Genomic DNA, 72,089 nt, shown 5'->3' with positions numbered 1-72,089 from the left:
GAATAAGCCCTAGCTGTACGGACGACTTGCCAAAGGTTGAAAATGACCCTGCTATATCAATTTCACTCCAGTCTCTCCTTCACGGCAAAATACAATACACGTCCGAACTCACCTATGTCATCTCTATTTTTTATTTTCACCCATTTTCTTCACTAAATCTCCATATAATCTCCATCATACTATCGCATTACATCTTTCATGTTGCATTTTACTCAAGCCCAAGTGCATTATTTTTCTGAGAGGACGCCAATGCATTGATAAATGTGAAATCTTGAAGACCTTTCTCCGAAGAACATGTTTCACATCAACGCACTCTTATTCTTTTTCTGGAACACGGATTTCACCGAGTGTTAGGGAGTGATTGGAGTTCGCGGTCAATTACCTTGCATTTTAAATTCTAGGTAAATTCTTAAGTATTTACCTTGAAGTTTGTGGTCAATTTCCAGTGGTTAATTTCATGCATTACTTAGTCAATTTTATGTGGCTATCTAATAAACTCGAAGAAGTTTGCGGTCAATTTGACAAAGTTTCGCAGTCAATTTCACTTAGTTCCCGGTCAATGTACTCAATTGATCGGTCAACTTCATGCATCACTTGTTCAATTTCATGCATTTTACAAGTCAAATTGTAGTGCATTATTGTAACACGATTGTGAAATCGTAGTACATTCTTTTTGTAATACGACTGGGAATATTATATATTGAATACATTTGTTGTTTTCTTTGAAATTGTGAATTTCTTACCATTACGATTCAAATTTCCAATAAGACAATCATTTCACAGTCAATTCTATGCATTTCACGGTCAATTCACTTCATTTCATGGTTAATTCCATGCATTTCACGGTCAATTCCAGCGATTCCCCTTCACTTCACGGTTAATTCCATACATTTCACAGTCAATTCCCTTCACTTCATGGTCATTTCAATGCATTTCATGATCAATTCCCTTCACTTCACAGTCATTTCCATGCATTTCACGGTCAATTCCTTTCACAAAAAAAATGCATGGAATTGAATATGTGGACCCCACTTTAATGTATATGATATATCCATATCATCCATTTATTTTATTATAACATTTTGAGGCATCAGACCAAAAATGAGGCTAATCCAACACTCAAATGGCTCACACAAAAGGAAACAATGACCTTAATTCTTATACCATTGAAAGTTATTTCCTTAATTGGGCCCACATTGAGGTGTTTTCGTCATCTAACCCGTTCAAAGGGTCACATAGACATGGATAAGGGGAAAACAAAAATATTAGCTATAGGTAAAACTTATAAAGGCCCAAAAAAGTTTTTAATGGTAAGTGTTTGATTCCCGCTCTGCCCCATTTTTTTGCTCATGCCCTAAATTCAGCTAGCATAAGAAATGACTTGTGTGGATACATCACATACATCATGATGGGCCCCACGTTGATTTTGTAAATTTCTCAATTGAATTGTTAAAAAAGTAAGTTGTCACATCTACATTGGAAAAGATGTGGTAATTACCTAGGTAAATAATTGTTACCCATTTACATGGTACTTATAGTTGAGCCCAAAAATCAGATAGGCACTCACTTTACTTTGTACTCATTTTCAATCACTTCAGGACTGAGAAGTGAGTGAAATTCAATGCGAAGTGAAGGGGACCTGCCCTAGAAGTGAGTAAAATTGACTGCGAAGTGAGTGAAAATCATCACGAATTGAGTAGCATATTTGAAAACTTTGAAAATCTGACCGCTAAGTCGATCATATTTGAGATAGTACAATGGTGGATTTCCTACTACTCGGTCAAATCCACCTTATACATGTGAATACTAAATGAGTTATATTATTGTGTTTGTTTTCAGAAAATGGCTTCGGTAATGATCATATGCTCATATGGTGGGGAGTTAGTTAGCAAAAATAATCGATACATGTACAAGGGTGGTTACTCGAAACCTACTGCCATGGGATTTGACACTATATATGAACAGCTTGTATCGAAAATGCACAGAGTTGCGAAGACTAGACCTAAGCATTACAATATAAGGTTGAAAGTACTGTAACCTTGCACAAACGAATCAGTCCTTCTCGTTATAATTGAAGACAATGAAGATGTGAGAATGTTCCTATCAGCAGAGCTGAAGCATCTAGATCTCTACATCCCTCTATTCATCGAGACAATGCAGTGCGTTAATGAGGCAGTACTCAAACACTCGGTGGCTTCAGTGCGTTCGAACATAACGCTCCAGTTGTTGTAAGTTTGGGTGAGGAACATGGATGGAAATATGAATATATGACATCACCTTCACAGGTTCCTTTAAGCAACACTCCAATACCCGAGCCGACTCAGACATCAAACTTCATGACAAGTCAAGTGAGGGCGTCGGTTGACGTGAATTTCAGAAGTGAATATACAGCATCACCTTCATTTACAAGAGTAGACTTGCCCTCAACATCTAACACAAGAAACGTAAGTGGAAGCGACATTCCATTGCCTGAACAGGCTCGAACAACGAACTTCACCATCAGGCTTCCCATTGTGCCTTTCGTTCCACATCCAAGAAATTCACTATGGTGTGTATGGAAGATAAGTGTGAATGGAGGGTACACACATCTAGGGTGAATGATGCAGGGATATTTAAGATTAAGACTTACAGGTCCATACATACATGTGGAATGTCATGGATGAAGAACGATGATCGACAAGCAAGCAATAAGATGGTTAGTGAACTGGTTGTCAATCGCATTAAGCAGCGCCTGGGGTTAAGGCCAAAGGACATTATATTCATAATGCAAGAGAAGTATAATATGCTTATTAGCTATAGGAAGACATGGAAAGCTAAGGAGATTGCAATCAATCACATAATGGGGTCTTATGAAGACTTTTACAAAGAATTCTCAATGTACTTGCATGAGTTGAGGATGGAAAATCGGGGGACAGTGACTGCTCTACTTGTGAATCAATAGATGATGAGGTTTGAGAGATATTTTGTTGTGCTCGGACAGTGTGTCAGAAGTTTTCAATCATCTCTGCGAAGGGTCTTAGTCATTAACGGGACGCATCTAAAAGGTAAGTACAAGGGTGTTCTGTTCATTGTTACGGCTTTGGATGGCGACAATCATATCTTTTCAGTCACTTTTGCTATCGGAGAATCAGATAACAGTCGCAGTTGGAACTGGTTCCTTACATACCTCAGCGATTCGTTAAGGGATCTACCTGGTCTTGTAATAATATCAGACCGGCATAAAGGTCTAATGAAAGAAATTCCCCAGGTCTTCCAAGTAGCAATCCATGGCTACTACACATACCATATATACCAAAACTTGGTGGACACATTAAATGACAAGTCGTTAGAAATCTACTACTGGCAAGCTGTAAAGACTTGTAGGAGGGTTGAGTTCGAAAAGTTAATACATGATATCGAACTTGCCAACCCCCCGGTACATGAATGGCTGAGGAAAATATGTTATGAAAAGTGGGCATCTTCGCACTTCCCAAGAGAAAGATTCAATTTGGTCACTATAAACATAGCTGGGTGTGTGAATGCTCTATTCAAAGAAGCACAAGAATATCCGATGACTATACTAATAGAGACAGTCAAAATGAAAATTCAAGAGATGTTTTATAAAAGAAGAGAATCAGTATCATTATTTGTTGGACCGTTGACACCGTGGGCTGAGAAACAATTAAAGGATCTCATACGGAAGGCACGAGATGTTCGTTGCCACACAATTTCCTGGGATGAATACTATATTGTGGGAGACTACAATGATACCATCAAGCTCAATGAGCTTTCATGTACATGTCGCGAGTTTAAAGTAAAGGAATTGCCTTGTTTTCATGTTCTTTTAGCATGTATAAACTATAATCTTCCTCATTATTCGTATTGCACCCTGTTGTACACGGCGAGAAATTACCAGATCACGTATGAAAATTCCGTGTACCCAGTACGGGACAAGAGTCAATGAAAAATTTCTTCTAGATTCAAGGAGTATTGTTTGAGTATCAAGCCCCCACTATAGATAAGGTCAGCTAGAAGACCAAAGAAGGCATGGATCTTTTCCCGTGGAGAGAAACGAACAACAAAAATATGCGGATGTTGCAAACAAACATGGCATAATTACCGGAGTTGTAAATTTCCAATACCTCTAGAATAATGTAATTTGAAGTGCATTTTTTGTAATATGATTGTGAATGTTGTATAATAAATACATTTGTTCCTTTCTTTAAAATTGTGAGAGTAATTGAATACATTCACTCGACGGTCAATTCCCTTCACTTCACAATCATTTCCATGCACTTCATGGTCAATTTCCTTCACTTCATGGTCAATTCCGTGCATTTCACAGTCAACAATTCCCTTCACTTCAAAAGAGTAATTAAGGAAATAATTTAATAAAATCATATTGGTATTTGGAATTCTTTTGAAATGAACTTTATTCACTTCTCTCTTTACTCTTTAAGATGTTTTCATGGTGTCCATGTGACCAAATCAAGATCTAAATTTTATACAGTGGCAAAAGCAAGCATTTTTAGTTTAAACACACTTTGAATGACATGGTCTTTGGTCCCATATAGGTACAAATGATATTTTTATGTGAACAGCATAACAAACTAGTGTTAACTTATAAGTGTTAAGCATAAACCGAGCAGATCTAAAAGCATAAACTGAATCGTTGCCCAAGCCTGGTCAGAGTAGATTGTATGAAGTTTACAGTAATCTTAGAGTGTAAAAAATTTTTCAAGTCTATGCATTTCAGTCTGACTTTTTTCTCTAATCATGATAGCCTCGGGAAGGTTGATCCGAGGTATCGGTTGATTGCAAAAGGGATGATTAAAACTATATTGGGTTATCTTTCACGGTCAATTCCAACGATTCCATTTCATTTCATGGTCATTTCCATGCATTTCACGGTCAATTCCCTTCACTTCACGGTCATTTCCATGCATTTTACGCTCAATTATGGCGATTCTCCTTCACTTCACGGTCAATTCAATGCATTTCACGGTCAATTCCCTTCACTTCATGGTCATTTCCATGCATTTCACGGTCAATTACGGCAATTCCCCTTCACTTCACGGTCATTTCCATGCATTTCACAGTCAATTCCCTTCACTTCACGGTCTATTCCGTGCATTTCATGGTCAATTCCTTTCACTTCACGGTCAATTCCGTGCATTTCACGGTCAATTTCTTTCACTTCACGGTCAATTCCATGCATTTCACAGTCAATTCCGATGATTCCGCTTTACTTCACGGTCATTTCCATGCATTTCACGGTCAATTCCCTTCATTTCATGGTCAATTCCATGCATTTCACGGTCAATTCCCTTCATTTCAAGGGCAATTCCATGCATTTCACCATCAATTCCGGCAATTTCGCTTCACTTCACAATCATTTCCATGCATTTCACAGTCAATTCCCTTCATTTCACAGTCAATTACCACAATTCCACTTCCCTTCACGGTCAATTCCCACAATTCCACTTCCCCTCAAGGTCATTTCCATGCATTTCACAGTCAATTCCCTTCACTTCATGGTCTATTCCGTGCATTTCATGGTCAATTCCTTTGACTTCACGGTCAATTCCATGCATTTCAAGGTCAATTACGTCGATTCCGCTTCACTTTACAATCATTTCCATGCATTTTACGGTCAATTACGCCAATTCCGCTTCACTTCACTGTCATTTTCATGCATTTCACGGTCAATTCCCTTCACTTCACAGACAATTCCATACATTTCATAGTTAATTCCGGCGATTCCGCTTCACTTCACAGTCATTTCCATGCATTTCATGGTCAATTCCTTTCACTTCATGGTCAATTCCATGCATTTCATGGTCAATTACGGCGATTCCACTTCACTTCACTGTCATTTCCATGCATTTCACGGTCATTTCCCTTCACTTCATAGTCATTTCCATGCATTTCGCAGTCAATTCCCTTCTCTTCATTGTCAATTTTGTGCATTTCACGGTCAATTTCTTTTACTTCACGATCAATTCCATGCATTTCGTGATCAATTACGACAATTCTGCTTCAGTTCACGGTCATTTCCATACATTTCACCGTCAATTCCACGCATTCCACCAACAGGTCATGTCAGCCTTGCTTACTAAATGAAGGGTGAAAATTGTGAGCAAAAATGTGTGCAATTTGTGTTCCTCTAGGGAGAAGATGCTAGTCTGTTTACTAAACTTTTTTGGAATTTCCCATACTTACAGATACTACCATGTGCCATCGATTTCATTCTCCATATTATTAAATATTTTTGTATCCTTTTCATCTTGTGGTGGTTAAATTAATTCAGTCTTTTCTTTGTTACATAATTTTTCGTGAAATGGTGGAAGCTATTTCTTAGAAGAAGTTTCCTAGAAGAGCAAAAGGTGAAAAGGCCTATTTGCCACCGGATGGTTCTGAAGGGGAGACGGGCCGGATGCTCATCTATCGATTCTTAATAGTATCTTCTAATGTGCATGTGAAAAACAGTTTCTTTGTGTATTTAGATAGAAGCTCTGATGATGAGAGTGAATAACTATGCTTTCTTCAAGGTTTGATTTCATTTGTAATAGATCCTTTCATCCCCATTCTTTGCACAATTCCTTTCCTAAGCTGTCTTTTTATTCTAAACCTGGAATGACATCTTTGGACTTAAGAACATGTTCTTCGTATTTTGCAATGTAGGGCCCACCATAACATTTATTTTCCATCCAATCTATTCATAAGGTCGCAAAGACCTGGATGAAGAGGAAAAACAAATTTCATAATGATCCAAAACTTATATGACCCCTTTTAGACGTTCAAAGAAGCATTGCAATATTTTATGCCACGGTCAGACCTATAGCTACGGATTATAACCATAGCTATATACACGATCCGTACCTCTAAAGGCTTCCCACAATAATCAAAACCAGATCGGCGTGGGTTCGCCAAATTGATAGCTCCCCCGCCACTTGCTGGCCTGTCCAGTGGGGCCATGCACATCTGGCGAAACCCCTGTGGCTCCGGATTATAACTGTAGCCCCCACACACACCACTCATTTTTATTTATTTATTTATTTATTTGTTTGTTTGTTTATTTTTTTTACACACACTCACGCCTTTTCAATGACAATTTGGAATAAAATGTAGATGGCATACATAACTAGGCCGGGTTTTGCAATGACTCAACCTACATTGCAATTTTCATGTTGATTTTTTATCTTGTGGAATGGGCCATAAACAGGTTGTAGAGTAGGAAATTTCTCGCATTATCTCCCTGCCAAAGAGAGTGACAAAGAGACACAAAAGCGATCAAAGTTTACTGATGAACCTCCTGTAGTAAATGAATCTGCCAAACCTGAAATGCAGAATGCTTCCAATCCAAAAAATGAAAATACAATGCCTAAGGAGGAGGCTTCTGCAGTTGGTCTCGATGAATCAAATATGGAGGACAATACTGATGAAGAGGATTCAGAGGAAGATGTTGGTGAATATCAGGAAATGGATGGTACTGTACTATCGGATCCTCATGAGGCAAGATTTTTTTCCTCGGTATTCAGGGGGTGTTTGGATGGGCTCTCAGCCAAATTCATTGATTGTGTAATTAATGTGTTTGATTTACCTGAAATGCTAAATTTACTAATTACTAATTCCCAATTTAAAGAAAAATGGGCACAAATCTTGAATTTGGCAATTAAAAAAAAAGAGTTAGAACTCCCCAATTCATGAAGTTGGGAAGTCAAGGAATTTTTTATGGCTACGCTGGGTAATCAATCCACGGAATCAGTGAACTTTGCAATTTTCAAATGCTAAATTCACGAATTGTGTAGTTATTGTCTTTGGTTAATCTAAATTGTTGAATTTACTAAATACTAAATGTTGACTTAGGAAACAGGCACAAACAATGAATTTAACTATATATATATATATATATATATATATATATAAGAAAAAAAAGAAGGCAAAACTCTCCAATTCATGAATCTGGAAAGTCAAAGGGTGAATGGATCCACACCTTCTGCAAAACGTCTATTTTTTTGGCCATCGATCTGAGGGCTATGATCATAATGGAACGTCAAGTTTCCAAGCAATTGTTTGGATGGTTCTCGTAGTCAGGACAAAGTAATTCTCTTGAGAGAGATGGGCAATCAAATGTGGGCACCATGCGATGGACAATGATGATGCCCTTTTCTAGTGTATTGATTAAGAATCATTCATTTCCTAGTCATTGATCAGATGGGTAGGATCATCCAATCAAAGTGATTATTCTGGGAGGGATTTACAATGAAAAGTGAGACCACATGGAGGGTCCAGGTCATTGATAGGACCTCTTGTAGTCTAATGCGGACCATCTTCAATCCATTGATCGGATGGTTTGGATGATTATATTAGGGTGTTTTTGGAGGAATTCTCCAGACAAAGGGTGGAAATGATCTAAAAACTCAGATTAACGGAATACCTTCTTATTTTCAGAGCTACAGTGCATTTATGTCAGGTGACTGAACATTTGTACAAGGAAGCCTTCTGCATGATACAAATGAAATAAACACAATTAACTCCTTGTAGCATGTCGGTATACATATAACATAAACAAATCACAAATAAGACAAAAAAAAATTGGATGATGATGCAACTGTTGCCAGCCTAAATGTTCACACACTAAAAAATCTGTCGCAGATTATTAATAAGTTGCCATAGTTGGTCACCTGTATCTCACGAGAAAATTAAGAAACAACGAGGAATATAACTGCATTATGGCCTAATATGGGCAACCAGGAAGACAGTAAATGGGCAGAGCCGGCAGAACCGAATCAGTTTTGTTGAGCAACTCCAGATAAACTACTACCATTAATCAACTAGGGCTACGACAAGCGTAATTGTTGGATGAGTCTGGCCCAGTAATTATGAGACCAACAATCACACCTTTTCCATGGAGTAGATTCTTCTCCTTCATTAATGAGTTTTGGAGAAATGCACCCCAATGTGCACTAACAGATCAACATGGTCGAGAGTAAATATTTTCATCATTAAGGAAATGAAACAGCAGTTGAATTAGTGTGGTCAATTCCATGCATTTCACCATCAAATCCGACAATTCCGCATCACTTCACGGTCATTTCCATGCATTTCATGGTCAATTCCCTTCATTTCACGGTCAATTCCATGCATTTCATGGTCAATTCCCACAATTCCGCTTCACTTCACGGTCATTTCCATGCATTTCATGGTCAATTCCCTTCATTTCACGGTCAATTCCATGCATTTCATGGTCAATTCCCACAATTCTGCTTCACTTCATGGTCATTCCCATGCATTTTATGATCAAATCCTTTCACTTCATGGTCTATTCCGTGCATTTCATGATCAATTCCTTTCACTTCATGGTCAATTCCATGCATTTCACGGTCAATTCCAGCGATTCCGCTTCACTTCACAGCCATTTCCATGCATTTCACGGTCAATTCCATTCACTTCACAGTCTATTCCATGCATTTCACAGTCAATTCCTTTCACTTCACGGTCAATTCCATGCATTCACAGTCAAGTCCGGCGATTCCGCTTCACTTCATGGCCATTTCCATGCATTTCATGGTCAATTCCCTTTACTTCGCGGTCAATTCCATGCATTTCATGATCAAGTCCTTTCACTTATGGTCAATTCCATGCATTTCATGGTCAATTCTGGCGATTCTGCTTCACTTCATTGTCATTTCCATGCATTTCATGGTCAATTCTAGTGATTCCGCTTCACTTCACTATCATTTCCATGCATTCACAGTCAATTCCCTTTACTTCGCAGTCAATTTCGTGTATTTCACGGTCAAATCCTTTCACTTCACGGTCAATTCCATGCATTTCATGGTCAATTCCGACGATTCCGCTTCACTTCATGGTCATTTCTATGCATTTCACGGTCAATTCCATGCATTTCATGGTCAATTCCCACAATTCCACTTCACTTCACGGTCATTTCCATGCATTTCACGGTCAATTCCTTTCACTTCACGGTCTATTCCGTGCATTTCACGGTCAATTCCTTTCACTTCACGGTCAATTCCATGAATTTTATGGTCAATTCCGGTGATTCCACTTCACTTCATGGCCATTTCCATGCATTTCACGATCAATCCCTTCATTTCATGATCAATTCCTTTCACTTCACGGTCATTTCCATGCATTTCACGATCAATTCCCTTCACTTCACGGTCAATTCCGGGCATTTCACGATCAATTCCTTTCACTTCATGGTAAATTCCATGCATCATGGTCAATTCTGGCAACTCTGCTTCACTTCACGGTCATTTCCCTTCACTTCATGGTCAATTCCGTGCATTTCACGGTCAATTCCTTTCATTGCACGGTCAATTCCATGCATTTCACGGTCACTTTTAGTGATTCTGCTTCACTTCACTGTCATTTCCATGTATTTCACGGTCAATTTTGTGCATTTCACGGTCAATTCCTTTCACTTCATGGTTAATTCCATGCATTTCACGATCAATTTCAGTGATTCTGCTTCACTTCACAGTCATTTCCATGCATTTCACGATCAATCCCCTTCATTTCACGATCAATTCTATGCATTTCGCCATCAATTCCAGCAATTCCGCTTCACTTCATAGTCATTTCCATGCATTTCATGGTCAATTCCCTCCATTTCACAGTAGCCTTGGGAGGCTTGATCCGAGGGATGGTTTGATTGCAAAAGGGCTGATTAAAACTATATTGAATTATCTTACTGGTCCTTAAATCATTATGCCATTAAAAGAGAGGCACAAGGCCGCATTCCTCTGACCTTTGGTTTTATTGGGCCGAACACAGGTCGTAGAGCCAGTTTATGCAAATTGTACTTGGCGACTATCTTTTCGGGCAGTGCATTGCCTAATGAAGCTCAAAAAAATCCGACTAAATGGGAGGTCATGGGGCCTACTGGGCTTGTCGTACATCGTGAATGCAGATTCGGACCACACAAGGAAATGAATGAATCACACTGTCCAGTCGGCACTTGTAAAGTGCAAATTGCCCTAGGCTTGAAATAAAATTTTGTGCTTTTTAAACAAATGGCCCTGCCAATTGAGACAGTGAATTGGGGCATTTCGGTGGTCGGATTTCATCTAAATTTACACATTGAATATTGAAGATATGTCCCTGCAGCAGGGTGGCCAAATATGACCCTTGATCGAGAAACAGTAACTAGAAATGGGTCCCACACGGCCATTTGGATGAATTAGCGGAACCCGGGGCCAACTCACCTAAAACTAGGGTATAAAACCCTTTAGCCTCTCTCTCTCTCTCTCTCTCTCTCTCTCTCTCTCTCTCTCACTCACTCCTACAACAATTGCAGAAAAAAGAGAGCGATATAGGAGAGAGAAGAGAGAGAAAGTGATGGAAGGAGTGTGTGTGGGTGCATTGTCGAAAATCTCGACCCTATCGTCATAGAAGCTACCTCTAATCCAAGGTAAGAATTCGAACTCCCCTCCATTTCTCCCTAGTAGGGCACAAATGATCAACAAGGCTCTTCATGATATGTGTATGGATGGGACTATTTCCTTGCTTAGATAATATTTTGGTCTTGTGCTTGGATATTTACTTGATTAGTGTCACTTGATGTTTCGTTATGATTTGCTTTTGCTATTAACCCTAGGTTACCTTATCTCGACCACTAAGGGTGCAGGTAACGATCATGGGCCGCGATTTAAGCTTAAAAACTTGTTGTGTTGTTTTATTTAAATGATTTATCTCTGAGAGACTATTTCAAATAATCTATTGTAGTCCATATATTCAATGAAAAGCTTAAGACATTGCATATCATTTCAAGTGTCTTTTCTCATATTCTTAGATAATCTCTGAAGAGTGAATATTAGATTGTAACGTACAGGCTTCTGAGAATATAAAATAGTGTCTGATCTTACCGCTATTTAGTATAATAATAGCCCATGAGATAACATCCAATTATACCATTTAAACACCTTACCAGGACACTAATGATTGTTAGCAAAGTATCTCTCATTTTGTTCAGTACAAATCAACCAGAATCCAGTTGGAAATGATATTTTACTTAGGCATGGTGTCTAACAATTGTTATCCAATGGTCGTTAGGTAATTTCAATGCTACATGCTATTAAATACCTTGCCTGTAGGAGATCGTTCTCAACTCTAAAAAAACTCATACTAGGTACTCTACATTGATTTGAAGTTTCGGGTTTTAAAATAGAAAACACGAGCATTAACTTGCATTGGTTTGGAGGGCATGCACAATACTAACATGGGAGAGAGAAAATGTCACCCTGATCCAAGAAATCAAGTGGTAGATCGAGTGAAAGATACCTCATCTCAACACTGAGGTCTTGGTATCAATTCCCTAGTGGGGGTGGCTAACAGTGAAGTGTGAACTCACATTGGGTGTACTAACAAGCTAACACTATATATATAAATGAGTGAAAATAGGGGGATTTATTTGGGGGGGCCCACCGGATCGACGCGCCCCCGCCAAGATGTCCAGGGAGTGGCGTGGGCACCACCGATTTGGCGAGCCCACACCAAACAACCAATAAATAGGGGGGGTCTCACCTACCAAATCGGCACGCCGCCAACAGTCCAGGGCGCCCCCGCCAGAGAGAACAACGATTGACGTGGGGGCCGCTGCTTCGGCAAGCCCACACCGCAATCCAAATTAAGTGGGGTCTCACCTCCCATTTCAACGCGTCCCTGCCCAGAACTCTAGCAACTAGTGGGTTGTCCGCCAATTTGGCGAGCCCACGCCGAAGCCCCATTTCAGTGTGGGACCCTGTAACACGTGTGGGGCCTCATTCCATAAACCTTTTATGCTCTTCCATCCCTTTTCCCTCCCATTTCTCCTCCAAAATTGGATTTTCTCAAATATCCCTCCCTCCTTTGCACACCCAAAACCCATCTTCCCTTGCACACCCCAAACCCATCTTCTCTTGCACACTCCCCTTGCACACCGAAAATCTATCCTGCATTGCACGCCCAAAACCCATCTGCACACTCAAAACCCTTCTTCTCTTATACACCGAAAACCAATCGTCCCTTGCATGCTGAAAACCCAGCCCACACTGAACAACCAAAACCCTTCTTCTATTGCACACCGAAAACTCACCTTCCATCTCCATCACCTACCAAGGAAGAAAGATGAGCCTCCTTGCAACCCTCTCTTCCTTTTTCACCATTACCTTGGTACTTTCCCTCATGGGAAAGAAAAGAGTGACCCCCGATCAGGCGGGTCCAAGCCGTGGGAGAAGATCGAAGGGAAAACATAGTGAGCAAGTGAGACCAAGCCATGATAGAAGGTTGAGCAAACACAACGATGATAATGCGAGACCGATCCTCGAGAAGAGGTCGAAGAGAAATTTCGACACACGTTCTTCCCCTGAGTGAGTCATCCCGCCCAGCATTGAATTCAGGAGCTTCAAGCATCAAAGGGTCGTGTTCGAGGCAAATGTGGATAATAACATCTTCGGCATGTATGATTTGATCAACTGCATCCTAGACAATGGTTGGGGACTAATGTTTGAAGCAACACAGGTTCCGAGTGAGAATCTAGTGCAAGCATTCTATGCACAAATTGTTGATGCCAAGATCAAACCTCTTAGATTCAAAGTTATCCTTGGCAGAAAAAACGTACAACATTGGTGTGAAATCCATCGTTACCCTACTCGGTATGGAGCTCAACAATGTGCACATCAAGGAGAGTAACCTAAGGGATAAGGAGACATGGGATGAGCGTGCTCTCCACTTGTGCAGAAAACTCGTCGAATGGAGAAGAGGGATCAGCATCAAAGCCAAAAATTTGACATGAGACTACCACTTGCTCCACTACATATGCACGTATAACGTGTACCTAAGATCTAACAACCGTTCTGAGGTTTCTCGGTATATGGTAGAATTCCTCTACCAGGTGGGGCAAGGAGAAAAGGTATGTATCTCCACCCTTGTGCTGAGACAGATTGTGAAGGCCACACTAGGAAAGCGTGAAAAATTATCGCTTTCTTTTGGTCGTCTAATTTGTAAGTTGGCACGTCAATACAAATTCATCCACCCGGATGAGGTCCCATACCCAATTAAGGTGATCAACGAGGATACCATAAATCGTATGGAAAAAAGCTCTAATCAGCCCCAGGGTAGTATTGAAGAATCTAGGGATGAGGAAGATGAGGAAGATGAAGAAGAAGAAGAAGAGGAGAAGGAGGAGGAAATAATGATGAAGACATCGATGAAGATTTTGTACCCCCCCCATACATGAGCGCTTCAGTCGGGTGGAAGATGGGTTGGCCTCGGTTCAGTCTGAATTAACTAATATGAGGGCTGAAATGAAGACCTAGAAGACCGAATAGTAGCAATGGAACCAGAAGATCTTCTGCACCCTGAAGGAAGTGTTATGTTGTGTTTAAAAGGATGGAGCAGCACCGCATCCGACTGATTCACAGGACCATTAGGTCTCCGGTTAAGCCATGTTTGTGGTTATGTGCATTGTGTTTACTGTGTTGTAAGAAGTGGATCATTTCAACCTAGTAGTTTAATAGTTAGTAGCTGGGTTAATTATGTTTTCCACTTGGTTAGGTATCAATGGGAACAATGAACAATCTCATATTATAAATGAAATTGTTTCCGCTTTAGTTTACCATGTGCATGTGCAGTATTGCATTATGTGTATTGGGTTAATTATTTCCTCATCATTTTCGCCATTCTTGCATAAATAGCAAACTAATTCTGTACCTTTTGTTTGTAATCTAACCATCTGATACAAATTCATTATGCTAACTTTTTTGAGTTGGGCAGATACCTCCAAGGAAAAGTGCAGCTTCTTACGGGTTATGATCTTTTCTATCTTTTTTATTTGCATTTGTATGAATATTTCCGCAACTTGATATGATTGATATGCTTGAGATGGGATATGAGTTATCAAAATTATGACTTGATGGTCACATTGGATTTTGCTCTCTATTATAGATGTCTGTGCAGGGTACCAAATTATTATAATAGGCTTCAATGTACTTTTTCCACAACAATCATTCTGTTGTTTAATGTGCCCTTGTACATACACATGCATCCATAGACAAATTGTAATTATGCAGATACACATGAGTGTTGGAACAATACCATTTGTAAAGAAAGGTTGTTGGAACAATAGCATGCAACGGCATGTTCAGTGAGTACCAATTGGAGGTGTGCTTTGCTAATTCAACTGCTGTTTCATTTCCTCAATGATGAAAATATTTACTCTCGACCATGTTGATCTGTTAGTGCACATTGGGGGTGCATTTCTCCAAAACTCATTAATGAAGGAGAAGAATCTACTCCAAGGAAAAGGTGTGATTGTAGGCCTCATAATTACTGGGCTAGACTCATCCAACAAGTACGCTTGTCGTAGTCTTAGTTGATTAATGGTAGTAGTTTATCTAGAGTTGCTCAACAAAACTGATTTGGTCCTACGGGCTCTACCCATTTACTGTCTTCTTGGTCGCCCATATTAGGCTATAACGTAGTTATATCCCTCGTTGTTGGAATTGGTCATTTTTAATTTTCTCGTGAGTTACAGGTGACCAACTATGGAATCTTATTAATGATCTGCCACAGATTTTTTAGCATGTGAACATTTAGGCTGACAATGGTTGCATCATCATCTCATGTTTTTTTTTTTTTTTTTGATTTGTTTATGTTATATAGATATGTTATATGTATACAGACATGCTACAAGGAGTTAATTGTGTTTATTTCATTTGTTTTTTTTTTTTTTTGATTTGTTTATGTTATATAGATATGTTATATGTATACAGACATGCTACAAGGAGTTAATTGTGTTTATTTCATTTGTATCATGCAGAACGCTTCCTTCTACAAATGTTCAGTCACCTGACATAAATGCACTGTGGCTCTAAAAATAAGAAGGTATTCCATTCATCTGAGTTTTTAGATCATTTCCACCCTTTGTCTGGAGAATTCCACACTTGGATGCTCAAACCACATTTTGCTGCTGTTCTTCTTTTAACGCATTTGTGACATCATTTTCAAGAAGCCTGCATTTGATGGACTGCACACATATCAGCAGTGACACCGAAAACATTGAAGAGAGAGTTTTTCATAGATAAAAGAGTTTGATACATATTCCATTTGAGTATTACAATATGAAAATCTCATTTTCAACCAGCTTTCAATAGCACACATTTGTTTTAGCACGAAAGCATAGAACTTGAGTAGGATCCAATGGACTTGAAGTCTGCCCCTCTTCTCACTGATCCTGTTCCCACGAACAAGTCAAGATTGGGCCGGCATTCTAGTTTGTTGTCTTGCCCACCACCAGCGTCATCGTTTCCTTCGGGCAATGTATTTGACGATTCCCCAGAGAAAGCCGATTCCTGGAAAACTCGATGACGTCCGTGCCAACAGTTGGCTGAACGCTATGAAATCCTCATCACCTCGCAAAATGCTAAACAAGGATTCAAATATTGAGGCCGTGTCAGATGAAAATGATGCTGCGTATCACTTGTGGGTGGTAAGTTTAGTTTCTGCTGTTATTCAAAGCTAAAGATATTTTCGTTTAGTTCTTGGTTTTTAGATGCTAATGTTCATGTTCTATTCCACTTGTGCAGTTGAAATATCCATCTGCTCTAACTTCTTTTGAGCAAATCATGAAATGTGCAGAAGGCAAGCAGATTGCATTATTTATGGATTATGATGGAACACTTTCACCAATCATAGAAGACCCTGACACTGCTATTATGTCTAGTGAGGTTAGTCGATCTTTTGTCTCATATGCATACAACATTTGGTTATTTTCTATGCTAAAGTCAGTTAAAAGGCTTTCTTCACATCAGAGAGCAAATCAGGCGTCATGCTTAGTGTTTGCCTGGCAACTACCCCTCCATGAGGCCTACATTGCTTGCTCACCCTTGAGGCATGTATGTGATAGTCAATTAAATTGTGCCTATGGGAGTCTTGTGCTCCCATTGCCTGTCCCAAGCCAAGAAAAAGGAGGGTTGCATCAGGTTGGTAGATGTGCAGAAAATGATTCATGTAGTTGTCCCCATTTAGTTCAGATGAGGCTTAGATGATCACGTAACAATGTTATCATATTGTCTGAGTCAGTAGGTAGCAATAACTGGTCACCTTTGTCCGTCTTCGTCATTCTTGCTCTTGAACAATTGCAGGCCTTTATGGATGGATGTAGGAAATCAACTCATTGGGTTTTATATTTTTATTTTTCTTCTTTTAATGTGCAACCTGCATTATTATTTTGGTAATTATCATAAATGAAAAAAACTGTGCAAACAGGTTTAGTTATCCACAATTTGATTGAGTGAGATCAGCTACCCCTTCATCATTTCCTGCCTGAAAATGGGAAGTATCACTAGAGGGAATGCAGAACCCAAGCATGCTTTGCAAGTGTTTGTCTCAACCAAAACACGGACGTTGCATATTCTCACACCAGGGCTAAAAGAATAAATGTTGGATGCAGCAAAGCCAAAAAACAAATAAACCAACCAATCAAACACTCAAGAATTCCTCGGTACACAAAAGCAAGACCCTAGGCAAGTTAAGGTAACTAGTTTTATTAAAACAAATAAAAATTCGACCATATACATGAAATCATATTGCAACATAAGCTGTTATTAATTTAAAGAAAGAAAAACTACATAAACTGGAAACTGACATGTCTGCCAGGTCAAAAACAGATACAAGACATCCAAATGGCCTACTTTTAGAAGCCAGACTTTATGACACATCCACACAGGCATATTAGATATATGCTTTCATAGTTCACTGTAATCTTTTACATGTTAAAATTAAAATAAATAAATAAATAAAACAGAGTAAGAAATAATACTAACCTAAAAATTACTTGTTTGCAATAAAATCAGCCCACTGTAAAAAACACTAGTTAAAACCTCAAAACTAATCATTAGCACTAAAGTGTCTCTGCAATAAAAATAAGTAATGAAAAAAATAAAATACAATTATACATGTAGTTGTGTCCAGGGGTAGGGGTGTCGGAAGGTGGGTCTCCTTAGAAACTGTAGCAACCATAAATTGTCATGTCTTTTGTACATAGAAAAACTCAACCAGGAACTTCATGTTTATCTGAACCTTGGATTGTACCAAGATTAGAGTTGTTAGTATATGTCACCTATCAGAACAAGTATGCTACATCCAAACTCACATCCATCCAAAGGGATGTGGCCCATGCTCTTACACACCCATATGTGAGCTGTAATCAATTGTGTCAACAGTGGTGCCACCTTTGATTGTCCATTCCACCAAAAACACCCTAATATAATCATCTAAACCATCCAATCAATGGATTGAAGATGGTCCGCATTAGACTACAAGAGGTCCTATCAATGACCTGGACCCTCCATGTGGTCCCACCTTTCATTGTAGATCCCTCCCAAAATAATCACTTTGATTGGATGATCCTACCCATCTGATCAATGACTAGGAAATGAATGATTCTTAATCAATACACTAGAAAAAGGCATCATCATTGTCCATCACATGGTGCCCACATTTGATTGCCCATCTCTCTCGAGAGAATTACTTTGACCTGACTACGAGAACCATCCAAACAATTGCTTGGAAACTTGACATTCCATAATGATCATAGCCCTTAGATCGATGGCCAAAAAAATAGACGTTTTGCAGCAGGTGTGGATCCATTCATCCCTTGACTTTCTAGCTTCATGAACTGGGGAGCTTTGCTTCTTTTTTTTTTTTTTTTTTTTTTAAAAGTTAAATTCATCGTTTGTGCTTGTTTGCTAATTCAGCATTTAGTATTTAGTAAATTCAACAATTTAGATTAACCAAAGACAATAACCACACAATTCGTGAATTTAGCAACTGAAAATTGCCAAGTTCACTGGTTCCATGGAATGATTACCCAGTGTAGCCATCAAAAATTCCTTGACTTCCCAACTTCGTGAATTGGGGAGTTCTAACTTTTTTTTTAAATTGCCAAATTCAAGATTTGTGCCCATTTTATTAATTGGGAATGAGTAACTAGTAAATTTAGCATTTCAGGTAAATCAAACACATTAATTACACAATCAATGAATTTGGCTGAGGGCCCATCCAAACACCCCCTGAGTAAGCTTTCTAAAAATCACCAATATAATGCATTATGGCATGTATAATGCATTGAAACTATAGTTAGATCAAGTGTTCCAAACACCTATCTTTAGCATTATAGATTATGCCATAATATTCTTTTCTTAATCTATTATCTACTCTACCATGAGCCAACCAAACAGGCCCCATGTATGCAGTTTTGTGAGAGCTATCTATTGTTAATAGCGTTCCACCATCACTTTAACAACTTAATTATGGTTGAAATATATAGCTTAATAATTTCATCCACAAATTTTAGACACATTTGTGGTATACAATCAGGCAATGGCTTCTGGAAGATGATGACAAAAACAAAAACAAAAAATAAAAAATAAAAAATAAAAAATAAAAGAAAATGTCAAACCCGCTATTTGATCCAAATTCAGTAGAAGTGAAGAGATGAAGAAAACAAAGGCAAGGAATCAACAAGCATGAAAGATGGAATTATGGAAACGTAGAAATATTAAATACCAATTGAGGAAAAGAATCTTGCCTCATGAGGATCCGACAGCACAGTATCATCCATTTCCTGATATTCACCAACATCTTCCTCTGAATCCTCTTCATCAGTATTGTCCTCCATATTTGATTCATCTGTTCAGAACCGTGGAGCATACACAGAGGGTACCATGACTTTTCAGTTGTCTCCTCTGCCTCCTGCCAATGGCAAAAGACTACAGTTCTGCTGGACTACCAAACTTCAAAGTGCCCATTACTATTAGAATGTAGCCAAACACTGTTCTCCTCTGAGTTTAGAATTGAGAATGTGGAAACTTGCCATTGTGATTCACGAAATCAGGGAGCTTTTCTTAACATTAAACATTTCATTGTTCTTCATTGCTGGGATTGTAATTGTGGCGCATATTCCCTTGCTAAGGAAAGCGTTTATTGGACGCCATTCCTCTTTACAGTGGTCCACTTTATCTTTGATGCTCACGGGGTTGAAACGTGTGCAGGTGGTCTTCTACGACATGCTTTCATTGGTATAGGTTTTCGAGAAGGAGCCCACGCTTATGACTTCTAAGCTGCCCTTCATAAACATATGAAGCAGTTTGTACAGTTTGCTGTCAATCCCAATCATGCATGTGACCCTTTGGTAATTCAAACTGTTAATATGATGGGCCCCAACCTTGGGCGGATGCCCCAAATGACTCCCAGAATGGAAATTTTTGATCTGTCCTTTTTCAGTTGAATTGGTGGACCATATCTTCTTCTTTTTTTTTCTTTAACACTTTACATGTTTTAGGTCACCGGTTGAAGGATTACGAATTCTAATCTGAGAATCTTTTAGGGCACCCTCCAATTACAGGGCCATCAAATTATTGGTCTGGATCACCAAATACAGGGTCCACATGTACAGAATTGGGAACATCGAAGGCTAGCAACCTTACAAGTCCTCTGCTTGCTTCATTAACTACCAACTGCGTTAGAAATGACAAGTACTATTGATTCGAGCAAGATCCTGATAATCACATGACTCATTGTAACTGCAGAAGGGATCTCGCAGTTCGAAGTGTACATTTTTTGAGCAGGGTCTCAACAATCTCTCAATGGAAGAAAAGACAAATATGAAAGAGCCCACAATCTGTCTCAAACCACCACCGCCCCCACCAGCTCCACTTTCACCTGTTAGCAATGCTCAGAAAGCACCAGCAAACTTTCCATCTAATTTCAGTCTTCAGGTGGCTACTGATGATTCTGAACCACACGTCAATACAGAATGTCAATCCAAAGAACCATCTTAATGAAAGAGATACAAATAAAATACAATGAAGCTCAATCCCATTCCTATGAAACATGCTTGTTAATCCATTTGAAAACTATATTTTGCAGTGAAGTGTTGAAAAACGCAAGAAATTTCCTACTGTACAATCCATTTAGGGTCCATTCCACAAGATACGAAATCAACTTGGAATTTACAATGTAGGTTGAGTCATTCTAAAACCCAGCCTAGTTATATATGTCATTTACATTTTATTCCAAATTGTCATTGAAAAGGCATGAGTGTGTGAAAAAAAACAAAACGGGAGGGGGGAGAGACTGGCTTAGGGTACCTATGGCTACGATTATAATCCGTAACCATAGGGGGTCCCAGATGGGCATGGCCTCGTCGAATAGGCCAGCAAGTGGCGAGGGGGCCACCAGTTCGGCGACCCCATGCCGATCCGGATTTGATTGTTAGGGGAGGCCTCTATAGCTACGGATCATGTATCTATGGCTATGGTTATTAACCGTAGCGATAGATCTAACCATAGTATAAAACATTACCATGCTTCTTTGAACGTCTACCATTGAAACCCTTTTAGGGGTCACAAAAGTTTTGGATCATTATGAAATTAGTTTTTCCTATTCATCCAGATCTTTGTGACCTTATGAATAGATTGGATGGAAAATAAATGCATTTTAATTGCCCTCTAAGGGCCTATTTGGCCAGCCGCATTAGGTGGGATTAAGGTGAATGGAATTGTAAAAGTTGCAATAAATGCATGTGTATGGTATTGTCCCTGGATTGGGTGCATCCCATGTTTTCTAACACCATGTTTGGAATGTTTACATTAAAAAGTAAATCCCAGGATTTACTTTTACATTGCATTTGGATTAACATAGATGAAGTAAAAAATTCATCATCTGTGGAATAGGCTCATTTTCCAAAGCCAACAAAGTTAATTTTAATTCCATCTCACACTCCTTCCAAACATGCCATTCCGTATTTCAGAGTGGGATTAGTAATGCAATCCCATTTAATACAACTTAATACCATTGGCCAAACAGGCACTAACTGTTTATAAGATAACTAGTAACCATGCTTGTTGTTCCTTCAAATCATACACCAACCCCTTCTTGTCTTTTTTTCTGCAGGATAAGTGATTTCAATACTACGAATGAAGACTGACCCGTCATCCCTTTAGAACCATCTGGCGGCAAATAGGCCATTTCATCTTTTGCTCTTCCAGGAAACCTCTTCTGGGAAATAGCTTCCACCATTTCACGACAAATTATGTAACAAAGAAAAGACTGAATTAATTTAACCACCACAAAGAAAAAACTGAATTAATTTAACCAGCATTGAAATGACCATGAAATGAAACGGAATCTCCAAAATTGACTGTGAAATGCATGGAAATGACCGTTAAGTGAAGGGAATTGACCGTGAAGTGAAGCGTAATCGCCAAAATTGAGCGTGAAATGCATGGAATTGACCGTCAAGTGAAGGGAATTGACCGTGAAATGCATGGAATTGACCGTGAAGTGAAGGGAATTAACCGTGAAATAAATGGAAATGACCGTGAAGTTAAGGGAATTGACCATGAAATGCATGGAAATGACCATGAAGTGAAGGGAATTGACCGTGAAATGCATGGAAATGACTGTGAAATGAAACGGAATCATCGGAATTGACCGTGAAATGCATGGAAATGACCGTGAAATGAAACGGAATCACCGAAATTGACCATGAAATGCATGGAAATGACCATGAAGTGAAGGGAATTGACCGTGAAATGAAATGGAATCACCGGAATTGACCTTGAAATGCATGGAAATGACCGTTAAGTGAAGGGAATTGACCGTGAAATGCATGGAATTGACCGTGAAGTGAAGTGGAATCGCCGGAATTGAGCGTGAAATGCATGGAATTGACCGTCAAGTGAAGGGAATTGACCGTGAAATACATGGAATTCACCGTGAAGTGAAGGGATTGTGAAATAAATGAAAATGACCGTGAAGTGAAGGGAATTGACCGTGATATGCATCGAAATGATCGTCAAGCGAAGGGAATTGATCGTGAAATGCATGGAAATGACTGTGAAATGAAACAGAATCACCGAAATTGACCGTGAAATGCATGGAAATGATCGTGAAGTGAAGGGAATTGACTGTGCAATGCATGGAAATGACTATGAAATGCATGGAAATGATGGTGAAGTAAAGCAAATTGACTGTGAAATGCGTGGAAATGACCGTGAAGTGAAGGGAATTGACCATGAAATGCATGACAATGACCGTGAAATGAAATGGAATCACAGGAATTGACCGTGAAATGCATGGAAATGACCGTTAAGTGAAGGGAATTGACGGTGAAATGCATGGAATTGACCATGAAGTGAAGCAGAATTGCCAGAATTGAGCATGAAATGCATGGAATTGACCGTGAAGTGAAGGGAATTGACCGTGAAATGCATGGAATTGACCGTGAAGTGAAGGGAATTGACCATGAAATAAATGGAAATGACCGTGAAGTGAAGGGAATTGACCATGAAATGCATGGAAATGACCATGAAGTGAAGGGAATTGACCGTGAAATGCATGGAAATGACCGTGAAATGAAACGAAATCGCCGGAATTGACTGTGAAATGCATGGCAATGACCGTGAAGTGAAGGGAATTAACTGTGAAATGCATGGAAATGACCATGAAGTGAAGGGAATTAACTGTGAAATGCATGGAAATGACCGTGAAATGAAACGAAATCACTAGAATTGACTGTGAAATGCATGGAAATGACCGTCAAGTGAAGCGAATTTACCATGAAATGCATGGAAATGATCCTGAAGTGAAGCAGATTTGTCAGAATTGAGCGTGAAATGCATGGAATTGATGGTGAAGTGAATGTAAATGACTATGAATGCATGGAATTGACCCTAAAGTGAAGACATCATTTATTGCAAAATGATGACTTCACCATTCACAATGAAATCACTATTAGGAAGACATCATTTACTACAAAATTTTGACAAAATATACAAAACATCATTTCACTATGAATGTTTTACAAGACATCATTTACAACAATTTACAACATTTCACAAAATTTCCTGATTCCTCTCATGCGTAAGACAAATATATCATATTTTGAGGTAAATCAAGCAATCATAGGCTATTGACTTTCTAAAGCTGGGAGTGAATTGCTACAAGTCTGTCCCTGACAAAATTTGATCGCTGCACAAAGTGTCAATATATTTCATGACAAAAATGCCATAATCATATCCGTTCGTTTACTTTGGTATAGAAGTATCTTCTTTGACCGTCCAAGCATTTCCTTCCAACGCAAATATATCTCATGTGTCATAAAATATTATAGGCAAGGCTTCCTTCATCAACTCGATATGTTCCCTGTATCGACTGAGTGGCCTCGAGTATAAAATATCAAGTATAATGATTTCTCGGTCTCGAGAGTAGATGACCATCAGGTACCAATAACTGTTGGCATGATTGACTGGTACATATGTGTTCACACCCCAAGTATAGGGTTGTAATGTAGTAATAATCTCGGTAAGATGGAGGTCGAATCCACAGGGACTGAACCTTGTACGTAATTTGAAAATAACCAGAACTAGAACTAGAATAAGATGAAATCTAAATCAAGTGAAATATGAGGGAATAATGGTGAAATATTAATCTAAAACTTAGAAATTCAAAGGTAGGAAACTAGGGATTCAGAGTATCCACTTGTAGAGATTAGGGAGATCTATGCTTGATTCATGAACTCAACTGGACTTCGAGTCCCATCTTCATCCAGTTGGAAGATATATCACTAAAGCTCAATCTGAACTTCCTTTGATCTAGTTTTCAAAGAGATGAAAGGTATGAGAATTAGAGTTGATTCCATCACAAAACCATGCCTTTGAGACAAAGCAAATAACATAATTTTAACCAATCCACATCCAATCTAACAAATTTATGGACATTAGGAAGGGTTCCGTCATCCAACCATGCCCAGGAGACGATGGTGAACAACAAGGTTCCCAAATTCACAAACCCTATAATGCAAAGAACATGCTCAAAGCTCTCACAGATCCATTATAATTTCAGTCACAACAAACCATTAAAAATTGAAAGCATTCCTAATAATCAACTATAATCAAAATCAGTTCATAAACATGAATCCAAGTCCATAGAATCTTTCCCATCACACCACAAGCTTCACCTCTTAGCCCTAGCTAAGAGGTTTAGCCAACCATGACCATAATTAACTAATCCCTAAAACATATAAAAAAACAAACGAGAGAAAAACTCTGTTAGAAACTGCTCCATATCCAGGCTTGCACGTCCACACTCCTGTGTTCATTCCCTCTCTCTCTATATCTCTCTCTCCCTCTCTCTCTCTCTCTCTCTCTCTCTTCACCTTTTATAGACAGCCAAGAGGTCGGCTATTTATAGATCCTACTGGAGTCGGAGAACCGACTCTCCTTATGCAAAGCAAATCTGAAACGGCCGAGTTATATGTCCTAGAGGGGGGGGGGGGGGGGGGAAATAGGACTATGCTAAATTAAAACTTAACAGTGGGATTTAAATAAATTAAATATAGATAGTAATGAACAATCTCACAATACCAAATTTAAAGACAACCTCAAATGTACGAGTATTGAGAGGTTGATACAGATGTTGTTCTAAGGACAACCTTACACCATAAAAACCAAGGGTTTATGGCAGGACAACCTTACTAGAACAGTTTGTGTATCAAAAACTCAAACTTGATACAGAGGAATAAATAAATAAACAGTAAGAAAGGAAATCTAATCTATTACAACATTCCCACACATCCACATAAAGATTACCTCATTCTCCACAAATGTAATTAGGGAAATTACAATCATCTACAAAAAGAAATAAACATTCAAACCACAACACCGGAAACTATAGTGGTTTGCTTGTGTGTACACCAACTGTTTAGACAAACAACCACACAACTACTCCACTCCTAATGTCCCCATACAGTGGATATTAGCGTTCACTATGAAAATAGGTTTTTCCAGGTTCACCTAAAACCCTCACAATTGTGTTTTTCAAGTAGGCTTACACAATTCGAAAACCCCACACTCTGAGTTTTCTGGATCACCTTAGACAAACCACAATAGAGATTTTTCTAGCTTAATCTCAATGAAAACCAAAACAAAGGAATTTACAAAAACTGTAAAATACCTGTATATTCTCCTTTAGATGCAGCCCAGAAGAACCAAGTTGGAGTAGAAGTTCAACGTTGAAGTTCAATGTCCAAACTCACTTATGAAATGGTTCTAAGTTCTAAATTGATTTTAGATTTAAAGTACATTGGGCTAGCTTGATTTGATTTTGATTCCAAGAAATGGGAATACTACAATCCCTCTTTCAAATAAAATTGGAATGCGAAAATTCAAAATCAAATGCAAAGAAAGCTATTAAAAGAGAATATTAAATGAGCACAATATAGCTTAAAATAATGACTAACTTATCTCTCAGAGTGATGTATTGATATAGCTTGAATTCAACGAAAAACTATGAAATTCGTCGTCTATTTATAAGTGAAGAAATCGCGTTTACGACTGGTCCTGTGGACACTACGACTGGTTGTAGGACCAACTGAATTTTAAAATTTTGGGCGCAATCGGATAAAGCCATTCCACGACTGGTCATAGGACCTTCACCACCGGTCGAGAGACCTCCACGACTGGTTGTGACCTGTCCACGACTGGTCGTGTGGAACCTGTAATAGTTGCTGAACTTTGAATCGTAGTTGCAGGACTAGTCATGAACAAGTCGAGCATTGTTCACATGACCGGTCGAGCAGTCTCCAAGACTGGTCGTGGCTTAACAAAAAATTTCAAAATTTTTAAACAAACTTAGGACTGGTCGAGGAATTTCTTGGACTGGTCGAGCCAGTGCTAGGACTAGTCGAACAGAGTTCAGGACTAGTTAAGAAATAATCTATTTACTTATAAAATGATCTAATTGAATTATGAATTCAAAATGACCTACCCTAAGGTCAAACTAAGGTCATTCATACCTTAAAAGTAATGTATGAACATTGAGCTTCTTTTTCTTTAAGTTGATAATCATTCTTTGAAGTTGGCGAAGCTTGAATCTTGTCATAGGATGAAGCTTGACTTGAGACTCTTGAAGCTTGAAATCAACTAACATTGAAGCTTGAACTTGAGTATAAAAGTCTAGGAACGTTGTCTTGACTTGTACGAAGCTTTGAACTTTTTGAACTCTTGAATCTTGAAAGCTTGAAGTCACTATTGACGTTGTACATAAACATGAACTAGTATACTTGCCTTTGAAGTTCTTGAACACATGACCCTTGTTCTTGAGAGATGCATAGACTTCATTATATAGATGAGCTACACAAGACACAGATTCCGAGAGAGGTTTTGACACTACAAAATTTGACAATTTAAGAGCTAGAAACCTTAGCACTTACAAAATCACAAACAAACAGACCGCGCACCTCTATTTTGCACAGTAGAGAAAAAACGCAAAACTCATTGCATTTGGACCGAGTTTGGGTGTGGATTGGCCAACTAATTTGGCCATCTAACTTCTTGGTGGAGTTTAAGACCCCCTTTTGCAACTTCTGGATGGTCCGGATCATGTATCTGACATGATCTTGATCACAAAATGGCCCACCATGGCTGTTTTTCACGGACACACGTTCCTGCGTAAACAGAGTACACTGACGTGTTCGGTGGGCCCACAATGATGTTTTTTTAAAGAATCGACCCCGTCCATTGGATTCCTAGTGAAAAATCAGTCGAGAATGGGTGGTTTTGGTAGGTTCTAGGATGGGCCACTGTACCAACCCAAGCTACCATTCATCCTACGTTTGATGGTGGAAATCATGTGATTGTGTGTATGAGGCCAAAGGGGACACCTAGGCGATGGTCACGCTCCCTCTCTGGAGTGAATGAATGGTTCGGATCATCAAAACACTATATGTGTGGGGCCCACAAGCCAAAAATGGCCAACGGACATCCGTCCGCTGGCTTGCGTGTGAGAGAGGTCAGGTCAAAGACCCTTGACCGTCTTTGGCTGGTCCGGTTCACCGAGCGCACATGTACATGGTGTACACACACCTCAAGTGTGGGGTCCCCTGAGATGTTTGTGAAAAATCTACTTCGTCCATCTGGTTCTTCGCATAATTTAAGGTGTTAAGACCGAAATTGAGGCATATCCAGATATCAGGCGGGCCCTAAATCAGGATTTTAGGGGCTGATCTGTCTATTGGGCCACTTCCACAAGGATCCAATGGCTGAAATTTGACGTGTACGCATATCCAAGTTTCGAACCAAACGAATAGTGGGAACCCTGTGATTTTGCATTCTGGCTGACTTTCAGGCCCGTTTAACGTGAGTGGCGTAATTTTCTCGGATCTTTGACATATAAATCCTTCGATCTTGGTCCCCTAAGGTCCGTCCCTTACCTTGGTGACTTCAGAGTGTTAAATCCATGCTTTTAATACCTTTTTCAGTCCAAACTCTTTAAATTCACCTTGCATTATAAACACGATTAAAATATGGTGTTAATCGGTATCATGTTCGTAAAATCAAGGATAATTGGGGTCTAATATGCAATATTTGACTCTCAACACAACCCCCAACCAGTATTTTGCTAGTCTCGAGCAAAGTATGCGAAAAATAAGTTGAGAATTACAGGACAATTTTTATAAACTTGAGTGATTTTTTAAAAATAATCCAGATACTAGAATTCTAAGATTCATGAATGTTGGCATTACTTTCTCCTGGACTCAAGCACATGGTAAACTTCATAATCAAGTTCAAAGTATTAGTCCATCAATTCGGAAAAATTCTAAACATTGAGTTCCATTGGTGTACAGTGTAATCTCGGCTTATTATCATTAAGAGATTAAATCATTAATTTCATGATATCATTGGTAACCAATAAGAGAATTCATGACAACTAAACCTAAACCAAAGCTTGCCTCACAGATCATCTTTTCATTCTTCCAGCTTTTGATTTTTCCATTGGTGACTTTTACACTACATCAACCTTTTAAAGGTAAAGCCAAGGATGGAAATTGAATCCTTACTTATAGGGAGCAAACCTATGGTGAAGACCAGTTGCCTAACCCTTTCCAAATGCCAATCATGGGAAATCGAACCTTCACTTATAGGCAGCAAACCTATGGTGAAGACTATTCACCTAACCTTTTTAAAGGCAGGCTGGTTCCTTTCATGCTTAGTGATTACCAAGTTAACCCTTCAATATCGAACTGAAACCTTAATGTGTAAGCTGGATGTGACATGTGAAATCATGACTCAATCAATGTTTACAACTTCTAATCCTGGATTAACAATTCAAACTGAATTATGAAATCTAATAGATAACTGAATCCAAGAGTCATAAATCCAACATTACATATCTTATACTTCTCAAATCACGACTATCCTTCAAAATCACTTCGAATGCACCAGAAAGTCCAGAAAAATGTTAAAAATTTTAACAATTTTTGCTCAAGACCAACAACAACACTGATTTGGTAACCTAATCTCCCACCCCCAACCTAAAATCTACATTGTCTTCAATGTAAAAGATATGAGCATGCAATGCACATGGGACAACGAAGTAAAGGAGAAGTAATGGAAAGATAGTACCTGGACGATAGATTTAAGAGGTTGTTCCACAAAGATTTCATCATGAAAGCGAGTCAGCACAAGAGTGAAAACAAACTATCCTAAAATAATATAATAAAGTAAACTAACCTAATGGCATAAAACCGTATAACCTATAATGGCATCAAGAAAATTATCTTAGTCCTATGAAAACAAGGGAAAAACTACTCAGTCATGCCACAAAGTTCCTCTTCCGGCCAATATCTGGATAAATTTCTCAATAGGTTTCTTAACAAGATCATCCAAAAGCCCTTTTTGTAATAGGCTTAGATGCCCAGGAGCATGAATATCCAGAGAAATTTAAGAACCTAATCAAAAAATGGTTGTTAAAATGCTTGAGGCATCAAAAGGATATGTGATTCACCTGTGACAAAAAAAAGTTTCAAAGTTAGTATCCCATGGTGAATCAGAGACTACAAGTAAATAAAACTCTGAAAACTTCTCAGAAAGTGATGTAGTCTCGATACATTCTGAAGTTTCAGACTTCGGTTCAATTTTCAACTCCTCCTCCCTTAATGGTAAACAGTCAAGATCTAGGGAAGAGGAGGCTTCAGAGTAAAGGTCCTCTCGGTTAGTAACAACTACCGAAATATTCTCTTGTGAGACATCCACTATTTCTTTAATCATATAATTGTTTAAATCTGAAAAGTGTGCCAAGCAATCATCCAAAGAGTTGAAAATTTTCACATTGAAATCTGTAATGAGACGCTCAAAGACTCCATCATCTTTAAAAGTAGATGGAGATATGCTCTCCTGCTCTAGATAGATTGAGGTTCAATAGACGAAGTATTGATGTGAGGACTCTGTTTATTAAAGTTACTCAGTAGAGGCATTGAATTATCAAAAGTGTACAACTTAGATGGTGGCCTTAACTGAATGGTTTCAATTCCTAGAGTCATATTGGGTGACTCGTCCATCTCTTGAATCATATTATTATTCAATTCTCAAGAGTAGTCCAAACATGCATCATAAAGGTTGGAAGGTTTAGGTGAAAGCAATTCATTCTCCACGTTTAAATTGGTCATGTCAGATTGGTGGAGTAGATCACTATGGTTGACATCTTTTTGAACCTTTTGATCATTGATATGGGCCAAACTGGAGATTGAATCCCAATACTCATCATCGTCCAATTCAGTGCAGTATACACTTGGGATGGGATCACATTCTTCACATTCTATTTTTAAATTGGGTTGAGGTTCGAATAAACTAACCTTCTCCTCATCATTAAAATCAGGTATGTCATGTGAGTGAAGTGTGTCAATATCATTGTATTTAAAAGACACCCAAGTCTCTTGATCATTCTTTTGAACCATCATCGAGATTGACTCATAAATGAATTGAACCATATGCTCATTAACACAATCCAACTCTTTATTCCAAATTCCAGAATTTTCCAAAAGCGAGCTAGGGTCACTTTCCTCGCATTGTATTTCAAGATTGGGATGAGGCTGGGGTAACCTAGCCTCTTCTTTTGCCATAAGGTGTGACTGAATTATTGAAATTGAGGATTTGAGCAATTCACATAATTGTATGACAAGTTGATTAAACTGCTCTTGTGCTTTCTTGAGTTTCTGAAGTGAATCCTCTTAGATTGTTTCTGATTGGGTTTTAAAGGTAGAGGACCCAAGAGAATTATTACTATGATATATTGCTGGTTCATCTTCCCAACATTGATGTTTCCACTGATTATAGTTATACGAATCATAGGTGGGAGAATCTGATGGTTGGTAATATATATTATCACTCATAATCTAATCACGCATTATTTTCTTTACTCGTGGAATGCAAATATTTTACCGCGGATAATCACCGGACTTCTTAATCGGTGGAGCATCATATTTCAATTGGTTGAAGAAATTTTCAGAAAATATTTGAGGCATAGGCTGTTTCCCATCATAATCATCATACCCCAAAAAAATTTTCTAAGATTTCTTTGCTATCTCAGCATACAAACGTTCTAACTCTTGCATGGTAAAACCCTAACTCTGATTCTAATTCTAAAAATAAAAGAAAAACATTCCTACAGTAATATGTAAGGTAAGAGGAGAAGTTAGAAAGAAGTTACTAGATTAGAGATTCTTAAGTTAAAACCTAAAAAACAAAATAAAACATAATTAAAATAGGGCGTTAAACGGTGTCATGTTCATAAAATCAAGTAATAACTGGGGTCTATTATGCAATATTTGACCCTCAACAGTATGTCTATCCATGTTTGGCAAGATAAAATATCAATATCCAAAAATTATAGAAATGGGAATATCTAGCGTTGATAACTTGTAATGACATTATTACCTCTTCATGTTGTTACATGGCCTTCTGCCAATCACGAGGCTTGAAAATGCTGATCACAGTGAGTTTTTCTCACCCTTCAAATAATTAATGCACTTCATCATTGCCAACATCCCGATACATTCTCAATGTCAACATTTACATGCCAATACATGACTATTGCAAATAACATACCAAATTAGAACATATATCATATAATGAAATAACATAATAACCATAATCCAATTCATACAGTTACTAGAAAAAATGAGGGACAGAACTTGCAGTCCTTTGTATATAAAGTAGGAAATGATCAGTGCTTTCTTTCTAAGAAATCGACGTACTTGTCGATAGCCTAATCAATAAAGATAGAAAATTAAGCTCTAATCTAATATAAGTGTTCTGAATAAAACCATGTATATAATGTGTGTGATTTACTTACCACGCTATCAACCCATGCATTTTTCTCCGATATGGGCTTGAACCAAACAAATTCTGATGATTCTTTGTTTGCGTTGGCCCAACTTTCCTGTGAGACCCGTATCCTAGCCCATACCATTTTGTATGCCTCCGCGGTCCTCCTGATCGAATTTCGGTGAGCCTCGACCTGTATCCGATGTGTTGCGCGTGATCCTAAGCCGAGTCCTACATATCAGACTCGGCTCGACCCGAGACTTGTACTAGTGCGACCGCGCCATCACGGCGCTTCCGATGCCCTGTCTCGCACGCCAATGCGAGACCCAGGCCAGGAGATGTGGGCCTATGTTCAGTTCGAAGAAAACACCGCGCGTTGCAAATTCTGAGAGAATCTCTACAATACATCACATCAATCAATCAAAGTACAACACATCACTCTATCTCATCCCCAAGTACAACCACCCTCCCCCAAAGTTAACACTTTCTCTTACACAAGTACACATCCATCACTCACTCACCCATCCTTCTCTCTCTCTCTCTCTCTCTCTCTCTCTCTCTCTCTCTCTCTCTCTCTCTCTCTCTCTCTTACACTTCCCTCTCTCATTCTCCAAGCAACCCAACCGTCCAAGCTCTCCATGAGAAGAGCTTGGTGTGGCCCATCTTCCTACCCCCACATCTTTCATCCTAACCCTCCAAACTTCATCATCCTCCGTCAAAGCCGAAGCCGAGGAGCTAGGGATTCTATCGAAGCAAGAAGATCGAATGGTGAGTGATTTTTTATTTGGATTTGACGATTTGAGGGCCCACATATGGTGGGACCCATCTTGATGTATGCATTATATAGGGAGGGCCCATAGTGGTGGGGTCCCTCCTCTTCTCACGCCTCTTTTTCTCTCTCTTTTCATTTTATTTTTTTTTTGGTGGTGATGATTGATGAGGCGTGTGACCCACCAGAATGAGTTTGATCCACACTGTCTGATTGCGGGACCCACCATTGTTGCCTGTCCATTTGAATAGGTCTGAATGAAGGAAAAATATAAATATCAAGTTAATCCAAAGCTTTAGTGGGCCACTGTGTGGACCCACCTTGATGTGCGTGTGCTGGACGCACCATGACGTGTCTTCCACATCCACACGTCCATCCAATTTGTCCAGGCCATGGCCCACCTAATCCTGACTGTCCAGGCTCAAGCGTCCAACAGCAATGCTGCTGGACAGTATGGAAGGGAAAAACAAATACCAGCCTGTCCGTGGGGTGGCTCACCCTCCCGTGGAACTCGACATTTATGCCTGTCATCCAGACCATCCATCCATTTTGATGAATGAGGGGCCCATGATGTAACCATCCAGCCCTTCTATCAGCAGTTCCGTGGGCCACCATGACGATGTGCATCATCCAACCGTCCATATGGACCCCACCATGTTGTGTATATCTACGCCATCCAGCTGGGACGGTGCTGCATGTGTTGAGCATGTTAGCCATGCTACACATGACACGTGGGACCCACACAGGCTGCGTTTTATCCCAGTAGTCTTGTGGGGCCTGACTATGATGTATGTGCTTCCATCCACACCGTCCAGAATTCTGGAAGGTGCTAGACAGATTTGGACAGTGTTGTGGACCGCCATGATGTCTGTTTTGATCCAAACCGTCCCTCTTTGTGGACCCCACCGACATTTGTATTCCGTTCATGCCGTCCATCACATGGACCATTTACATGTGTGGCATCCATGGCCACTTGATGCATGTATCCAGCCGTCCATCACTAGATGTTGGATCTACTGACCTGCGTAACAAAAAAATAAATAATAATAATAATAATAATAATAATAATAAATGAATAAATAAGTGTATATATATATACACATCTGATGGGCCACATGAATGTGGGACCCACCTCTCTGGTGTGTGAAATCCACACCCTGTACTGCCGTGGCATCCACCATGATGTATGTTTCTTTTGCACCGTCTAGTTGCTGGACGGTGTTGTGTAGGCCCCACATTAGCATCCATGCCACCCACTGGTGGGCCTCCACCATAATGTAAGTGTTTTATCACTACTGTCCATCTGAGACATGGAATATACTATGATACATGTGTTTTATCTCCCTAGACATTGGGTTGCACAGTGACGTTTGTGCTTTATCTGACCGTCTAGATCAGTGGGACCCACATGATATTTATACATATCATCCATCTAGACGTGGGATGGTGGGATACCACCTGTGATGTAATTTGAGGCCCACCCATGATGTATTTAAGACTCATATGCAGGGCCTACATATTGTGTATTTATGGCCCATTTGGCGAGGCCCATTGTTATGTAGCTGTGGCTTGTTTGGTGAGGCCCACTCTGACGTATTCGAGGCACAGATGATGGGGCCCAATGTGATATATTTGTGGCCCATTGATGAGGCCCAAAGTGATGTATTCATGGCCCATGTGATGGGGCCCATTGTGATGTATTTGAGGCCTATGTGTAAGGCCCAATGTGATGTATTCATGGCCCATGGGCAAGGCCCATTGTGACATGTATTAGGCCCATGGGTTGTGGCCCATGTGATGTATCTGAGGCCCATATGCAGGGCCCACCTGTTGTGCATTTATGGCCCATTTAGTGAGGCCCATTGTGGTGTGCATTAGGCCGTGGGACGAGGCCCATTATGAAGTATTTCTGGCCCATATACGTGGCCCAATATGATATTTGGGCGGTCCACTTGATGTATATGAGGCCCAATATAATGTATGCCTGGCCCATGTGTCGAGGCCCGATGTAATGTATATATGGCCCTTGTGTGAGGCCATGGGCTCATTATACGTTTAGCTCTATGTGGGTCATTCCTTGGGAGCAATGTTGGTTAAATGGCCACATTATTGGGCAATGATGGTTTAATGCCCACATTGTGACCTTCCCTTAGGCCTTGTTAGGCCACTTTCATTAATGTCAGTTATCGATTCCGATCATCGAGGCCGATTATTGATTGATTCCGATTGACATGACCGATTTGTCGATTCTAATTATCGATCAATTTCAATTATCGTGACCGATTGCTGATTCTGATTGACGTGACTGATTTATCGATTTTGATCATCGATCAATTTCGATTGTCGTGACCAATTGCCGACTCTGATTAACGTGACCGATTTATCGATTCTTATTATCGATCGATTTCGATTGTCATGACCGATTGTCAATTTCGATTGACGTGACCGATTTACCGATTCTGATTATCGATCGATTCCGATTGTAATGACCGATTGCCGATTCTGATTAACGTGACCGATTTACCGATTCTGATTATCGATCGATTTCGATTGTCATGACTGATTGTCGATTTCAATTGAAGTGACCGATTTGTCGACTTTGATTATCGATCGATTTCAATTGTCATGACTGATTGTCGATTCTAATTGACGTGACCGATTTGCCGATTCTGATTATCAGTCGATTTCGATCATCGTGACCGATTGCCGATTCTGATTGACATGACCGATTTACCGTTTTCGATTGTCGAGGCCAAGTACCGAGGCCAATTCTGATTATCGATCGATTTCAATTGTCGTGACTGATTGCCGATTCTGATTGACGTGATCGATTTGCCGATTCTGATTATTGATCAATTTTGATTATCATGACCGATTGCCGATTCTGATGGATGTGACCGATTTGCCGATTCTGATTATCAATCAATTCCGATTGTCATGATCGATTGCCAATTTTGATTAATGTGACCGATTTACTGATTCTGATTATCAATCGATTTCAATTGTTGTGACCAATTGTCGATTCTGATTGACCTAACCAATTTGCAAATTTCGATTGTCGAGGCCGATTGTATATGTCGACTCCGATTGTCAATGTCGATTCCGATTGTTGAGGCCGATTTCAATTGTCGAGACCTATATGATGTATATGCGACCCGTAGTTGAGGCCCATTATGATGTGTATTCAGCCTGTGTGATGTATATGCGGCCCATGTTTGACGCCCAATGTGATGTATATGCGGCCCGTATTTGATGCCCATTGTAATGTGCATTCAGCCCGTGTTTTAAGGGCCCAATGTGATGAATATGAGGCCTATGTGATGAGGCCCATTATGATGCATTTGAGAGTTAGGTGTTGGAGCCTATTGTGATGTATGTTAGGCCCATGTGAAAAGCCCATCGTGATGTATATTAAGTTCTTGAGTGAGGCCCATGGTGTTGTATAATTGGCCCTCATGTGGGGCCATGGGTCCACTGTATGTTAGGCTCTATGAGGGTCATGCCATGAGCGCAATGTTGGTTAAATGTCCACATTGTCGAGGTCGATTGTCGATACCGGTTATTGATACCTATTATGAGTATGTGACTGCATAGCATCATGATACATGCCCATACACATCATCTGCATGTTTGTTATGAGATGTGGTTGACCATTGCATATGTCATTGGGCAGATTATTTTGAGACTCCCTAATAGGCGGAGGTTATCTCACATGAGCGCATGGTATGCGTAGGATTGATGTATGACTGGATTGTATGACTCACGCATCTTGCATTGTGTGCCCTAGCAATATTAAGACCGTAGCCTCCACAGGCATATCGTGGATGGCCAGACGGGACATTAGAAATTTGTTCTAGCATCGGGCTGCCATAGATGGCCCTGGGTAAAAATTTCAAAACTTTCTTGGTACCAGAGGATGCCCCAACGTCGAGACCGAGTGGATATATATGAGCGCATGAGGGACGTATACCAATAGGCCGCGTCTCCCACTGTGTCGTGGTCAGTTGGGAGGGGGTGTGACCTTACCCGCCTGAGTGAGGGGGTTATAAGCTAGGCTAAGTTTGACCAGCTCGCAAATGAGTCTGCTATCGACGAGTCGGGTAGGTATTGTTAGACTAGTGGTCAGTCGGCTGATTTACATATTGGTAGGTATTGGCAGTCCGCTATCACAAAGGATTTACATATTGCATTGTACCCTCGCCATCTGATATTTGGCTCTCTTTGACTCTTCATTTGTATAACTAATTTATATTGCTTACTCTGATACTAGATGACTCATGGACTTGTTAGTATTTCTACTTACTCTGATATTGTATGGCTTATGGACTTATCGGTATCTCTATTTACTCTGATATTACATTCTAAGCACGCATATTCTACTCACACACTTTCACTACCCACTAAGTTTTTTATCAGCTTATGCACGATAGATGCGTGCAGGCGGTGTTAGGTTTCAGCAGCGTGGAGCTTGGAGCATACAGCGGACCTCTGGAGCTTTCATTTTCAATATATGTATTACCCTTTCAACATTGTATTCAAATGATTATACTAGTGGATATGTGATGATGATGTTGCCTTTGTGATTTGGGTAAACTTGTGATTATGCTTCTTACGAGAAAAATGTACGTTGAAAAATTCTCCTTATAGGATTTCAGGATCGGAATTTGGCGTATAAACGCTGGGAGCCAAGAATGGAGTACTACGGAGGCTGTCGGCACCGAATTTGGCGATCGGGATTCCTGTGAGTCCGTTCTCCGGGTTTGGGGTGTGACATTTTCAATTCATGGAATTCGTCCTTTGATATTACCCTAAATAGATCGATCTTGTCCTCAAAGGGTATTGGGGAAGTAGAAAATTCTCTATGTTTCTCATTGTCGGCGGCGTTGCTTGGAGTGATTTGTACAGCAGATATGGAAGTTGTCATGCCCCGAACTCAGAAAACGAGCTCACAAAATTCCCGATTGCTGAATCCGGCGCCGACAGCCTCCGTAGTGCCCCATTCTCGAATCCCGGCACTCACATGCCGGATTCCGATCCTGGAATCATACAAGGAGGATTTTCAGTATGATTTTTTTTTTGTAATGGAGCATAACCATAAGCATAATCAAGTCACAAAATAACATCATCACATATCCACTATATCTAAAACTTTGAGTACAATACGGAAAAGAAAATACAGGGTGATCAAAAATTCCAAAATGATCTGATGTACGCTCCTGCCTCAGCGCTGTTGTGATCCAATGCCACCTGCAAGCAACGGTCTTGCATAAGCTTACAAAAGCTTAGAGGGTGGTGTAAGTGTGTGCGTAAGGTAAGCGTCAAGTGTACAATATCAGAGTAATATGAAAATATACGGTAAGTCCATAAATGCTATCAGCTGTACTAAAGCTATATGATGCAAGGCATGAATGCTATCGGCCATACCAAGGCCATGTGATGCGAGGCCTATGTAGCCAAATGTCATATGAAAGATGCAAAGCAAGTATGTCAGTCCTCATCAAGTATACATATCAGTACAATTCCTCTATAGATATCACCGGGGTCTAATACACTTTACACTTACTGCCTCCTCCCTAGCTGCATAGCTAAGCAAGTGGAAGAGACCACACTATCGGCTTGACCAGTAGTCTGTCAATACCTACCTGGCTCATCGATAGCGGACTCATTTGCAAGCTGGTCAAACTTAGCCTAACTTATAGCCCCCTCACTCGGGCAGATAAGGCCACACCCCCTTCCAACCGACCACGACATAGTGGGAGACGCGGCCTACTGGTATTCGGCACTCGGGCGCTCGTGTATATACTCGGTCTAGACGTTGGAGCATCTCTTCGTACCAAAAAGGTTCTGAAATTTTCACCCAAGGACATCCTAAGTACCCACAATGCTAGAGCCAATATTTTCGGTATTCGATACGACCATCCACGATGTACTTGTGGAGGCCACGGCCCTGATGTCGCTAGGGCATGTAGTGATCACGACACACAATGCGAAATGCATGAGTCACACCGTCAGTCATGCAGCAACCTTACGCGTACTGCGCGATCATGTGGAGTACTTCGTCTTATAAGGAGTCTCGTAAATGTCTCAACCCAATGGCTTATGCTATGATCAAATATTCCTCATATCAAGCATACATATATGCGTATGGGCATGAATCATGGAGTTATACTAAGTGTGTTATAAAGTGATGAATTTTCAACAAGTATGAGCCTATCAATGGGCCCTAAGGAGAGTTAGAATACGGACATTTAACCAACATTGTACTTACAATGTTGACGTTAAACCATCATTGCTCCTAAGGCATAGCCTGCCATAAAAGTCAACACATAAACCACGGTGGAATCACATTCAATGGGCCTTATGGTCATCCCATTGGGCCTTGACCCACGGGCCTCCAATACATCAAACGGGCCTTATAACTTGGGCCTCATATATATTAAGGTGTGCCTCAACGGATGGGCCATACTACATCGAGATGGGCCTCCTCAAATGGGCCTAATATATATCAAGGTAGGCCTCAACAACGGGCCATGAATACATCAAGATGGGCCTAATCACATGGGCCTCATATATATACCAAGGTGGGCCTCAATGGATGACCACAAATAAATCAAGATGGGCGTAATCATACATCCCAAAAATCATATTTGAGGATCATTTGGACCATACCACAAATAGTAACGGAGATAATAATTTTCATGGTTAAATAAACCACAAGGCCCACTATAAAGTTTATTTGCCAACCAACCTAATCACAAGGTCATAAAGACCTGGATTAAGAGGGAAATAAATCCCATATTAATCCAGAACTTCCATGGCCCTAAAGGGTTTCAATGGTAGGCATTCAAATCCCACTATTTCTTCGCGGTGTGGTCCACTTGATACATAGATCTATCTTATTTTTTTTTTGCCTCAAGCCTTAAGACATACTTGCCAAATGGTGGATGGTTTGAATGCAACACATGCATCATGGTGGGGGTCCACATGAACTATGGATCTGACTCATTCTTTAGCCCATGTCATAAAATGAGCTTTCAAAGTGGTTGGGTGGTTTGGATGCAACACATGCATCATGGTGGGTCCCACCGTCCAAGTGTGGACGATGTGAATAAAACACATAAATCATGGTGGGTTCCACCGTCCATGGTGGATGGTGTGAATAAAATACATACCTTATTGTGGGTTCCACCGTCCACGGCTATGGACGGTGTGAATAAAACACATACATCATTGTGGGTTCCACGTGGGGCCCACCATAACTTTTATTTGTCATCCAAACTGTTGGTACGATCACACGGACTTGGATGAAAAGGAAAAACAAATTTCATAATGATCCAAAACTTCTGTGGCCACGAAAAGAGTTTCAATGGTAGACGCTCAATCCTCACTGTTATCTGCCGTGTGGGTCACATGATATGTGTATACGGCTGATTTTGGGTGGGGGCCCACTGCCCTAAGGGGCCTACCTAATGGGCGGTGTTAATGTTCAACCCACATCACGGTGGGGCCCATGGTTGGGACCCGTGGTCCCTGCCCGCTCGTCAAACGCAGGACGCTGCAGCGTCCTTTCACGATCAAAAGTAGCAGGCACTACTGCTGCTCCCTCTCTCTCACATATATTTTTTTGAAAATGGAGTTTTTCTGAGGTTTTTCATAGGTGGGGCCCACATCAGGTGGATCCGACCTAACCATTAGTTGCTATGGCTCAAGACAAGCCAAACAAGCCCAATATTTGAGGTGTTATGGCATGTAGAAACATCAGGTGAATTTCAATGGTAGGAAACACTGTTTGCTATGGTATGGCCCACCAGAAATTCGGATCAACTTCATTTTTTGGCTTAACGCCTAAAATGATCTAAGAAATAGGATGGACGGCGTGGATCAGATCAATACATCAAGGTGAGGCCTGTATGAGTGGCCCACCCAAAAGTCTAAAAAAACCAAACTACTTTGATGTGAGTACACGACATTGTCCGTTCACACTTCATTTACAAACATCCAGCGTCCCTGGACACTGGACAGTTTGCACACAATTAAGGTGCGTCCTACAGGGATGTGGCCCACTAAGATAAATCTGATATTTGTGTTTTCCCATCTCCTCAAGGTAAGACCCACATGGTTTGAACGGTATAGATCATACACGTCCATCAAGTGGGTCCCACGAAGGTGGATGACTTGGATAAAATGCATACATCAAGGGGCCAACAACAAGGGAAAAGAGAGAGAGAAAGAGAGAGATCGAGTGATGGAGGGACCTCGACACTATGGGCCCTCCCTTCTGTGATTAACAATGTACATCAAGTGGGTTCCATTATATATGGGCCCACCGATCAAAATTAACAGTGGAGATCTTTTCTCCACCGAAATGAAAGGTCTAGATGACCCTATCTATGCAAGGAAAATAAACATCATAATGGGGTCCATAGAAAATAGCCCCATCATGGAATGATCATGAGGATCAAGGTGGGCCATCTGCCACATCTAGGGTCCAAAATGAGATCCATACCATCAATCGGTAGGCCTCACTTGGCCCATCATCAAAACATGAAAATCTAGCCTATAGAAGCACCCACCGTTCGATCTTCTTGGTCCAATGGAAAGCCGATCTCCTTGTGTCTCACTTTGATGGTGGAAGATGAGAAATGAATAGCTAGGATGAAGGTTTTGGGGAGAGGAAGTGGGCCACACAACTCACTCTTCTCTCTTGGGAAAGGCTTGGACGTGCACCATTTTTGGTTGCTTGAAAATTTGAAGAGAAATGAGAGAGAGAGGGTTGTAAGGGAGAGAGAGTGATGGGTGATGGATGTGAGGTGAGTGATGGATGTGAGGTGAGTGATGGGTGAGGTGAGAGATTGTTTGACTTGGTGGTTGCTTGACTTGTGGAGAAAGAAAGTATGGTTACTCTTGTACTTGACATGAGGTGATTGATTGATTGCTTTGAGTGATTGATTGATGGGACATATTATAGAGATTCTTTTAAGATTAAAAACACGCGACGTTTTCTTCAAAATAAACGTCGGCCCACATCTCCCTGCCAGGGTATCAGATCAGTATGCAAGACGTGGCGTTGGAACTGCGGCGACGGTGCGGTCGCAATAGTACGAGTCTCGGATTAAGCCAACTCAAATCTACAGGATATGACTTAGGATCACGCACAAACGTCGATTATCAGTCGCAGGTTGTTGGAATTCGACAGGAAGGATAGCGGGAGTCGACGGAATAGTACGGGCTAGGACACGGGCCTTATAGAAGTGAATGGAGAACGCTTGTAGACAAACGGTTTTACCACCCTCTTAAGTCTTCTCTTATATATTGGAATGGAATGCAGTGATTTTCGCATATTTCAACGCTTAACGCATCCTCATCATCCTTCTCAAACTCTTCCTTCAAATTTTCTAACTCCTTCTCCTTCCAAAACTGTATCTTCTCTATATGAAATGCATCTATCTGCTTCTTCAATTCCGCCTTACCCTCCTCCAACTCTTCCCTTTCCTTCTTCAGTTCTTCTTTCTCCCTAATTAGCATTTCCCCCTCCTTCAAAACCGCCCTCTTATTCAACTTTTCCTTCTCTAACCTCAAGGCTTCTTTTAGTTTTAGCATTAGTTCAACCTCCTTGAGTACTACTTCTCTCTCCCTCTCCATCGATCTTCTCTTTTTTAGTATGCTTTTGAGAAGCTTCAACTCTTCCCTGTCTCTCTCCAACTGAAGCCTCTATGCCTCCAGCTCCTCCTTATCCTCCCTCGACTCCCCAGTCAATTGTAATCCCACTCCCTCTCCCATATCAGTACTCTCTTCCTCTCCCCCTTCTTCTCCCTCTCCCTGTCCCGATCTCTTTTCCATATCTTCATCATCTTCATCTTTAGTGCCCTATAAAATGAAGCAATGTATGTATCAATTATATAACATGTCAAATTAGATATAAAATATCAACATAAAAGAAGACGTTTTTGACATCTTACGTCAAATCTATCATGGACCAAACAAACGACCTCTGTCTCGTGCTCCTCGGTGGTAGGCTCTAAGATAAGAACGATCTCAGTTTACAAGAAAACATCTTTGTTTTCATGCTACAGAAATATATATATATATATATATATATATATATATATATATATATATATATATATATATATATAGTTGAATGAGTGACCACTTAGCTTCATAGAAATTGACTTATATCTTTATTCTCTAGAATTTGATGAATCTTCTTATATACCTCCAACCCTTCCATCCCCGATATTATATGAATCGTGAAATTTTAAAGGGAATATATGAAATTATATATTGTCGGAGAGCCGGTATTCTCTCAAGGGCCCATATCTATTACAATGAAATGACAAGATGATCTTAAATTAATATACTTTGATATAAACTATGAATTAAAATAGACAAGGAAAGAATCTTTACTTATAGGGGAAATATGCAACCAGTGATATTGTAATAAGGCCTCTGTGATGTCATCAAGGCACTCTCGATCCCTTCTGTCATCATCTGGAAGGCCCAACTACCCCAAGGATAGATATTAAAGTCTTCCAACAAGTCAACAAGGTCGATAAAGTTTGTATAGCATATAATATTCGTGTCGGTACCCCTAACAAACCACTCTACACATAATATTAGGGCTACCTTCACGACATATTCGTGCTTATTGCTATCAACTATCCTATTGAACACCTCCTGTACATGTTTCTTTAGGATAGGATATTTATTGAAGTATTTTTCTCTTATTGACTTCTTCGAACGATGGATATTGGGTATGGAGAGGTCACCAGTCTTCAGCCCTGTTAATAAGGTGAAGTCCATCTCGAAAAATTTGACATGGTTCCCTTATATCTTGAATACAAGATTGCCTATATATCTCTCAATAAGTGAGTGAAAAATGACTCCTAAAAACTTAAATGATGGAATGTGTAATAAAAATGAGAATAGGGTTTGTCTAAATATATTTAATCTAGTGTTATTCTTCTCTAACCCACTCTTCAAACTTTCAAACCATCATGTCGAAGAACATCTGCATGAGATGGTGGGGACCGACTCGCCAAATCCCTTATGCAAGGGTTTGTCATCTGTAAGGATGAATTGGAAATTATATCAACGATAATATTCAATATTTAACGAAGCATAATGTGAAAGTTGACTTGTTGTAGTGAAAATTCATAAAGTATGGTGTGAGTCTGCTTAGTTGACGGTCAGTTTTTGGCGAATTCTAAATGAAAGTACAAGGCTTATTAGTGAATTTTCACGAGTTTTGGGCCTGTTTCACTCGCTTTCGGCCTGTTCCACTCATTTATCAGTCAATTTCATGTAGTTGTCAGTAAATTTATACCAAGGTTGTCAGTAAAAAAAATGTCAATATCAAGCAGTCATCGGCGATTTTGACGAATTTCATGTCAAATGGTCAACTCCACGACCAATTTCACTAAGTTATGGGTCAATTTTCAGAGTTATATGTTGCATTTTGGCTGAAAACATCATGAAATTGACTGTGAGTGGATTTGTCTAAGGACTGTAAATGACCGTTAAGTGAAGGGGATTGACCATGAAATGCATGGAATTAACCGTAAAGTAAAGGAAATTGTCCATGAAATGAGTAGAATTGAACGTGATGTGAAGGGGATTGTCCATGAAATGCATGGAATTGACCGTGAAGTGAAGGGGAATCGCTGGAATTGACCGTGAAATGCATGGAAATGGCCGTGAAGTGAAGCGATTTGACCGTGAAATGCATGGAATTGACCGTGAAGTGAAGGGGAATGACCGAAAATGACCGTGAAATGATTGGAAATGACCGTGAAGTGAAGGGAATTGACCGTGAAATGTATGGAAATGACTGTGAAGTGAAGCAAGTTGACCGTGAAATGCATGGAATTGACCGTGAAGTGAAGGGGAATAGCCGGAAATGACCGTGAAATGAATGGAAATGACCGTGAAGTGAAGGGAATTGACTGTGAAATGCATGAAAATGATCGTGAAGTGAAGCGAATTGACTGTGAAATGCATGGAATTGACCATGAAGTGAAGCGAATTGATCGTGAAATGCATGGAATTGACCGTGAAGTGAAGGAGAATAACCGGCAATGACCGTGAAATGATTAAAAATGACCGTGAAGTGAAGTGAATTGACCGTGAAATGCATGGAAATGACCGTGAAGTGAAGTGAATTGATCGTGAAATGCATGGAATTGACCATGAAGTGAAGGGGAATGGCCGGAAATGACCATTAAATGATTAGAAATGACCGTGAAGTGAAGGGAATTGACCATGAAATGATGGGGAATGGCCGGAATTAAGTCAGTTTATGGTGATTTTAGCTCAGTTCATGGTGATTTTAGATAAGTTCATAGTCATTTTAGCTCAGTTCACGGTCCTCATCAATAACTCAGTGGGTCCTTGGTCTGTTAACTCAGTCGGTGCTCAATCTCTTCTATGGTCTTCGTTTAGTTTCACATCTCATTTCATTCTTTGTTTAAAAAACCCTCAATGTGGGCCATTTGAGTCATGATTTTGTTCATTTATCAGGACATGCCATACCATTCAGTATTTTTTTTAAATGAAAATGGATTGGGGACCGTGCGCATATATAGTATAATATACAGTGGGGTCCATAAAAGAAAAGCTTAATATTTTTTTAAAATGAATATGGATTGTGGACCGTGTGCATATATAGTATAATATACAATGGGGTCCACAAAAAGAAAGTAGGGATTTGAATATACCTGCCATTCGAAGCTTCTTAGATAGGAAGACCATTTTTCGTCCTATCTTGGGCTCAAAAAAGTTAAATAGGACAGGTGTCAGGTGTGTATTTTCAACCAAATAATGGAAAAGAAGAAATCGGTAAAAGGAGGGTTTTACCATTAGAGTGGACAGTCACAGAGGAGGAGAAGTAATCAGAAAATGATAATCTACGACGAGGATGAAGGATCAGGGAGAGGGAGAGGAAAGAAGAAAAAACCCGGTTTTTTTTTTCTTTTGTAGAAACGCGGCCGGCAGCGTGAATAAAGTGCATCGGCTAGAGAGGGACAATTTCGGCCTTTGGGAAGGCATCCGTACATATGGGGCTTATTCTGGTGAGGTAAAAAGAAGTGGATTTCAACGGATAAATGGGCCTAAGTGGGTCGTACAGTGGTAAATTTCTAGGCACTTTCCTGGTTTTTAGAGGAAACGGATCGGCTACTCACTGGTCGGTGCTCTGTGCGCCCCAACCTGATGTATGTGTCTCATCCATTCCGTTCATCTATTTTTGGGGATAATTTTATGCAATGAACCAAAAACTAATATAGATGAAGATCTCAAGTGGCGCATGCAGTGTTGATTGAATTCTAACTATTAAAAACTTCTCGGGGCTACAAAAGTTTCAGATGAAGCTGGTATTTGTTTTTTAACCTTCATCCAGGTCTGTATGACCTAATCTATAGGTTGGATGTTAAATAAACATCACAGTGACTCTAGGAGGTTTTTAATGATAGAAATTCAAACACTACTGTTTTGCCACGGTGCGGTCCGCCTAAGATTATGATCTGCCTCATTTAGGATGTAAAATATTAAAATGATATATAAAAATAGGTGGATAGTGTGGATAAACCACATAGATCATGCTAGGGCCCACGGAGCACTGACCACTGGCCACGCAGCGTCAATAGCGGACGCGGATTTCCGGCGAAAGGCGTTATCAAGAAGTTCCAGCACAAGCATTTTGTGTGGGGCCCATTGTGATGTTTGTGAGAAAGCAACTCTGGTCATCCATTTTTCAAGCTCATTTTAGCACATGCAACAAAAAATAAGGTGTATCCAAAACTTAAATGGGCCACACAAGAGGAAACAGTGGGGATTTAGTGACCACCGTTGAAACATTTATATGGTCACAGAATTTTTATCGGTTTAAGTTCTTAGTGTTCTCACTTCATCTAAGTGAAAATAACCTTATAAACGGTTTGGATGGGATATAAAAATCAAGGTAGAGCCTAGGAAGGTTTCAACGATAGGCATTCCTTTCTCCACTGTTTCATCTCGTATGGCCCACTTGAGTTTTGGATTCTCCTAATGCTTTTAGTCACATGTCTAAAATGAGCTTGAAAAACGGATGGACGAGTTGGATTTCTCACAAAAATCACAGTTGGCCCACCCAGAATGGTTGCGCAGGATATGCACGTGAAAGACTTTCCAGGAAATCGGAGTCCGTTAATAGCCAAACCACGTCGAGCGCGGATTCGCTACCGACAGGTGACTCGGTGCTGAAGTGACGCCACGGGTCCTACCATGATATATGTTTGTATCGACACCGTCCGTACCGAGGGACCATTTTAAGGCATGAGACAAAGAATGAATAATGAACCACAACACAAAAAACAGTGGAGAGAGTGACACCCACCGTTGAAACCTTCTAACGTGTTCATGAGTTAACAAAGATATTAAATAAGGTAAAACACAAATATGAGTTTCATCGAAATCTTTCGTGGCCATTAGAAGTTTTTAATGCTGGGAATCACTATGTTTATTTTTTTTTTTTCTTTGGCTCAGACCCTAAAATCATCTCTCCAAATGTATGGACGGTGTGGATACAAAACATATATCATAGTGGGGCCACAGAACTTAGTAACGCCACTTCAGCATAGAGTACTCAACGGAAGCGGATTGGCTGGTGTGCTACACACCAGCTATATACCTGGAGTAGGTACGTGTCGTGCCAAGAGCGCTGATGCTCCTCCAGCTCCGAGTTGTACAAACAGTCCAAAGGAGAACAAAGTCACATGGCCGATGTATTTATTATATCTGCACCGTTCATCTATCCGTAGAGATCATTTTAGATTATTATTTAAAAAATGAATTTATTATATCTGCACTGTTCATCTATTTTTAGAGATCATTTTAGATTATATTCAAAAAATGATTCATATCCAAAGATCAACTAGACCACACCACAAATAGCATTGTAGATAATGATTTTCACCATTAAAACATTCGTAGGGCCCACCATAATATTTATTTTCCATCCAATATATTCACAAGGTCACAAAAACATGGATGAAGAGGGAAAAAATTTTCATATTGATCCAAAACTTATGTGACCCCAAAAAGGGTTTCAATGATAGATGTTCAATCCCCCACTGCGTTTTGCAGTGTGGTCCATTTGATAGTTAGATCTGTCTTAATTTTCTTATAAAGCCTTAAGATGAGCTCTACAAATGAATAGACGGTTTGGATATGACACATACCTCATGGTCAGACCCACAAAACTTACTGACGTCTATACAGCTGCTATATATAGCTGATGTCAGGTATACCAGCCAATCCGCTTCCCTACTCAACCCAGTCAGTAGCGAATCCGCGCCCAACAGTCATGCGGGATTTACCTCCGAATAACGATTGCGTTCTGAGTAACTCAAACTCTGAGCGGTCCACCGTGATTTACATATTTTATCTACTCCAGCCATCCATTTTAACAGATAATTTAAAGCCTGGAGCCCAAAAATGAAATATATACAACTCTCAAGTGGACCTCACCACGAGAAACAGTGTGAATTGAAATTCTACCGTTCAAAATTTCTTGGGGCCTACAGAAGTTTTGGGTCAAGCTGATATTTGTGTTTTCCCTTCATCCGTGTTGTTGTGATCTTATGAACAGATTAGATTACGAATAAACATCACTTTGGGCCCTAGCAAAGTTTCAACGGTGGAAGTCATTATTCCCACTGTTTCCTTTGGTGTGGTCCACTTGAGCTTTGGGCATACTTATATTTTAGATTCAACCACTAAAATGTTCTTCAAAAACCGATGGACGGCGTCGATAACCCACATACATTCATAGTAGGCCCAATTAAGTTTACTCAGTACGATAATAGATAATCACTAACTCAGTACGCATTCCCATTTCCAAATAAATAAAATTGCTAACCAGGCAATACAACTTGAAATTGCTAAATACGGAGTTACTCAGTACGTTCTTATTCTTATCAGTAAACTCAGTTGGGCCCACCTTGAATGTGTGTGGTCTATCCACGCCGTTCTTCCATTTTTCCATCTAATTTAATGGGTTGATCCCAAAATTGAACCATATCCAAAGTTCAAGCGAATCATACCACAAGAGACAGTGGGGATTGGCTGGTGTATCACATACGCTACACCAAAATCATCATTTAGTAATGGTTTAAATGCTTCAGGAATGGTTTAATACCATTCCTAAATGAGGCGTCGCAGAAAATCAGGAACAGTTCAGAACCGTTTTGGGTACCGTTTCAAAATTTAGAAACGGAAATTTATGAACGGTTTTAAACTGTTCTGGTGCGAACGGTCACATTTTGGGCACAATTTTAGAAACGGTTTTGAATGCTTATTAATGTTGCCAATGGTCAGATTTTAGGACGGAATTTTATGAAGAATTTCAAACCCTAATAAACACGAAATTTAGGGCCAGGGGAAATAAATTAACAGAAGCTTATTGCATTCCATCAAAATAAAGATTAATCCAAAGAAAAACATAGCAAAAGAATTCCACAAAAGCAAATTAAGCAAATTAACCAGAATACATCCTTCGGAGGTTTTTACTAAAGAAAGAAAAGAAAAAAGAAAAAAGAAAAAAAAAAAAAAAACTTAGGAAGGCTCTCCCTAAGATGTAAAATAGAATAAGGAAAGCAGAACTCCCTTCTAGATTCTACAAGAAGAGCGCGCTCTTCAGGAGTTTTATCCGAACGTATGTCTAGCTCACTTGTAGTATAGCTGTGCAGAGATGATCAGGGTGACTAAGTTAGCTGATATATGCAAAGCTGAAATTGAGGACACTGCAAAAATAGACAGAAGCTTCGTGTGCAAAATAAAAGAACCATAGCCAACACACTACCGCATGCATGGTGGTCAATCAGTAATTCTTAATGATAAAAGGGACATTGTCATCATTACTGCGCCCAAAAAAAAAAAAAAACAATTTTGCATAGCAAAAACAGCGATATCATGGTCATTGTTAGGGAGAAACCAAAATAAATAATAATAATAATAATAATTGTGGAAGTCCATTCTGATAGCAAGCAAAGGTTCTCTTTCCTTGATCTGGGAGAAGTTTTGCAAGCCACAAAGGCATACTTGCTCCACGAACCATTACAGCAGGCATATGCCAACCTGCCAGGTGATCCACAACTTTACAAAAAGAATTTGGCATATGTGGCTTTCTCCTGATTTTTGCAAGCATATGCCAACCTGCCAGGTGATCCATCACATAGAAATGCTCATAAGAGTACCTGTAGAAAAAAAAAAAGGAAAAAATAAAATAGGAAATTGACAGATGAAGTTAACTCTTGTGCCATGAATCTTACTGCAGGAAGTGTTACAATGGACAGATGCATTAGGTAGTGTCACCTTTAATTCATAGTTGTTGCATTAATATATAAGAATCAATTCTCTTATGCTTAACCATGATAAGAAATCATTCTATAAGAATCAATTCTCGTTATTAACCATGATAAGAAATCATTCCATATCATTATTGCGTAATGTATTGTACCCTTAGGATATGGAAACATATTGGTTATTGCACAGGATATATCAGTTTTTTTTTTTTTTTTTTGAAAAGAGAACTGATTTTATTTATTTATTTTTATTTTTTTTCAGGCTACATTTTTGAAACATTGATTGCCACAAAAACACAAATCCCTTAAATTACTGACAGGTTTTATTGGTCCATTTGCTATAATTTCTAGATTAAAATTAATTGTATTTCCAAAAAAAAAAAAAAAAACAGAAAAACAAAACATATTAAGCAGATTAATTGAATAAGAAACTCAAAAGAAAATCTTACACATTATAAAGAAAACCCAAATCCTGCATTAGTAATTAAAGAGATAGAAAATTGAATAATCCTGACATGAAGAGGAACAGGAAAAAAAAATACAAAAACAGAGAAAATGGATTAAAACAATCAATTCATGAGTATGTAAAATCAATGCCATTTGCAAATATCACACCATATGCTTTTGCTGATTCCACATGATCCCTTGAGAATTATGAATGAGAATAATTGTAGCAATATAAGCCTTACATTTGCTTGGAAGGCTCTGATCCTTTGGATCTTCTAGCTGCAATTTGTAGATATAGAAGAAGAGGAAAAAAGAAGAGCAACCTTGTTTAAAGGTAAAATGAGGTAATTTTTGCAAGTGACTGCACATATCAATCTTGGAAGAAACTCACAGTTTAGTCGGCTTAGAACTTCTCTTCTCCTGCCTTCCAATTTCTCCTTCATATCAGAAACAAACTCGAACTGAGGAGCATACAAAACCTGTAGCTACACATTTGCAACTTAAACATGTCAGCATGTGAAAGCAGTTAAACCAATTACCAAAATCCAAACAAATAGCGTTCCAGCAACATAACTGAAACTTAGTTTCACCTTACCTTGCCACAGACCGCATTGGGTTCCAAGTCTCTGGATGAACTGAAAGAAGATGAAAAGATAATTTTCAAGTTATAAGAAACATCACTACTTACAAATATCACACCAATAGATAGTTCAGCCCAAGACTTACAATCGCTCATGGACAGGCATATCCTTTTTTGTGTGGCGAACCATCCATTGGGAGTGATCATGCTATCTCATAGAAAATAGGTTGTATTGGCAATAATAATCAATTTTGGTGTAGTGATCATACAACTGAAACACATCAGTTGTCATTGGCCTATCAAAGGTAATGCTAAGATAATGGGTTCTCTATCCCCATTGATGTTTATCTCTCTACATGTTCATCCTATGTTATATAATTGTTGATCATCATCCATTTCAAGAAGATCCATCGTGTTTACAATTTGTGAAATGACAAATGAAGGGAATTAGGAGTAACTGGAGAACCATGAAGTGATGTTTGAGCAATGGCTCGAGGCCATATGTCAGACGTGCACCATTTTATATTGGATTCTTATGGACCGACCCATATATGAGTTCTTTTCTCCAAGGAAAAACATATTTCAAGTTTACGCAAGTTCTTATGGAATTATCAGTGTGGGGCCAATAACTTTTTATTCCACTTTTTTAGGGAAAGAAGGAATTTTTATGGCTTATGAAAGAAATGATTCAACCACCCCATTATAAGCTGGAATTCAGGCATTCAACTTGACTACAATTGTGAATTACTGTTAAAAATTGGATCTAATACAAATTGATACCGAAGTCTCCAGTTGCAAGTTGCTACCATCCATTATTGGCTCTGCAACAGTTCATATAGGTAGATAGGCAGCATTATTAACAAGGTTGAAGTAGCTTATGGTAATGCTTGATAGACATTAAAGACAAATTAATGGGACAGTGGAAAGCAGTGATAGACTCACAAGTCAAAGATTCTGAATCTTTGCCAAGCTCATTGTTTCCCATTGTTAAATCAATTATTTCTTGTTGCTCTCTTTGTTGCTTCTGTTGCAGTTTCCACTCTGAAACTTTTACAAAGAAATCTAACCCTACATAAAGATAGGGAAATTACAACATAGATCTTAATTGTAAAGAAATGGCAGCGTTCATGACAAAATGTGATAATCAACGCAGATGATCATGATATGACTATGGATCAAATACTTACAAAATGTGATAATCAACGCAGATGATCATGATATGACTATGGATCAAATACTTGCTAGGTATTGAAAAAATAAAATAAAATAAAATAAAAACACACAAAATCACAATCCAAAATGAGACATTTTATGTATGTTTATTCTTATCTATGTAAAATAGTGAAAAAAATGGGATTGCATTGATCATGCAACTCCAGAATGGCAGTTAACTCAAAAGCACGAGATTGGTCTAACTAGCTAATCTAGCATCATTTTAAAATGTAAATTTCATAGAAATTGCATTCTTGCCTTTTAACTACCAAAACCTGATCCCTCCAAAATCCAATCAGAAAGAAGGAACAACTTATTTCTGAACATTTTGCTTCTGAGAAAACTAACCTGGACATTTTACTTCAGCAACCATATTGGATCTAGAAATGTCCCATAGATAGACAGAGTTGTTGCTAAGTCCTACTGCAAGATAACCATCGTCCTCATGCTCACAAGGCATATAGGCCTGCTACTAATAGGCCAGCAAATAATTTTAAGAACAAAAACATCAAAACTAGAGAGATCACACATTTATCAAAAGGATTAAAAAAAAGGGAAAAAAAGAAAAAAAGAAAAGAACAGAGAATGACTATTGGTACCTTCAAGAAGCAAACTTCCATGACCCAATGATTAAATTTAGAGAAAATATGGATTAGCATCAACCCTGTGAGAGACTAATGAAAATGAAAACCAATTTCGAATATGAAAAAGAGAGCCAACTGAGAACAGTTGAACCCAGAATGGAAGACAATTCTAGAAGAATGTGATTTGCTAAGAAAACCATGACAGGTGTGCTGTGTCCAGTTGTGATTTATAGCATCAAAAGTGAGAAATGGCAGCTTGCATAAAGGCCAGTTATGTTTTCCACTCTACCCCAAACAACAAGAGTATTGCCTGTTGAAATGTCTTCACACTGTATTGAAATAACCATGACAAAGTAGTGCAAACAAACATCAATTCACTGAAAACATAGGATAGAGAATCTGATGCTGGACATGGAAAATTAAATATGATATGCAAGATTTCAGGCTTAGATCACACCAATTTAGAAACAATCACACAAATTCCACATCCCACATGAAAATCCAAACATTCAATTAAAGGGGAATCTATGCGGATCCAAGCCGACACAGGCTAGGACTGGACCAATAAAATTATAAGCCAAACAATATCAATAGGGAAATAAAATCAACTACTCATGCATAAAAATCAGTTCCTAATCCAAGGGATTCTCTAATTTCAATTCAAGGAACCCTAAGGTGATAAAAAGGGACAAATCAATTAGGGATCATGTAATATAGGGTTAGTATTCATGAAAAAATAGCTATGAGAGGATAAAAGAGAATAAAAACCTGAGCCAAAAGATGATCCCGCGTGTGGACAATAACAATGGCCCAGACGGACGTGCGTGTGATCCCGGCCGCACGTGTGTGGGGCCCACTATTCAGAAAAATGCCACCTTGGCCATGGTCAGCCAGGGATGGACTCCAAAACTTCCAAATCTCAGCTCGATCCGATGTACGGTTTGTGCGTGGCGCTCCGCTGAAGTTTCAGCTCGCCTGCGGGCCGAAATCTGGAAACCTGCTTCAATGAAGAAATCTGATATAACAAAAGGATAAATTTGAAGTACGGATGGTGGGGGAAGATGGAAAAAAGATGATGGAAGATGGGGGTGAATTGGGATCGATGTGGCTTCGCACCACGGTAGTTAGCCCTTCGAAAAGGGAGGGCTTCGTACCCACTTTTGAATTCTTCCACAACTCACGAAGAGAGCAGAAAAATAAAGCAGGAATTTTTTATTAACTTCAATAAATGAAAAAAACTACAAGGGGTGCCTATTTATAGGGAGAACCCTATACATAAAAACTCGCACCATGTGCGACACCTATTACTTGGCGATGAAGTAAACTAAAATAAAAACCAAATAAGAAAATCTAAAGCGTTCACGATGTTCTAAATAATAGTAATAAGCAAAACCTAAAATATAAAACCAATCTGACGAGTGGGCCACGATCATGAGATCCCATGGTGGGCTTTTCTTGATTATCGGGCCACTTTTCTGAACCAAAACTTGACTTCTAGCTAGGAGGCCCTCCTTGGACGTCGTCATCGAGCCAGATCGATGGTGGGGTCCTCCTATGTATGTACGTGCGTAGGGGGGCGGTGTGAGTGCGGGTGATGTTCCCATCAATTCTCCCCGGCTACAAAGATTTCGCCACTGGCGAAATAAAACTCCTAAACCGCTTCAGGATGTCAGGATCAAGTCTCTGAAGCTCCTCCTCAGTGAGCCACGTACTGTCTGAAGCTGGGCGTGACTTCCATTTAACCACGTACTTTTGAAACCCACTATCCGACGTTGAAACTATCTGATGGTTCAGAATGTCCTCTATTTTCTTTTTAGGTGTGTGAAGGTTAGGTATGGGAGATAGAGGCTGAGAAAATGAGTCGAGAAGGATAGGTATGGGAGGTAGAGGCTGGGAAGATGGGTAGGGACGGGTAGGTATGGGAGGTAGAGGCTGGGAACATGGGTCGGGACGGGTAGGTATGGGACGTAGTGACTGGAAAAATGGGTTGGGAAGGGTAGATATGGGAGGTAGAGGCTGGAAAAATGGGTCGGGACGGGTAGGTATGGGACGTAGAGGCTGGGAAAATGGGTCGGGAAGGGTAGATATGAGAGGTAGAGGCTGAGAAGAAAGGTTATGAAAATTAGATATGGGAGGTAGAGGCTGAAAAAATGGGTTGGGAAGGGGCCATGGCTCAAGGGATAAATATGGAAAATCAGGATGGGTGGGCGAAGGGCCGGACAAAGTATCAGTAGTCCCCTGAAAAGTAACTAAATCCTCCATATTGGATGTGAAACTAATTCCCATGGAAGGTGGAAGATCTACCTCATACATTTTGAGACTGCTTCGTTTCATAATTTTGACAGGTCCAGCGTTACACGCGTGTAACTTACGAACGGCCCTCGAAGGATACCGCTCGAGCCTGATGCAGACCATCACAGAGTCCCCAATATTGAATCCTTTGAAACATTTATACTGGTCTGTAGAAAATGTGCAATGTTCATTATTAGTCATGATCTTCTGCCTGATTTCTTGATGCCATGAATGAATGTGATGTACAAAAGACTCTGGAGACTCTGACGGCCTATGGGACAGTGACATAGGGACAAGATCAATAAGTTTTCTAGGTTTATAATCAGTAACGACTTCACGAGGACTTAGACCTGTGGACCTATCGACAAAATTATTCAACATAAACTCGGTTGTAGGTATTACGGTGTCCCATGTTTTGGTGTGCTCTATATCCCTCCTAGGGGACTCATCTGGTAGATCATCAGGACAAACATCACGAAACTCATCCACTACCGGAATGACCTCAGTGAGTAACTCTACACTAACATCTAATGCACTCTCTCCAGTCACAAGGCTGCACATGTTGTACCCCTCAAAATAGTGGTCTTGATGTCCCTCATAGGGTGGGTACACGGGTGCATGCCCATAATTGATTCCTTGGCTAACTCCATTCATTGGTCTATCCTTCAGGCCACCTGCCTGAGATTGGACATCTACCCCAATGGTGGGATTTGTCCTGGCGATGGTCTTTAGTCGGGCAATGCGTTCATCAAGCTGCTCAAAGCATTGGTTCATTTCCAAGCGCTTAATCATAAACTCTAACTTTTGGGACAACTTGTTTAGTGACTCTTGCAATTGTTCCATGTTTAGTATAGGGTGCCAACCAAAATTCAGCAATATAGTTGTCAAAATATAAGAGATTTTTTTTTTTTTTAAAAGAATCGACCTAGTTTCTAAAAAATGAAAAAGGAAAGTTTCTAAAGAAACAAATTAGGAAAGCTTCTAAAAAAAACAAATTAGAAAAGTTTCTAAAAAAAAACAACCTAGTTTCTAAAGAAAAAGAAAAGAGGAAAGTTGCTAAAAATAGAAAGTAAGTTAGTTTCTAAAAAAGAAAAAGGAAAGTAAATTAGTTTCTAAAAAGAAAAAGGAAAGGAAATTAGTTTCTAAAAACAAATTAAGAGAGTTTCTAAAAAATTAGTTTATAAAAAAACAGAAAAGGAAAGTTTCTAAACCTAGAAATAGAAAATTAAGTTAATTTCTAAAATAATTCAAAAAAGGGGATAATAGAAAATTTCAGCAGCTTATTTCAGGGTTTTATGGACCTCTAAATAGCCATATATGATGAGAATTGATACGTAATGGACATAAACAACCAAACCCTAAACATGTAATGAATTCCCCTACAAGAACCCTAGGCTTTGATACCAAATTTGATGCAAGACAATTAACCAGTTGCTCTAAAAGCTCGAACTGTTAGAGTATAGCGAATTAATCCCTTTATCTCACAGCCCAGGCCCACATCTCATGGGTTTTAAGACCTCGGCCGAACCCCCTTCGTGGGCCCCAAATCACATGGGCCGCCCACCTCGAACGTGTCCCCGCATCCCACGGGCTACCCCACTCGAGCCCGGTGTGAAATGTGCATTAATCACCTCGAACACGAGACCTCCTCCGTGGGCCGCACCCACCCCGAGTGTGCCCCTGCATCCCACAAGCGACCCCACTCGAGCCCAGTGTGAAAATGCCCCTGCATTAGAATCCCTCCTGAATGGGGATCCAAATTGGTAGGTATGACGGATTGATGAGTCCATAGCCTTCCAAAAAAAAAAAAAACATTGAACAGCTCTATAGTCTTCAAAATGATAGCTTCTTATATAGTACCCATTTGGGAATGAGATCCTGCAAAATTAGGCAGGCCCTAACCTCCACATCAGATTCTATCACACAAAGGCAGTTTCCCTGCATAATCACAATTATTTTAAGTTGAAAAAAAAAAAACTAAATGATTGAAAATTGTGATTGAAAGGAGAAAAGAGGTGCTAGTACCATCAAATCTGACATGGAGGGTATGGGTTGTCAAAATTGAGATTAGAGCTTGACCCTGATTCTGCGGGATCCCTGTCCAAAAGTACTTTCAATTTCACAAGGAAAAAAAAAAACTAACAATGGTCACCATGATAGAAGCATGATTTCACATGAGCCAAAACCATGTCATATAATATTCTTATATTAAGCAGCACCAAAGTCACAAGGGTGGGTATTTGGACTATTAGAACTTACATTAGACCCATTTTTTTGACAAATGTGATGCTTGATAGTTGCCCCGATTGCTTGTTGTGGAATCTTCACAGAAGAAATAAAGGTAGTATATGAGCCAAGTGTTTTTTCAGCATAGCATATCTAACCTGGATGCATAGAAATATTATTAAATTGAACAACAGTCCATGAAACAACTACAGTATAACCACAATGAAATGATAATCATGAAGCAAGTAACAATGTGTAGAACTTTTTTTTTCCAGGAAACTCATCTCAAATCCAAACTTTTTTTTTCCTTTCCATGCAATAAACCAATCCATCCCAAACCCACATAAAAAATCTATGCACACAGTTTATGCCTCTGTAACTGCTAAAAAATGAGAGTAGCAACCTTTGGCGGAAGTCGTTTGATGAGGAGCAGCAATGTTTGTAAAACTGATCTAATATACCTACAAAATTCATAAGCCATAAGCAAATTAGAAGGACTACACAGTTTATGGAGAATGGTGAGTATATTTACACTACTAAAAAAAAGGAGCAAAATCCATAGCTATAGATCTTCCATCCACCATGGGCCCACCACAAAATCATCATGTAAATGTGGTCCGACTCATTGGATTTTGTGTAGAGGGATCGAAAAGGGCTCTTATCTATGAGTACATGCCTAATGGCTCTCTAGAAATATATATATATATATATATATATATTCCCATGAAGGTAAGAGCAGCCCTTTGAGTTGGGAGAAGATGTACCAGACTGCATAGGGGATAGCATGCAGGATCTGTGACATGAAGATTCTACATTTTGACATCAAGCCTCACAACATTCTCCTTGATGACAACTTCAAGCCAAAAGTTGCTGACTTTGGGCTCGCAAAGTTCTACCCAACAGATGAAAGCCATTTATCAGTCACAACTGTAGGAGGAACTCTAGGATATATGGCTCCTGAACTATTTTATAAAAATACCTGCAGGCAGGTCTCATACAGGTCTCATACTATTCCCAATACTTTGATTGATTGCAAGTCAATGGTTCAGATGATTAAGAAAATGGAAAGCATATATATATATATATATATAAAATAAAATAGTCACCATGTGTTTTTAAACTAGACGAGAGCGTTGGTCTAGAATAGAAACTATTGATGTTGAGGCTTAAACAGAAACATAGCATGTGAACAATGGCATTGAATCTTTTACATATGAAAAACATTAGTAGGCATCATAATTCAAGAGTACCAGTCCATAGCCAGTAGCTTCAGTCGAGAGACTAGAACTAGACCAAAAGATCTTAGGTCCTGTAAAACTGCCCTGCATAAGTAAAAGCATACTGATGAAATTCTAAAGACAAGATGGAAATATATTCATTACCAGAAAAAGGAAGGTCAAATACAAAACAAAGGAAAATGGAAAGCCTAAGATTCATCTTGAGCTCACCATCGTTAGCTTACAGAATTCCCTTCGGCAGTCAGCTTGGAGAAAATTTAAAGGAAACCCATTGTTTTAAAGTGTGAAAAGGCTTTGAATATTTGTTGCTTTAGCAATTGAAGTGCATTGTGAGATTCTAGATCTTAGGAGAGTTGTTGTCATGCCAGTATCTTGAGGATATGCAAGATCAAGTGCCAGGTGACTGGTGTCTTATGGATAGATGGAGGAAGAAATGGACCGAAAGCTTTTCACCAAAAGATGCACAAAAGGTTAAAATGGATATCACTGACGAAAACATTCTTAACCACTGATCGGTGGCCTATAAACTGAAACTAGATAAACAGGTCAAAGCAAATGCACTCAATTTGAATAATGTGACAAAATGAGGCAAGTTTCAAAGGCTGAATTTCCACCAAACAACATTGCACCACTGGTTAATTAAGTTTCAAAGGCAAGAAACAGATGAGAGTTAGAGTCATGATTCACAGGGTCCTATAATTGGACACAGATTTTCTAGCTTTGCATAATTGATTCCCTGCAAGAAAGAAAAGGAAACCCAATTAAGATCACCAAGAAATAGTTATATTTCCAAATGCATTTCAATAAAATCCAAATCAGATGACCTAAAGAAGAGAAGAGAAAACAAGAAAAGAATAAACAATCTAGATCACACAATGTTCCTAATATCCAAGCTCCATTCCAAAGAAAATCTTTGAAACCATCGGTGTAATGCCAGAAAGAATAAACAAAATTTATAATAGACATTTGGCTTGGGAACGGCTTAATAATTTACAACCGTTCCAAAACCAAATGCGTTACCGTTCTTAAATGGTATTTTTAGCATAGTCATTTGCCAAATGAAACAAGCATTGAAATCTCTGAGTTATCAAACAGTCCATTGTACAATCTTAGCCCTTCAACAACATTAACCTACATAGAAAATACTATGCTTTTTAAGCAATCCATAGTATCATATGAGAGCACAAAACATGAAATTTTCATACAGTATTTTAAAAGAATGATCTTCCAAGTAAAGATACAAAATATGAAGTGGTGAACAAGATCATACTGGCTTCCCATCAAAGATTTCATTGACCAGAAAGGTTTTAGGGTTTGGAATTGGTTTCTGACTTTCGTCATGGTTTGGGATGCTATCTACCTCACTCTTTAGAAGGACACTCTAGCAAAGCCCTGATGTGAAGGAGACCAAACAACATATTAGGAGTTATTTTGTCGTGAATAAAAGGACAACTCACATTGATGCCCTTCTCCCTCCTCCTTTACCCAGGCTTGGGACCAGCAATGCAAGAAGTTGCATTGGCAGAGTTAAAAAAGGGCTTAAGCTCCATTTGGTTTGAGTAAAAAATTATATTCATAGAGATTGATGTGATGACCAAATGTAGCCTAAGACTTATAACATTAAAAGGTATGATAGAACCTCTTACACCACAAACAATATATATGTGTGTGTGTGTGTGTGTGTGTGTGTGTGTACATATATATATATATATATATATATATATATATAAAATTAAAGTTCTCAAATGCTGAAATGCCTGTATCATTGAGGATGATCTTGAAATATGCAACTATGCTTGTAACCTTCTTCTATTATCTTAACAAAAAGGGGAAAAGGAGAAAATAAATGCTCCATGGTGCATAGCTTCCAGCATCCCAATTACGTAGCATGCAATCCAGGTGCAATTTAGCATACAACATCATTGAAGTGGAGAGAAATTCTCAAGAGGGCCCACCCAAATTGATTTCTCAATGCACGGTATTTAAATGGATTTTGGTTACTTAAAGAAATTGATCCAATTCATAAGCCTTTTTTTTAATTATTATTTTTAAAAAAGGAAACTGCTTTCATTTCAAGCATCCAATTGCTTTCCTCCCAAGTAGCCTAAGCTAAAGCAACTATTTCAAATTGTCTGCCAAGAGAATCGGATAGATAACATACAATTCAATGTAAAAACTTGAATCATGCAACAGAAAGAACATCAACAGCATGCTACATGCAGAAAATTTCAGAACGATGACCTAGGGTAATCCGAAGCTTCATACTCTAGGCAAAGGTGCATCTAAAATCTGATCCAAATAGAAGGGTCCTTCAGCAAATCAACAAAGCAGATAAAAACAAACAAAGAATGAAAATAGCTAAAACCCCCACCAGACATCAAGCTAGAGGAGATGATTAGCTTCCAGAATTCTCCCAAATTTCCAATAGAATATCAGTATCATAAGTTAGCCTCCCGATGCTTAATAAAAAAAAAAGTGAAAGATTCTTCCAGCTTGAACGTCCATCAATTTCATGAATTGGGGTATTATAATTAAAAAGGCCAAAATAGAGAGGAATTGAAAGAGAGGTATGTAACTCACCTAAGGCAGACTGCAAAACTGCAAAAACGGTGGAATCCAAACAGACCAGATCGAAGAAAGTAAAGGATTTGCAAAATCGATGTCACCAGAAGTATTCAGGGACAGGGACAAGATTCCCAAGCAGACCCCCCATTTCTCTCAATCTGAAGAAGAATCTATCAAAGCAGAAACCTTCAGGAAAAAAAAGAAAGAAAAGCCAGATCCCTTTTTTCTTTGCTACATGCAGGAAAGGAAAATTCCAGGTAAAAGAATCTTAAGAAAAGTAAAAAAGAAAAAAACAAATCATACATTACTTCATTTTTAAGCCAATCTTAACCTATGATAAGCCCCATGATTAGAGATCTCACCCACCTCAGTGGATCCAAAGATGAGATAGTGTTTGCGTTCTATCTTTTCCCTGCACAGGTAGTGTCATGTTAGTCGAGGAACTGGGATTTGAAAATGTAAATGGGGAAATGGACTTCCCGAAATGAGATAATATGGTAAACTAGATCCTTTATGATTTTCTAAAGTAGCGAAATAGGGGATTTATCAATATTGCAACATATGCTGTAAGAAGGGGTTGGGTGTACCTATCTGCACACTGCTACTGCTGCTGCTGCACTTCCCTCCCTCCCTTTAGTCTTCCCCATTCAACCGTGAACGACAGATATGGAGCTGCTGCTACTGCTTCTACAATGTTAGATACCCCATGTGTTGGGGACTGTCGTGTGGGATGGTGGATGTTGCAGGGAGAGGGAGATCGAGAGAGGAAGGGAGAGTGAGAGGGAGATTAAGAGAGAGGGTTGAGATCGAGAGAGGGAGGGAGAGTGAGAGGGAGATCGAGAGAGAGGGTTGAGATCGCGAGAGGGAGATCGAGGGAGATTGAGATTGAGAGCGGGAGAGGGAGATAGAGAGGTAACAAAAGAAGGATTTTAAGGAGTTTTTGGGGTCTGGAAATGAAGAAAAACATTCCATAGTATGCGGTACTTTACAGTAATGTGGCTCTCAAGTCATGTGGGGTCCACTCAGAGGTTACAAATAGAATCCATTTCGTCCATCTGTTTCAAAATAAAACAATAAAGCATAATAATAATAAATAAGAACATCCAACAGTCAATTAGGACACACCAACTAAACAATGAAAATAACAGTGAATAACAACAACTAATCCAATACGGTTCATTACCGTTTCAAATCAGGAAAGGCTTACAGCCATTTCTGAACCAAAATCCCAACCGTAGCAGATTGACAATTTTGGTGTAGTAACACCACGAATCTAGCTGGTGTGTTGACTCACCGAGTTCTGTAGGTCCCATCATAAGGTATGTGTTATATCCAAACCGTCCATCTATTTAAACAGCTCAACATAGGCTTGAGCCTAAAAATAAGGCAGATTCAAAGACTAAGTAGACCACACTAAAAAAAAGCAGTGGGAGATTGATGCTTGAGTTTTATCCATGTCGTCCATCCATTTTTCCAAATCATCTTAGGATGTAAAGAAAAAACAAACATGACTCAGTTCCAAGGATAAGTGATCCACACAATGAGGATTAAACATCTACCATTGATTGTTAATTAGGAGGTCAATCGGGTGATCGTCGATGATGTACAACATTCAATCGTCGATTGGAGGCTTGATAAAACGATGTATGATAATTTCCATCATTTGATAAAGGATTGGAGGTTAATCGGATGGTGAACAACGCTTTGTATCGTTTGATTGTTGATTATAGGTTGATCAAGTGATCGTCGGTGATGTGCACCATTCCATCATCGATAGGGGAATTAATGACACGATTTATGGTGGTATATACCATTCAATCATTGATTGGAGGTTGATCAGATGGTCGATGGCACTTCATGTCATCCGATTATTGATTATGAGGTCGATCGAGCGATCATCAGTAATGTACGTTATTTAATCATCGATCGAGAAATTAATGAAGTAATCTATGTTGGTTTCCACCATTTAACTGATAAACATATAGACTGATGGGCACACAGACAGATGGAGGAAATCTCAAATACCATGTTTATCCAAACTTTTGTGGCCCCAAGAATTTTTCAATAGCACAAGTTCAATTCCCAATAGTTTTTTTAGATGATCCACTCGGGCTTCGAATATGCTTAAATTTTAGGCTCATTTCATAAAATGTACTACCAAAATTTATGGACAGTGCTATTTAGACACATACATCACGTGTAGGCCACATAAAGTTTACATAGTGGGTGTTACCCATACAACTATTTAGAGAGAGAGAGAGAGAGAGAGAGAGAGAGAGAGAGAGAGAGAGAGAGAGAGAGAGAGAGAGATGGGTGTTGGAAGTGGATAAGCTGTTGCATACCTGAGTAACACCTTAGTGGGTGTTACCCATATCATAGGGCTCGCCTTGATGATATGTTAAATATCCACACCGTCCATTCATTCGTATGACTCATTTTACGATGCGTATTAAAAAATTAAGCAAATCGGATGTTTTTTTCTAAAGCCACTAGAAAAATCTGTCGAAAAATCACACTAATTTCTTATAGTGTATTTTCCCTATAAAAAATTGATAGTGGATTCCACATGATTGGGAGGTTAATCAAATGATCATTTTCACTGTTTAATTAAAACTATATTTGTCACAGAAAGTCTAATTTAATATTTTTGCAACGCGTTGACTAAGTCATCACAAAAAAAAATGTTTGAAAAAATGAACGTTTTTCAACAACACTCAATTCATCGCATGAAGTAGACATTAGCGATGACAATTGAAATGCATCACGAAATGTATTTCCTGCGAAGTAACTGGTGTGATATATTCTTGCGATGACAATTGCAGCTTGTCGCAAAAATGTCAAATATTGGCGACGACCTACAATCTTCTTGCAAAGACTCTATCCTTTTGCAATGAAACTACAGTCGTTGCAAAGAGCTTAAATTGGTATTTCTCGTAATGAGTTTACATAGTCATCGTTAAAATAAACTATTTGTAATGACTTTTATGTTGTTGCAAAACCTAACGTTTTGCGACGACACTTAATTAGTCGCATGAAGTTGACATTAGCGATGTTAATTGAAATGTGTCGCGAAAAGTTTTCCTGCCATGTAATTTCTCGCTAAATAATTGGTGTGATATGTTTTTGAGATGATAATTGCAGCTCATCGCAAAAATGTCGAATATTGGTGACAATATATAATTTTCTTGCAAATACTCTACCTTTTCATAATGAAACTAAAGTCATCGTAAAAATCCTAAGTTGGTATTTCTCGCAATGAGTTTACATAGTCGTAGCTAAAACAAACTATTTGCAATGACTTTTGCGACGTTGCAAAACCTAACATTTTTCAATGACACTCAATTCATCGCATGAAGTGGACATTAGCGACGAGAATTGAAACACATCGCACAAATTATTTCCCGCCATGTAATTTTTCGCTAAATAACTGGTGCGATATGTTTTTGCTATTACAATTGTAGCTTGTCGCAAAAATGTCGAATATTAGCAACGACCTACAATTTTCTTGTAAATACTCTACCCTTTTGTAATGAAACTACAGTCATCACCAAAATTTTAAGTCGGTATTTCTCACAACGAGTTGACGTGTTTGTCCCTAAAACAAACTATTTGCAATGACGCAAAAGTCATAAAACCTAACGTTTTATGATGACACTTAATTTGTCGTATGAAGTGGACATTAGCAGCGACAATTGAAACGCGTTGTGAAAAGTATTTCCCGCCATTTAATTTTCCAATAAATTACTGGTGCAATAGGTTTCTGCGATGACAATTACAACGCGTCGCAAAAATTTTGAATATTGGTGACGACCTACAATGTTCTTACAAATACTGTATCCTTTCGCAATGAAACTACAGTTGTCATATAAAGCTTAAGTTGATATTTCTCACAACGAGTTGACATAGTTGTCGCTAAAATAAACTGTTTGCAACAACTTTTGCGTCGTTACAAAAGCTAACGTTTTGCGACGACACTTAATTCGTCGCATGAAGTGGACATTAGAGACAACAATTGAAACGCGTCGCGAGAAGTATTTCCCGCCATGTAATTTCCCATTAAATAACTTGTGTGATAGGTTTTTACGATGACAATTGCAGCTCGTCACAAAAATGTCAAATATTGGCGACGACTTATAATGTTCTTGCAAATACTCTACCATTTCATAATGAAATTACAGTCGTTACAAAAAGCTTAAGTTAGTATTTCTCATAACAAGTTGACATAGTCGTCACTAAAACAAACTATTTGCAATGACTTTTGCATCGTTATAAAATCTAACGTTTTCCAACGACAATTAATTCATCGCATGAAGTGGACATTAGCGACGATAATTGAAACGCGTTGTGAAAAGTATTTTCCACCATGTAATTTCCCGCTAAATAACTTGTGCGATAGGTTTTTGCGATGACAATTGCAGCTCGTCGCAAAAATGTTGAATATTGGTGACGACCTACAATGTTCTTGCAAATACTTTACCCTTTCGTAATGAAACTATAGTCGTCGTAAAAAACTTAAGTTAGTGTTTCTCATAACGAGTTAACGTAGTCATCACAAAAAGACCTATGGAAAAAAGTCTAATTTTGTATTTGTGCAACGAGCTTAACAAGTCATTGTTAAAGCAACTGTTTGTAGCAACTTTTGTATCATCATAAACTTTTTTTTTTGCACCACACTTAATTCATTATAAAAAGTGGTTATTAGTGACGACTGATTAAGCTTGTCTCGAAAAGTCTTTCCCGCCACATGATTTCTTCGGAAAAACTCATGCGACAAGTTTTACAATGACAATTAAAGCTTGTTGTAGCAAAAGTGACTATTAGCGACGATTTAAAATACCATTGTAAATAGTGGATTTTTTTTTGTGACATTGTAAAAATTCTACTTTTTGCAATGAAATTAGACTCATCGCTAGAGAAACCAATGCACTAGCCACGTGTCAACATAAGAGACATATGAAAATCGTGAGAATTATAATAATATCATCGTTATATTAGTTTAAGGATACTAAAAAACCTTGGCCTATGTTGTGCACAGGATTATGTGGTATTAAAGTGCATTTGGTTGGATGTAAATTACATCCGGTGCTTGGAAATGATGGGAATAATTTGATTAATTTAAGTATTTAGCATTAAGTTCTAACAAAAGATACTGCGGATTTTGGGGTGGATTATGAATACCACTATATTTGTGGGCTCCACATTGATGTATGTGTTTTATCCATTATGTTCATCTATATGCTCTCTTTACATGTGATACTTAGAGTTGCACACGAATATATGCCGTGGATATCTCTCTCTCATATATATGGGAAATGGTACTATGGGGTCAACCTCATGGAAACTTCCCATTAGGTTGAGTTGTATGGGCCCCACCATGATGTGTGTCGAACATCAACACCATCTGTCAGATGTGCCATTCCATGGTGGCCCACATGCTTAAAAATCAAGTCAATCCATGACTTGGGTGGGCCACACCACATACAACAACTGAGAGGGGTTATCCTCCCATTAAAATATTAATAAGCATTTATTGGGCCCATCGAGATGTGTTTCATAAATCCAGCCTATCCATTGCCCGTGTCCTAATAGGACGAGGGGTCATACCAAGTTTCAGAAGCATTCAAAACATAGGCTGGCCTAACCAAGTACCTTTATATGTTTTAGTCATGTCTTCACGTGGTTTTAGATGGTATGACCCACCTGAGTTCTGTATATGGCTTATTTTTGAGATATGCCATAACATAAAAGAGTCCCATCAAATGCACGGTGTTGATGTTTAACACATCACGGTGGGGACTACATAGCTCGACCTCATGGGAAGTTGAGGTCCACCTCATGGTACCATATATATATATATATATATATATATATGAGAAATACTCACACATAACTAGTTGGACCATCCAACTAGCCTAATTAACGTTAATAAATGATGCATATGCAAAAGTTAAATAAAGAGGGAGTGGAGTTGCTGGCGTGGGATGACTCCACCATACTGTTTATGTAAAATTCACTCCATCCATTAGATAAATCACCCCATGTTATATCCAGAGCCTGAAAATCAGCCCCCTCTGTAGTTCAGGTAGACCACACGATCGAAAATAATGTGTAGGGAAAGCTAACCATCGAAATTGTTTTCATTGGTATGGCCCACTCGAATCATGTATGGGCCTGATTTTTAGGCATCAGGCCTAGAATTGTTTGTACCATCTAATGACTGAAATGGATTTTACATGCTCATCATGTTGAGCCTGGTAACAATCAAGGGTGGACCTCTCTCTCAATTCTTTCTATTGGTATGCCCACTTGAATCACATATTAGCCTGATTGTTTTTCCTCTTAGCCTTGTATAAAATTACACATCCAGTGATCAGAGTAGATCTCACCGTACACATCACTATGGGTCTAGTACAAAATGTAGGGTGGGCATTGTCGTTGGCTGTTAGTTCTCGTAAATGTGAGACATCACTGAGGAGGTCGGGACTAGATCCATGGTTCCCAAATTACAAATAGTGGGGTGCTTCCCGGACTGTAGAGTCTACCTTCATGTATGAGTTGTATATCAATCCCATTCACTAATTTTTACACATCATCTTAGTGTATGGTCTCAATAATGAAGTAGATGTAAATTTCAAGTGGACCACACCACAAGAAACAATAGACATCAGGCACTTGCCATAAAAAAACTTCCCAAGGCCCATCGTAATGATTTTGTTGCCATCTAACTTGTTGATAAGGTTAGAGAAATCTAAATAAAGGGAAAACATAAATATTAGCTTGATCCAAAAATTCTATAGCTCTTAAGAAGTTTTTAATGGTTAATCACCATTGTTTCCTGTGGTGCGGTCCACTTGAGAGTTAGATCTACTTCATTTTTGGGATCATGCCCTAAATTGATCTAGAAAAACTAATGAACATCCTGGATATACAACATATTCATAAATGTGGCCCCATGGTCAGTGAAACACCCACTACCATGTGACCTAGATTACAAACCAACACTCGAGTTACAGCTTGACTCGAATTGGGCGGCGACACAGCATCCAGGCTTGTGCTGTGTTGGCGTGGCAAATTCTGTGGGCCAACCATGAATGATGCATGTGTTAGGGAGCGGATTGGCCGGTGTACCACGCACCAGCTATATAGCCAGTGTCGTGATGTTAGCAAGTCTGTGGATCCCATCACGAGGAATGTGTTATATCCAAACTATCCATCCATTTGGTGAGGTCGTAGTAAGGCTTGAGATGAAAAATAAGACATGTCTAATGATTAAGTGAACCACACTGCAAAAAGCAGTGGGGGATTGAATGTCTACTATTGAAACCCTTTCAGGAGTTACAGAAGTTTTGGATCAATATGAAATTTGTTTTTCCTCTTCATCCAGGTCTCTATGACCTTATGAATAGAATGGATGGAAAATAAAAGTTATGGTGGGCGCTACAAATTTTTTAATGGTGAAAATCATTATCTCCGCTGCTATTTATGGTGTGGTCCAGTTGATCTTTGGATATAATTCATATTTTTCTTAATGCTCTAAAATGATCTTGAAACATTTATTTACAACTCAGAGCTCGAGGAGCGTCAGTGCTCGTCTTCGCCCCACACCTACCTACACCAGCTATATATATAGCTGGTGTGTGGTACACCAGCTAGCCAATCCGCTTCCCATGTGTTATATCCACACCATTCAATCATTTTCTCAAATTATTTTAGTGCATGAGTCCCAAAAACAGTCAAATCCAAAATTATTTGGACTACATAAAAAAAAAACAGTTGCCACAATGACCCCATTGTTGAAATCTTAGTGGGGTTGACCATGATGTTTATTTGCCATCTTACTTGTTCATAAGGTTATGACGACATTGATGAAGGAAAAATAAAAATATCAGCTTACTCTCATGAAGTTTTTAATGGCAGGTGTTCAATCCTCATTGTGTGATCCACTTAAGCCTTGGATTTGCCTCATTTTAAGGTTCATGCTCTAAAATGATAGAGCAAAATGGATGGTCAACGTGGATAAAGCACATACATCATCATGGGCCTCACAAAGCCCCCTTTAGGTTGAAGAGGAGTCTATTTGTTTCCATTTTTATAGTGGGACCGGGAAAGATAACATTAAACAAAAGATGTATTAAATGAAGAGAGAGAAAAGATGAAGATGATTCTTTCCAAAGAAGATGGGATGACTAAAAAAATTGTAGATATGTGATGTAATTGGATGAAGCACCACATATGTAAGAAATTTGATATGTTAATTACGTAAGGTCCCTTGTAAGCAGGATGAGATTAAAAAAAAAAAAAGATCAATAATATGATATTCTTCTTAAAAAAAGAAAAGAAAATGGGCTGTTAGAAATCTATTCCAATGGTCTATATTTAACTTACAAATATGGCTGCAATGATGAAAACCATTTACTAATTTTTAGTAGATAAAATTTAATTAGTGGACTCTATTTGATAAACGAACTGGATCTTTGACATATAATTTTCATCGTACTTATGTAAGACTAAATGTCATATATCTTCACATGATGCATTATATTGAATTAAAAGAGTAATTTATGATATTTAATACATAGCTAGTTAGACCAATTTGCTGACACAACTAGTTGGACATTGCATTTTTGGGCGTGAATGAGGTACTATCCCCGCCCGTCCAGAGCTCAGGACAGGCTAGGCATGTAGCTCCTTAATTAGTGGAAAGTGGTTATGTCAGAGGGCACGAGGACACATCAGCAAATGGAGGCGTTAGTCAGCATTTTTACTCAGTCCACAGAGAATCCCAAACATCTCCTCTTTTTTCGTTTTCTACCTTTTCCCGTATACGGAGGTTGAGAAGTGAAACTTGCTACTAAAGTGACGTCGCCAAGTTTTATGGGCCCCACCATCATGCATGTGTTGTATCCAGACCATCCATACATTTGGAGAGATCATTTTAGGGCATGATGCAAAGAATAAGGCAGATCCAAGGCTGGAGTAGACCTCATAATAGAAAATAATGAGGAGAGTGACTGTAATGCCCCGAATTTCAGGGGTCAAGTAGATACTCGACTCCCAATATTCCGTGTGCCACTTATGCTTTGTAGAAGCTGGGTTCTACAATTCATTTTACTTGGGCTTTGAGCAATTCCTGAAATTAAAGTAGACTATGCAATGACCACCTCATCCAACGTGTCAGGCTCTGTAGTTCCTGTATCCAAGATGAGGTCTGGTTGGTGTTTTAAAACACCGTCCCAGAGTGGGAGTGAGTAGCTAACTCAGTGGTACCATTAACTATAAGTTACACTAATTATAATACACAAGAGTAAATTTAGTGAAAGGCATACATCCACAAAACCTTAAATACTTTGGTTAATGCAAATGCATGATTCGATGATATGATGCATGCTTCTCACCACAACACTCCCTCGAGCGACAACATCTAACGATCGCGAATGACCAACACTCCCTCAATGCAAAAACGACTACCAAATCGTTAAAGTAACCAATGCAATGTAATATAAATGTTAGCCAAGTTGATTAATTATGTTAATTCGCCCAGCAGTTTGGGAAAACTGAGATACCCTGACAGATCAATGCCCTAACCCAATCGCGCGGCTTTAATGGCCGTGGCCATATGGCTTTTGCGACCCTTGGCCCATGTGGCTTCATCATTCCCATAATTTAAACTCATACGAAGGCTTTTAAGACATTAAAGTCCTGCTCGCGGTCACTACGGGGAGTCTCATTACCCCAGTGTGGGCTAATAGCTCAGGCATAGTGTCCCATACCACCATCCCCCGGCTTACGAGTTATAATATTCACTGGTCACTACAGGGAGGTTCGTCACCCCAGCGTAGGCTTAAAACTTTGGCATAGTGTCTCATACCACCATCCCCAGCTCATGAGTCTTGAGGGGCTGCAACTTATAGTTATTAGAGGGCACAAAGGTTACAGGGTGCCTCGGGGTCCAATAGGCGTGTACAAACATGGTTAACATACAATGATGGCCAACTAGTGGACCAATCTGTCCCCACGAGACGAACCACGGGCCATACGACCTGAGAGCATCGTCTTGCGTAGTCCCACTATAGTCGACAGCTCGCGGTCTAGCTAGTTGGGCCAAACTCGCCTGTGGGCTGACCCAACGGAAGGATTGCCTAAGAAAATCCTGGTTGGCTAGCCGATCCGAAAGGGGCAATGTGTAAATACAAGACCAACAAGTAGAAGTCGATCTACTTGTAGTTGTGAGGGGAATCAGGCAAGTGGAATTGTAATACAGGTTCGAAATCAAGGCATAAAGCATAGTTGTACCTAAATTGGGGAATTCCTAGTGGCACATGTATGTGGATCTATGTTTCAAGCGATTGTGGCATGGGAATGGACACCGTAGCTAGCTATAGGAAGCATTTATCTTCCGTGGTGGGGTGTGGGTATTAATTTCCCCCATTTCGGGTTTACAAAAGGCATGTGTACTAGTCCATAGTGTACATCTAACAAATTTAAGGACAATTCCATTTACAGGTTCAACATATTTCATCAATTCAATAATGTGGACAACAATACACCCAATTCACACATATCAATTGCATGCGACGAAATCTAGCTTACAAAATTAGCAACATTGGGGAATTGCCCATGTAATTCCATAAATTGACTAATAATTTAGTAATTTACATATCAGGGAACCTTAGGATTTGAATTC

General features: G+C 39.2%; 2 protein-coding genes and 3 long non-coding RNA genes across 5 annotated transcripts in view; 1 reads left to right on the top strand and 4 right to left on the bottom strand.

Moving 5' to 3' along the window:
- Nucleotides 1-2,512, bottom strand: part of LOC131250590 (uncharacterized) — a 10,530-nt gene extending 8,018 nt beyond the window's left edge. The window contains exon 1 of the mRNA XM_058250877.1: nt 2,398-2,512. Coding sequence (XP_058106860.1) covers nt 2,398-2,512 — 115 coding nt within the window. The remainder of the gene's footprint in view (nt 1-2,397) is intronic.
- Nucleotides 2,513-2,650: 138 nt separating this feature from the next.
- LOC131250589 (uncharacterized) lies at nt 2,651-14,799 on the top strand. Its single transcript, XM_058250876.1, has 4 exons — nt 2,651-2,929; nt 2,981-3,773; nt 7,205-7,494; nt 14,761-14,799. Exons 1-4 carry the CDS (start codon nt 2,651-2,653, stop codon nt 14,797-14,799), a joined length of 1,401 nt encoding a protein of 466 aa, XP_058106859.1.
- Nucleotides 14,800-49,333: 34,534 nt separating this feature from the next.
- On the bottom strand, nt 49,334-52,350 carry LOC131252019 (uncharacterized). Its single transcript, XR_009174102.1, has 3 exons — nt 52,231-52,350; nt 51,919-52,109; nt 49,334-50,080 (listed from the first exon to the last, which is right to left on the bottom strand). It is a non-coding gene; the product is annotated as an uncharacterized LOC131252019 (long non-coding RNA).
- A 5,074-nt stretch (nt 52,351-57,424) lies between these two features.
- LOC131251185 (uncharacterized) lies at nt 57,425-58,201 on the bottom strand. The gene is made up of 3 exons (XR_009173642.1): nt 58,006-58,201; nt 57,636-57,760; nt 57,425-57,473 (listed from the first exon to the last, which is right to left on the bottom strand). It is a non-coding gene; the product is annotated as an uncharacterized LOC131251185 (long non-coding RNA).
- A 198-nt stretch (nt 58,202-58,399) lies between these two features.
- Nucleotides 58,400-61,828, bottom strand: LOC131251186 (uncharacterized). The gene is made up of 4 exons (XR_009173643.1): nt 61,421-61,828; nt 59,528-59,576; nt 58,853-58,924; nt 58,400-58,494 (listed from the first exon to the last, which is right to left on the bottom strand). It is a non-coding gene; the product is annotated as an uncharacterized LOC131251186 (long non-coding RNA).
- Between the last annotated feature and the right edge of the window lie 10,261 nt (nt 61,829-72,089).

The sequence above is a fragment of the Magnolia sinica genome, chromosome 7 (genome assembly GCF_029962835.1).
Source record: "Magnolia sinica isolate HGM2019 chromosome 7, MsV1, whole genome shotgun sequence".
NCBI lineage: Eukaryota > Viridiplantae > Streptophyta > Magnoliopsida > Magnoliales > Magnoliaceae > Magnolia > Magnolia sinica.
The sequence above is the reverse complement of the archived record's forward strand: the minus strand, read 5'-3'. Positions and strand labels throughout refer to the sequence as shown.

Excerpts from the sequence above, each read along its gene's own strand:
- LOC131250589 (XM_058250876.1), top strand. The coding sequence starts at position 2,651 with ATGTCATGGATGAAGAACGATGATCGACAAGCAAGCAATAAGATGGTT. Across the intron at positions 2,930-2,980 it reads GGACAGTGACTGCTCTACTT|TGTGTCAGAAGTTTTCAATC; the intron begins GTGAATCAATAG and ends GTGCTCGGACAG. Across the intron at positions 7,495-14,760 it reads TACTATCGGATCCTCATGAG|ATACCTCCAAGGAAAAGTGC; the intron begins GCAAGATTTTTT and ends TGAGTTGGGCAG.